The following is a 55,687-nucleotide window of genomic DNA, read 5'->3' on the forward strand; positions in this document are numbered from 1 at the left end:
CATTAAAAAGAAACTACATAAAAGAAAATACAAACACACACACAGTAACACCACTTTTTTTCTATGCAGTTTTACATATTAAAAAATAACATAAATTAAACAAAAAATACTAACAGTAATTTTACACACATTTTCCATCATGTAAAAATTACAAAACAGGCCCCTAAAACACCCAGGAATTGCAGAGGACTTCTGAAGCTACCGGAACAGTGGCGGCGCGTCTCCCTCCACGCACCCCCGCCACTGGCGGCATGTGGGTTCACGCGCCGCTGCGAAACCAAGAACGGGAACACAGGGGGTCTGGCTCGGCCTCTTCTTCCCTTCATTTCCTTGCCGGCGGTGGATCTTTCATTCACTTGCAAAGCATAAAATCACAACCAATCAATTTTATTTTGTTTTTTTAGATCTGTCCAGTTCCTCCCGCTTCTCCCTTCTCGTCAGTGTTTCTTCTGCCGAATGGCCGATCTGGTGGCTGGGAGGACTTCTTCTTCTTCTCCTCCGCTTCAGTGTGCTGGCGGTAACTTTGGCTCACTCTAGTTTTGGCCAAAAACAGAGGCAACTGGGGAAGAAGAGAGAAGGACTTAGGTATGTCGGGTTTTTGGTTCAAGGAGAGGAAGATGGGGCTGCTGACGGCATTAAGGCGGAGACACCGTCGTTGGGGTGCTGTGGTTGGTTCTGGAGAGAGTCTATTGGATGCGCGCTGCTAAATCTCAAGCGAGGCAGCTGGTTCAGGTGGTCCTTCTTTGGCAAAGGAAGGGGGCAGCGGCTTTGGTTCTCCTTCTGCCCCGAAAATGGAGAGACCCCAAGGGATGGGAGCGGCGGCCTGTCTCTGTTTGGGAGGAAACAGAATCAAAGAAGATGGAGGCGGCAGCTGAGAGGTTTCTAGGTTTCTTTCAAAGGCCAGGCTGGCGGCTTTGCCAAGAAGAAAATCAAAATGGAGGGGGGGGGGCAGGTTTTTTTTCAAAGGAGAAGGGGCGGCTGCCTTGGTTTCAAAGGATGGTGGCTGCCAGAGCCAGGGTTTTAGGTTTAGGTTTTATTTTTACTCTTAATTTTTCTTTCACCCCTCTCAATTGTTTCTCCCCGGGTCCCCAAATTTTTCTCCCCGTGTCTAAATTTTCTCCTCCGGTTTATTATTTGTAGCTTAGTACTTATAGGGAAAGTTTTGCTAGGTTTTTCAAACTAGTCCCTCAACTTTTCCTTTCCTTTTCTTTTCCTTTTTTTTTTGTAAATTTGATTTTTCATATTTTTTTTGTATTTTTTTAAAGCGAGCAATATCAACGTCAACTCAACAAGGAAAATCAGTGATTATAAAATTTACACGTTAAAAATTGAACGTGTTCCAAATACCTTTTGAAAATTAAATTCTTTTGAGATGACATTGAAAATGCTAAAAACGATGCAAATACATCAAAAATATATTTTTTTGGGTTTTTCCTTGTTTTTTTGCTATTTTTGATTTTTTCTGAAAAATTTATAAAAAATATAGGTCAAAAATTTGGTAGCAACAATAAGCATCTATTCCTTCACTGTCTAACAGTAAGAGATTGTACTGAGTGCCATCAAGGGCAGTTCTCTCATGTGTCAGTTCCTTTTGTTACATGGCCGATGAGTGGATGCTACTTGAAATCCACTACTCCTGCCAAGAAGCTACAATACAGAAGTCCACCTCTTAGTTAATAACTGACACATGAGGTTAGTTAAAGAAATGAAATGTCATAACAAATAACTCTAAAATAAGCTTCAACAAACAAAAATTCCAGTAGACATTCATTGATAAATCTACTAGTGTACATCTTAGGTAAAGGAATTGTGCATAACATCTTAAACCCATCCAGTTATAACACTTGCTAGTCTTTAAAACAAATCCAAGTTAAACTATGAAAAACAGAAAGTATATCCAAGTTAAACTATTAATTTTTAATATTTTTTTGGCACTTGTCTTCTCATAACAATTTTTTTCTTCTAAGATCTAACCTGAAAAATTTCAATCTTGAACATGATTCATTTTTGAAATTTTAAAATAACTAACATTTAATTTATAACAAGGAATAACTTATGGTTTTCAAAAACATAATGACTAACTTATAAAATCATAAAAATGCATAGACTAAATTATAATTAACTCTAATTAACAATGGTAGCAGATGCAGAAAATGGTAACAGTTTGTATAAAAACAGTAAATGACATGTAGAAAAATTGCAATGAACAAAGGAAGCTGGATGCATTAAATGATATTCCATGTAAATGACATGTAGTATAAGAGCACAAGACCTCAAAAGGACAAATCATTAAGGAGACCATATTAAATAATAATAAGAACGCAATACACTGCTTTCGTGCCAAGAAGAACCCAAAGGCTGATTAATTATTGAGGAAGATAACTTTGATGCCACTCTTAAAAACCTAAGCTATCATATTGAACAAAGTCATGTCAGGACCCAGAAATTAAAAAAAAAAAAAAAGCCAAATAACAAAGCAAGCATTAGGTACTGTAACAAAAAGAGTAAATATTATAGATTTTTATCCAAAATTCAATAGCTGAAGCATACATGTAGATGAATTATATAGCAAGTTCCAAACTCCCTATTATATCTAGAATGCCTTTGAGTTGAAAAAAAATAAAATAAAATAATAGTTAAATTAAGGAAATTTTTAAAAACAGAGAAAGAATATTAAAAAAATAATAATAAATGAAATTAAATAGTGAAATTACTATATTTCATGTACTAAAAAATTATGTCCCATTTCTTACATTATTTCTCTAACTTTTTTAAATTCTCAATGTGACTATCATATTAAAATATAATTAAGAGCATTTTAGATTAAAAAAAAAAATAGTTAGGGTTTGGGATCTTGCATCCTTACGGGTGGGTTGCTGGTCTAGCTAGGCAAGGTGAGAAATAATGGACATTAATTAGGGGGAAGGAAGGATTAAAAAGAAAAATTAGATACCATCTAACATTTTTAGTTAAACTGAATTAAAATCCTGCCACCTTAACCATTTTGGTGACCAATAACGTTTCCAAATCATGCATGCTGACCTCAAGATAGGACAATCTAGTGAAAACAGACAACATATATAGCTAATGTGGGAAATTAAACTGATCACCAAGCAAGGAGGAGGCAACCATGAATTCTAACCTCTTTCACTACACCAATTCTGCTACTTATATATATAACAAGTAAAACAACAAGAAAAAAAAAAGAAATGAATGAAGATACAAAAATAAAACAACAATCTTATTAACGAAACACAACATCAACAAGCAAGTTTCCTTATATATATATAAGCATATGAATACATGCAAAACACCTAGGTGTCAGCGCACAGGAGGACAAAAAAGACTTGCAGACATCCAAGAACACCCAGCATCAATAAGACTACTTGTTAAAAAATTAAATTGGGGGTTTTGATAAATTTTTCAACTAAACATGCATAATTTCCATCAATCACTCTCTTCCAGACACATGAATTGCCAGCATTGGTCCAGTTGCATAAAATCATTCAATTTATGAACCGTAACCTTAAAAATTAATTTGGGGGTTTTCATAAATTTTTCAATTAAACATGCATAATTAGGTTATAAAATCATGGTAAAAACATTTCATAAACCTTATATTATCGAATTAATAGCCTAAAACCATTATTCAAAGTATCGAGAAAAAAATTGTTACCTGTGTTCTTTCAGTTACAGGTGAGGGAGATGGATCAACACGGCATAATAACACCTAAGATTGTGAAAGTTAGGTTAGAAATGTTTAGTGTAACTTCAATTACAACAAAGAAAACAAAAACCCTAAATTAATTACCTGAGCTATTGAAGAAAAGAGTGCAAAACCCAATCCATTTACAAGGAGAAGGGGTAAATCATGATGTTGCCATGGGTCTGTGTTTTTGGTGGTTTACAAAGAAATATTGAAACTGTTAAGATGAAGGAGAAGAAAATGAAGAAACAAAATTATGGATGCTGAAGACGAATGCGAAGATGATGAACAGTTTGGGATAAAGGAAAATCAAATCGATGAAGAGAGGGTATTTTTCAACAGTTATGGGTCGATGTTATTAGGGACGAAGGATATACTGGAAGAGTGGAAGTTAATTAATTTTCAACTGTAATTGGTTTTGTTGGTCTCTGTATTTCGGTGTGGGGAGAGAGTACTGGTGGAGAGTACTGGTGACCGAAAATAAACAGTTCAGATTTTATCATAATAAGTGTAATCAACAATCTACATAATTTTTGGTTTATATTAAGATTTAAATATTCATTTTTTTCAATTAGCAACGGAAAATCCGTTGCTAAATTCAATGTAAAGTTTTGCAATGGATTTTCCGTTGCTAAAGCCTGTTGCTAATATTAAAAAAAATAATATATGTGTAATCCGTTGCAAATCTGTTACTGAATTTAGCAACGGAATTATCGGTTGCTAAAATTCAGATGCTAATAGCCCCTGTTTTTAGTAATGTGGTATTTGCAAGGATCATTCCTTCCTTAAGATAAAAATATTTTAGTTAAGCAACTTTGAGTTATTGCTTGTCCTCCAACTTTACCGGTAAGAACTTTGGCGTTGCCTGTCAAATAAATCAATAAACAAAAGTGATATTTTAATTAGCAAATCGATCGGTAATTCAATGTTCATCTAAACAATGATTCCCCAAAAATAGGTTAAAGGGAAAAAAAAAAAACTAACGGAACTAACACAATAAAGGATTCATTTACATACTTATAAAGTTGGCATCAACAATGTAGAACTCTATGGCATAACCAACTCATATTTCATATTAAAAGATCACTTATCTCTGCCTTCAATATTTTTAAGCAAACAATTTCATAAGAACATAATCCTTCAGGATCTTGGGTTTCCCTTTGCTAGTTTCTATTTACGATATTGTTTGCTTTCACAACCATGTATAAAAATCTTAAGCCCTGCTTTGATAACCATACTTATTATTAAATGTCCTAATCTTTTAAATTTCTTAAAAACAATAGGAGTGCACCAAAAGCTAACCAACAGGAGCTCATAAAACCTAAAACTAAGGTTGATAAAGATTAGCATGAACATAAGCAAAAACTAAGCTGCCATTTTTATAAATGCAATCCCATCGATTAAAACTAACGCGTGAACATATTCATACGCAAAGCAAAAAATCCATTAATGCAATCCCAGCAAGTGCAAAAAAACTAAAGCAGCTGGGAAGTTGCACCGGAGCCTCTTTTTGAGTGATTGAAAACAGAATCCCATCGATGAAAACTCATTATTTGATTAATAAGCCACCCTCTTAGAATCCACGTATTGATGTTTGGGTAAAACACACTTCATAATGGTCAAAACATAATGAGCCACGACACTCTACATCACACATCTATTTCCATACATATTAGAATAAATATCAATGAGAGAATATTTAGTGGAATCTATGAGGGTCCTTAGAACTACATTTGTCCTACTGTAGAGCGCCCTGGTGCTAGTATATACCGCAACATAGTAGAAAATATCACAAAGGACAGCACTTGAAAAAGACAAAAACCACAGACACTACACACAAAACAGAAGCAAAAAAAAAAGGAAAAAGAATAAAACAATGCACCAGTAATCAAACGCTTGCCAAAAAAAAAAAAAACCCTGAACGCAAGAAGCACAACAGGAAACCACATAATGCAAAAAACTAAAGGACCCCCATAGTTCTTAACTGCAGTCTTTAACTCATCTGGTAGTTCTGTATATTCTTAAACCACAACACATAGCATGACACAAATCTTCAGACCTAGAATAATTTAAAATCTAGGGAAAAAAGAGAAAAGAAATGAGGAAATATCAGTCTACTGGAAATGGAAGTAAAAATTACTCTACCTGTCCAGTTTTGCCACCTATGCCTAAGTCTAATGTAGAACTCATCATTCAATCCAGTTGCCCTCCTCTCTCCTTTCTCTCGCATGGCCATGGCAGCCTCAACATCACCCACGATCACCTGCAACAATTAACAAACCCAACGTCTATTTTTAGAGCACAAAAAATGAAAACCACGTTAATAATCTCTACCTATTTCTCTATATATTTCAAATAAAAAGCAAAAGAAGAAAAAACTCAAATTTGGCTGTCTCTTTCTATTTCTCTATCACACAAAAGTTTGTGTCACAGACAAAAACGCACAGCACTGAAAATTCAAGATCCCAAATTCAGATTTTTGAAAAGTTACGGACAACTATTTGCTAATTAACAAATGTTATGTTAAAGGATGAAGAAATTGGGGAGAAAGTTAGAGTTTGATTTTCTTAGCTAATTTCTCATAGTTTTTTATTTATTTCATTCTACTGAAGAAAATTGACGATTCATAGAATATAAAAAAGACCCAAAAATCCCTTATTAATAAAAAAATTCTTCAATACAAAAAACTCAATCAATCAAACAAATTAAATTAATCTTTCACTGCCATTGGGAAAAAAAAAAATGACATGTTGAGCCTTCAGCGTTCAAGATCAACCTCCAACTCGAGATTTTAAATGTCGATTGTCAAAAGCCTTTCTAAAACATGATATGCTAGGTGGTAAGAGTGTCCTGGAAAATAATTCCTAATAAATGCTAAAAAGTCACAATAAAACTCTTAATTAATACTAAAAACTCTTGTCAGTGTAAATGAAGGAAAAAATGGATTTGGGTAATATTATTTATATTAATAAAGTAATATAAGAAGAAAAGATAAAAAAGTTACATCCTGACAATAACCGTTAAAGGTTATAACTCTTCAGATGAGCTATACAACCTTTTATAGAGAAAGTGGAAATTGATCTCCTTGGTCCACAGCCTTTCGGTTAACCAAGTCGGCTACCAGTTGCAGCACAATTCATCAAAAAACGATGTGAATTATCATTTGGTTGTGTGCTAATCCATCAAAATTTATACTAGAGCCAACGAAAATCAAGATCCCAGAGAGGGTGATGGTTGGTTCTCTTCCTCCTTGTGAGTTTTTATGGACACGTTCGGCCTCAGAGATTAATATCAAGCTTCAGCGGGATATCAAACACATTGCAGTTGATGCAGGTAATTAATAGTGCTGCAATTGTGAGGAATGGTGGAAGAAATAATGGATTTTTTTTCTCTTAGAGTCTTCGTCTATGCTATCTTATGACTGGCGGGGATTCATTAATGAATAGCGGCCTTAATTATGAGATAACAATTTTTACATAGAAAATGGCAGGGATTTCCTTTCGTTATATAGGATGAGCTTAGAGTTTTATAATATCGATTGTCTGTTCTCTCAACTTTGAAATTTATTAATCCAACCATTCTTCTATTAGCCCATCCACATTGTTATCCCTTTCATCACTAATGCTTTTATTTGGTTATTGGTTTTGAGATATCCTCTTCTATATTAAAAAAAAAAATGTAAAAAAAAAATGATTCTTTTCCGTCACAAGTAATTATTGATACTTTTAGAGATTAAACTAACAAAAGCATAAAATTAACAATATAATCAATTCACATTAAAAAATAAAAAATAAAAAAAAGTAAAGTAAAACAGAAAAAAGACATGCATATTTTCTATTATATTTCTTTCCCATGAAAACCAAACACTCACAGTTACGTTCCTGCAATCCATACGGTTCCTGCAATCCATACGAAGAGTATACTATAGATTTTATACTAGCTTTGTTGCCCACGCTGATCAGGAAGTAGTTTCACTTTCATCTATGAATTCGCAAGAGAGCAATACATTATTTGATGTCAAACCAGGTGGTCCACAGTCTATTCATTTAATCAAGTCGGCTACCACTTGCAGCACAATTCATCAAAAAACGATGTGAATTATCATTTGATGTCAAACCAGGTGGATTATCAGCTGCGGCCACAATTATTTGATGCATCACAAAATAATTATTCATAATCACTCCTTGGCAGTCGTTTCCAACCAACTCTGATGTGCTGTGCGCTCATCTGATGAAAATAGCGGCCTTAATTACGAGAGTTCCTTTTTTACATAAAAAATGGTTGGGATTTCCTTTCGTTATTTAGTTATACGGGGGTTAATGAGCTTAGAGTTCTTATGTTATTGATTTTGTTTTAATAAGGTCTCTCATCTGTGAGATTTATCAATCCAACCATTGTTCTATCAGTCCATCCATATCATTGGCCCTTTCCTCATCAATGCTGTCGCACGTGGGCGCGCGAGGGGGTCGTTTGGAGTCGCCACCTATATTTGTTTTCTTCATTCAATTATTCTGTTGTTCAAGTTATTAAGCGTTTAATGTCGTGGTTAATCAGTTTTTTAATTGCTTAAAAGGTTCCTGAATCAATTAATTCATTAAATATTGTAGATTATTTTACGATTTTCTCTTTTTTGTTTATGCGAGAGGAGCAAAGTAATTACAGAAAATTCGATTATATGAATGTGATTTAGTAGTGATTTTCCGGAATTATTGTTGAATTTGGCACGTGTGGGCATAGCCGCATAGGAGTTTGGAATGATTAATGTGAGGAAATTGTCTGTTTATGATGACAACTGTTATATTGTTGTGGTAGGTTCAGGTATGGAGGATCGTAACATGCAAGAGCAGGTTAACAGAAATCTTTCCGAGGATAAAAGCTGCATGCCTTCATCTAAACAGGAGGTCTGTCTTTCTTTTCTGCCTTCTAGTTGATCAGGAATATATAAAAAATCGAAATCAAATGACTAAATTAAAAAGAAATAACACTTATACAAAAGGGCAAAGGACAAAAGGAAACAAAAAAATTGAGGACCAAATTGAAAATAATAAAACAAAATAAACTTGAATTGAATGTTGAAATTGAAAAAAAAAATGTCATAAAAGGGTCAACTAAAAAAAATTAGAAATAAAAAAAAATTGAGAACCACATTAAAAATAATAAAACAAAATAAGCTTGTGGAGGCATGAGTTTTAAAGAAATTGAGTCTTTCAATAAAGCCCTTCTATAAAAGTAGTGTTGGCATCTCAAGTATAATCCTAATGGTTTGTGTTGCAGAGTGCTTAAAGAGATTTATTTCCACACAAACAGAATTTTTGAAAGCAAAAGTAGGTTCATTATTGGATATGACAGAGTAAGTTCGTTGAGAAAGAAGTTCTAGATCTATTTGGAAATTTTGAATATTTTTTTTGTTTAAGATTATTTTGTGATGTTTTTTTATTGTTTTGATGTGTTTAAGTTAAAAATAATTTTTTAAAAATAAAATATTATTTTGATATATTTTCAAATAAAAAATATTTTAAAACACAACTATTACACCCCCAAATCAAAGTTTGAGATGAGATACTGGCAATGAGAGAGGAATTAGTGTTTGTGATGGACATCAAAGTTCGGTGAAGAGGGTGATGGCTAAGTTTTTTTAAAAAAATCAATGAAAAATTTATAATATTTAATATAAAAGCTTTATAGTTATTAGTTTGAAAACAATAATAATTTTGTAAATAATTAAATGTTTTTTATTGATATTTTTACGTGTGATAGGAAGTACATAAAGTGTTATAAAAAACTATTATTTCTAAGAAAAAATAGAGATACAATGACTAAACTACATCATGATAATGATAATTTCTCCTTTATAAAAAATAACTTCTTACTGTATCTAAAAATGTCCAAATTTACTTTTTGAAAAAGATAGTCATAGGAAAAACTTAAAAGATTAGAGAAATAAACATGATTATTTAATTTAATTTTGTTTTTGAGTTTATTTTCTTAAAAATATTTCTATAAATTCTTATTATTTTCATTTTAACTATTTTATCTAGACAATAATTAACGATTTTGTGATTCACATTGGAACTTTTGCATGCACATATTAATGAAAAGTTCTTGGAATGCAAACAGTGCGAAGCCATGTAGGGGCAAGACGGGGCAATTGCCCCCTCCCCTCCTAATTAGCAACCCTCCATAGCAAGAGAAGCATTTGATGGCAAGGTAAAAGCACGGTAAAAGCACAAGGATGAATGCTCTTGGTCCTTTTTTTGATAGTCAGATTCAACAATGCTACGATCGATTCCACTTTAATTATTTCATATTATAACACTGTTACTTTTTTAAATGATTTATATAAATTAATAGTAGATAAATTAACATTCAAATTAAATAAAATATAGAGATTTAATAGCTAAATCAAACATAATATAATGAAAAAAGAGTTAATCAAAACTAATATAAAGTTTGTGTTACTTTTTTATTTATTTCATTATATAATTTTAGTTTTATTTATTTATAATTAGTTATTGAAAATATTAGGGTTTATAATAATTTATAGGTTTGTTGAATTAATGTGTATAGTTAATATTATATGCTAATAGATATGAAATGAAATGAATTTTGATGAATTGATAAGTATTTTATTATGAATTTCATATGAAAAATGATGATAATAAATTTACTAATGATTAAAAACACAACAAGAATTCACAGTTTTACCGACGGAAATATTCCGTCGGTATGTGATTGATAGTACGTCGGTAAATTATTTAATTTACCGACTACATTACCAACGGAATACGTCCGTCGGCTTACCTTTCGTCGGTGATTCCACATTCCGTTGTTATATCGGTCGGCAAAACAAAAAAACCATTTACTGATGGTTTTGCAGATGAAATTTGCGTGCCAAAAAAAAAAAAAATTTCCTGCTTCAAAAATACTGACGGATTGTTATTCTGTCGGTGATATCACAATTCACCGACGGTTACTTTCCTTCGGTAACTTAGTTAATGAATTGTTGAAATACCAACAGAATATACCGTCTATAAATTCGTCGGTAAGTTATAATACTGACGGAATTATAAATCTATTGGTGAGTCATGAAAACACCAACCGAATTTATCCGTCTGGAAATTTGTCGGTGATGGACGCGGCTATTGTCCAATGCCGACGGATTTAGTCCGTCGGTAAATCCCTTTATAATTTTTTTTTTATTTTTTTTATAATTATTTAGAATACATAATATAAAATTATATAAATTAATGGTAATAAAAACCAATTATGCAAATAAAATTTATATTAAGCATCAAAAACAAAAAAATGAAAGATAAATAATATTCATTACAAAATGAAATGTTTCAAAAAAACATTAAATGAAATTTTAAATGTAAATAATGTTTATTAAAAATTAATATAAAGGAGGATGAGGAGGAGAAGGAGGAGGAGGCTGGCTGTTATGCGACCAACTTGGATTGGGTGCACATGTTCCACCTTGTGCCATGTTCATGACCATTTGACAAAGCTCTTCATAGGCCGCTCTTTGTTGTGCAGATTCTACTCTGTATTGTTATTTGAGTTATGTGTACGCCTCTGATAGGTGGTCGCACCTTTGCTACAAGGCCACGAACTCCTTAGATTGGGAGCTCGATACTGATTGGGAGCTCCTGACGGTTGAAACAGTATGGGTCGTCCGCAAGTTATCGGCCCAAGTGTTGGAGAGCCCATAAACCCGATTCTTATCGGGTCCACCTGACGATCCAACCTCCATCCACAAATCCGAATCGAATTCCGGTTGGGTCGAAGGATTGTCCTCGTATGTCTCCCTCAACCAATTATTACAGGTCTCCTGAAAATAAAATAAAAAGTAATCATCATATTCAATTCAATAAACATAATAATAATTGTCGCACGTGTGCGGCGTCGCGGCGAAAATAATATTTTTTCCATTTAAAATAAAAATGTAAATCTCTTTCTATGTGGCCGATATTGGGAAGATAAGAAAATTCTTGTCTTTTGTGGGTGGAAAATGGAATGGGAGTCGCCACCTAGTATCTGGTCACTAGGAACCCTAACTGGTCTCAGAGATTGGGTACGGGGACTGGTTGCGTAAATGGAAGGTATTAGCACCCCAAATACACCCTACCTAAGGTAAGCTGCATTATTTTATTGTCTGATAAAAACTAAGGTGTTATTGTGTTTTACTAGTTGTTGGTCTATCTGTGGTTCAAGAAAAGTTCTCCTCGGTAAGAAGGTCTTTATCTTATCGGGTAAAACCCTAACCGTTCTAATGTCTACACCAAAATAATATTTAGGAATACGTTTTACGTATAAATTCGTAATCCCAAATACTAAAAGAGAACAAAAAGATTTTTTAGAATTTTTGAAATATTGGCCTAGTTCTCATGGCTTGAATAAACTGGTTATTAAAGCCAAAATGCATGCTAATATATATATTATTTTGAAATTTTCCTTTGTTGTGTGAAAATACGATGTTATAATATATATATATATTATATATATATATATATATATGGTGGAGAGACTAGGCCGTATTTTAAAACAAAAACATTTTTGGAAAAAAATATAATCATTCTTTTTTTTTTGTGCTTTGACGAAAATCGAGTATTTTAATACTGGGTTTGTATTCTTACAGTATAAAAATACAACCCAACATTAATCTACTTTAATAAAAAATTGCAGAAAAATCAACAATATTTTTAGGGATTTTTTTATAATTTTTTTGAAAGCAAAAACATTTTTTATTCTGAAAATCTTTGACGTTTTGACGAAAACCGGGTATTTTTAACATTGGTTTTGTATCTTTACAGTATAAAAATACCAACCAACATTAACCCATTTTGACAAAAATATTTAGGGAAATCAACAATATATTTTTTAAGATTTTTTCGAAATATATTTTTTTTAAGTAAAATATACATATATATACACGCATATATTATAATATATTATAATTTATAATATAAAATAAAAAAACAAATTCGGGTTGGGCCGGCCCAAATAAATGGGCCGAACCCAACCCAGCTGGAATTGGGCCAAACATCAGCCCAAAACAGGATTGGGGCGATCTCGGCCCAACTAAAATTTCTCTTTGGACTGGGCCAGACTAACAAAACTGGGCCGGAAACCCGGCCCAGTGCAAGAACCCAACGGGGAAGGGAATTACTACCTCCTGCATGCAGAACGATTCTGCATGCAGGAGGAAAACTAATGTAATGGCAAACGAAAAATGCAGGGGGAGAAGAATACCTGGCGCGACGGAGGCGATGCTGCTGGTCGAACGTCCGTGTTGATGGTGCTGCAGCGGAGGTTGGTGGCTCAAAGCGACGGTTCCCAACGGTTCGGTAACCTCTCGGATCGTGCTCGGTCTTCGTTTTCTCTCAGCTCTCCCACGGCTTCTGTCCTCTTCCCCCTTCTCCCAGTTTAGTTCCTTTGAGTTTTAAAGGTTTATTCCTTTAGTTCAGTTGTTTCTCTCTCCTTCAGTTTCTCTCTCTCTCTTGGTCTTGGTTTTTTTCCTTTTTCCCTCCCCCTGTGCTTCAGGTCTCCCCTCTTCTTTTATAGGGGGTAAAGGGAGCGGGGCTGCATGGGCTGAGCCGGGCATCGTGGGGAGCAGGGCAGCGTGGGTGGAGCAGGGCAACGTGGGGAGCAGGACAGCGCCGGTCGGCTGGTCGGCGAGCGTGACCCTCCTGGCTTCGCGTCGTCCGAGGTGTATGGGCTTCCCATGCTTGCTGCACGTTCGGGGGGAAGAAGAAAGGGGAACAGTGTCGTTCAAAACGGCACCGTTCGGTCCTTCTTTTTTTTATTTATGAAACGCGCCGTTTAATTTAAAAATGGCGCCAGAAAGCGCCAAATTTCAAATCAGCCCTCAATTATCTTTTGTTTCTTTCAATTGCGTCCCTGCCAATTCCGGTCCTCGCCCCCGTAGTTGGCCGCGTTTTTCACCTTGGTCCTTGGCCTCTGATTTATGCAATTAAGCCCTCAATTGATCAATAAACTTCCAATTTCTTCAATTACGCCCCTGGATCAATTCAAAACAGCCCCCTCTATTTACCCGCGTTTTTCAAATTGGTCCCTGGTTTCGGATTTTCACAATTGAGCCCCTAATTGACCATTAAACTTCAATATTTATGCAATTAAGCCCCTGATTTGACCTAATAAATTCCAAAAAAATATATTTTGGCCCCACAACTTAAATTTCTTCTAATTAAAGCCCAAATTGACTTAAAAATCAATTTTTCTTGCACTCAAATCCTCTATAAATTCAAATAAAATCCAATTAAGTCCATAATCATCCAAATTTGGGCTTTTCTCCTCAAAATTCAAATTTTTCTTCTCAACATGGCTCTTATTCTTCAAGAATATACTGTCAAAACCCAATCTTTGTATTTTTTTAACCTCCTTGACCAATCTTCCGACTATTTTCTGAGCACTTCTGCCTCCTGTTATTTTTCTAACCTTCTTTGGCTATTTATTTCATTTTTTTATGGGGACCCAAAAATGGGTTACAACAATAACTTACAAAATAAAATGGTTAAACAAACATACCACAAAATGTTGAGTGCGGCTGTCAACGAACTATTGCACCCCCTTTTGGCGGTCTTGACGCCGCATGTGCGTCTCCACAAACAGCTCCATAGGGCTCGACTCACGTCCAAGAGATGTAGCCTATAATGAAAAAAATTTATTAACAACAAATTAATTAAACGATATATTTCATTTAAATTATGTAGCAAACGGAACGGAGCCGCCAGAGTGCGTTGTCACCAAGCCATGAATTAGCCGATTCCGGTTGCCAACATCGGACTATGAGCGTCGTGTGAACTGCTCAGACATCACGTGCTTAAGATAGTGTGGCCATATATCCTCCGGGATGTATATCGGTTTGAAATCCCTCCAAACCGCAACATCGTTCCAGCCTTGGAACCCCCTATCCCTTGCAATTTTTTTTGCCTTTTTCTGGGCTTCGTACCAAAAATCACGCAAGCTACTTCACACAAGCAAAAATTACATTTCGAAACATAAATTTCTTTGTAAAAAAAAATTGTATTGTTTTCGATGTTACCTAGTTGCCGCGTGATTTTCCCACACCCTCCTCACAACATTGTTATGTTCCTCGTTCTAGCAGAATCGATTCTGTGTATAAAAAATAATTTTTAAAAATGTTAATAATTTATTTACAATTATATTAAGAATTTATTAGAAATAAGCTGAAAATTATATATTAACAAGAACCTGAAATCTGGAAAACCATGCATTGATTTGAGGCATCCATTCATGATGCCTGGATATCTGACTCCATTGAAACAATGGAATCTCCATTGACGATTTAAACGCCGATGATATTACTCAGGCGGCCTCAATGTTTGTGAACCTGAAAAGAAATTAAATAAATTAAATAGTGACTTCATAAATTATGTTTTAAATTTGTTTTTTTTTTAAAAAACTAAAACCTTAACAAACTTACATTGAAAGATCGTCGTTCCATTGTGCCTCGTACTTGCGGGTCCATCGATTCCGCTGTGAAGGCATGCCGCTTCTGCGATGTGAAACAGCGCTAAAAGAGGCAACATTAGCTAACGGCGCAAGTGGTGTAGGTGCCTCTTCTTGAGAGGCACCTAAGGAAATCTCTTCCTCGCTGCTAGACGAACTTGATGCGACTTGATGTGAAGCTCTGGTTTTCATTCTGTGCATCTAACCAATTTCATATAAATAATTATATAATTAAATTCAAATTAACAATAGCCACAACCAATTGACCCAATCTATACTAATTATTCCAACATATTCAATTACTAATCCTAAGGTAAATTCAACATTAACAATTACAATTCAACAAATTATTCAATAATTATGCCAATACAAGAAAACAATAAATTCAAAATAAATAGAAACAATTAAACACAAATCATGCAATAATAGAGTAAAAATTAATAATTCTTCCAACATATTCAATTACTAATTCTATGGTACATTCAACATTAACAATATTAATTCAACAAATTATTAAATAATTATGCCAATCCCACAATAAAATATATTCAATAAATTAAAAAAAGAATTGTAAACTAACAATTAAAAACTTAGGAAATAATTAAACACAAATCATGCAATAATAGAGTAAAATTACTAATTATTCCAACATATACAATTACTAATTCTAAGGTAAATTCAACATTAACAACAAATATTCAATAAATTAACTAATAACAATTATGCCAATACAACAATAAAAAATATTCAATAAATTAAAAAAAAACTATAGACTTTAGGGAAGAAATATGCATACCTTAATAATGTGTTAAAACAAAAAATTTATCTACATTACAAAACAATTCAACAAAACAAAACGCATAAAAAGCATAAAAATAAATAAAATAAAATGAAATAGAAAAAAAACACATACCCTTTAATGTGATGAAGATTCACAACCAAGCTTGCTAGAGATTCAACAAAACTTGAAGATTTGAGAGGAAAAAAAACCAAAAACTTGAAGATTATAAGGAGAGAAACGGAGGAGAAGAAAAAATGAACTGAAGGGGCGGACGCAAGAACTTATAGTCCAGTTTTACTAACGGATTCACCAACGGAAATATAAAATTATTATTATTTAAATTAAATCCGTAACGTGTTAAAAATCCATCGGTAATTTTTGAATTTCGAACTGAATTTTTTAATTACCCTCCATATTTTTCGCGGTCCATCAGTGATTCTGTCGGTAAGCTGACACTGTCAGAGGTGCATTTAATTCACACCCTTTGGAATTCGCACATTCCTTCGGTATTTTTGTCGATAAAATTTGCCCACCGACAACTTACTGGCGGACCTATTTCATCGGTATATACATCGATAAAGTCGTCGGTATGGACGTCGGTGATTGTGGTATTTTTGTGTAATTATTTTTGAACTCTCTGTGAGATGCCGATGAACGGCGGTCCGTCAGTATTGGCGTCGGTGATTGTGGCATTTTTGTGTAATTATTTTTGAAGTCTCTGTGAGATGCCGACGGACGGTGGTCCGTCGGTATTGGCGTCGGTGATTGTGGCATTTTTGTGTAATTATTTTTGAACTCTCTGTGAGATGCCGACAAATGGTGGTCCGTCGGTATGGATGTCGATGAATGTTCAATGTACAAGAGATGTTGTGTTTGTATTTTCTATTTACCTTCCTTCAAAAAATTCAATGATAAACTATCCATCGCACAAAACAATAGCAACAGTGCTTAAACAATAAAAATATATTTCGTGTCACAAAATATATCACCCATAATGTAAATTACATGAAGAAAAGGGTTTTACACAGGGCTTCGTTTTGATAGTTACTCAGAATTATCTTCTTCTTCATCATCAATTGAATAATCATCACCTTCATTGCAATCTTCAATATGGATACCATCTTCTTCATCAACATTTGCTTGTCCTCTAGAGCTCAAAACAACATTCAACTCCTCTATGTCTACGTCAACATCAACAAGACTATCATCGGAAACACAAAAAAATGAATTTTCTTCCAATTCAATCGAAGGAGCAACTCGATATGGTTCAACCAACTCACTAACTTGAAAGACTTCATCCCGCACACTTGTGTCTTCGTTCTCATCCTGAACAACCTCGACACGACCTCGTGGTTTCATTTTTAAAATGGACAACCAATCAACTCTTGATCGATCCTTTCTAAATGAAGGGGTGTATGTGTAATAAACTTGTTGACATTGCTTTGCGAAAACAAAGACATCGTTTATGTTGTGTAGTCTAGCTTTTGAGTTGATTTCGACCAGACCATGGTGAGTATCAACTCTGATTCCTCTGTCCGTCGTGTCATACCAATAGCATTTGAATAAAAACACTTTATTCTGCTCGCTATGATATTGCAGTTCAACGACCTCTTCTAATCTACCATAATAGTCAACTTCTAACTCACTACTTGTGGATCCTTTAACACAAACACCGCAGTTGTATGTCTTTCTTCCTTGCACATATTCTTCAGTGTGGAAAACATATCCATTGACAAAATACTCATTGTAGCACTTAACATTTTTTCAGGCCTGAGGCTTAGTAAAGACAATGACTTAGACGCACTCCTTCCCATTTGATAAACCTTGTATACATGTAATGTACATCAATAAACGGTAAATGAACGAAAATCTCGTAATGACATTCTTACGTACAGTAATTTTGCAAGTTAGAATGAGTTTGTGATAGTGCTTACATGTGTTCTGAACCATGTGGCAAATTATTCATCTTGTAATTGAAAGATCTGGGAGTCAGTCAGCTGCGAGTTATTGGAGAGCAAATATTGTCGATGTTGCCTGCAAGTGATAATGAGTGTATGATTTCACAATATGTAATTAGCAATATATTACTGACAAAGTTTAATTAGTATTACACATATATAAACTTACTGAATAAATGTTCTTAGCTCATCACAGTTAAATAGAACATGGTTGTGTGCTTGTCTGACAAATATCTTCCTCTTATGGCATTTTTAGGTGTGGGTCGTCCAGTATTGGAGAATATTGACAAGTTCCCACTGGAAGGCACTTCACCGCCATCATCATGCCGTGGAACGCGATTGATTCTTGTTCTCAGATGAGGTTCAAAATAGCACGAGATAAATGTTGAGATCTCTTCAACAATATAGGCCTCAGATATCGAAGCCTCTACATGCGCCTTGTTCTTAACCTTTTTCTTGAGATTAAACAAGTACCTGCATTGAATTACAATTCAAGTATTTCCAATTAAGAAAAACATATAAAATTCTTTTAGATATGAATTCCATTGCAACTGTAATATCTAACCATTCGAATGGGTACATCCATCTATACTGGATCGGTCCTCCAGCTTTTGCCTCGAACGATAGATGTATAGGGAGATGCTCCATTGAGTCAAAAAATGGAGGGAATATCATCTCAAGTTTGCATAGTGTCTCGATGATATTCATTTAAAGCCTCTCAATGTGCTCAACATTCAACTTGCTGGAGCATATATCTCTGAAAAAATGATTGATGTCCGTCAGTGCATCCCATATTCCCTTTGGCAACAAATCACGAAAAGCTAATGGGATGAGTGTTTGCATAAACACGTGGTAGTCATGACTCTTCATTCCATACAATCTGCAGTCCTCTATGTTAACAAGCCTTGATATGTTCGATGCATGTCCATCTAGAAAACGCAGTCTCTTAAGCCATTTGTAGACTAGCAGTTGTGCATTTTTCTCTAACACGAAGCTTGCCCTTGGTTTTGCGACCCGTGACTCCTCATAAACCAACTCCATATTTTTACGGTTATAGTATAAAGCTATATCCAATCTAGACTTGATGTTGTCCTTTGTCTTCCCCTTCACATCCATGACGGTGTTGAAAATATTCTCAAACATGTTCTTTTTGATGTGCATGATGTCAAGGTTATGGCGGAGAAGATTGGTCTTCCAATAAGGAAGCTCCCAAAAGATACTTCGCTTTACCCAATTATGGGTCAAACCAAAACCAGGAAACTTTTGCTTACCTGATTGAAGGCCAAACACAATGTCATAGTACTCTGATACAACATGATGCAATTCTTCACCACAAAGACGCGGGGATGCAACATCTTTTTCAACTCTGCCAACAAAGAAATCTTTTCTGTTCTTTCTGAACCTGTGATTAAGTGGCAAGAAGCGACGGTGATAGTCAAAAAGAGAAGATTTATCTTTGTTTGCTAGCGTGAATGCCTTGTTGTTTTCCATGCAGTATGGACATGCGAGTTTCCCATGTGTGCTCCAACCAGAAAGCATTCCATAAGCTGGAAAATCATTGATAGTCCACATCTAAGCCGCCCTTATAAGGAAATTTTGTTTCCTCGATATATCATAAGTCAGAGTTCCGGAGAACCATAACTGCGTTAGCTCATCAATCAACAGTCGAAGACAAACATCTATATTCCGCCCCGGGCTGTTTGGACCGGGTATGACAGTAGATAAAAACATGAACTCCAGCTTCATACACATTCCCGGTGGCAAGTTATAAATTGTGATTATGACTGCCCAACAAGAATAGGGAGCAACAAATGACCTAAATGGGTTGAATCCGTCTGTACACAACCAAAGACGGACATTCCTTGATTCAGCTGAAAAATCAGGATGCACACTGTTAAAGCGTTTCCACACTTCGCCGTAAGAAGGATGCGCCATCACACCATCAACCACATCATGTGTTTGGTGCCATGTCATGTGCTCAGCAGTCCTTCGTGACATAAATAACCTCTGTAGTCTAAGTGTGATCGGGAAATATCTAAGTTTTTTATACGCCACTAGAGTCTTTCCCTTGCTAGTTTTGGGTTTGTAACGAGAATGCCCGCATGTCATGCACTCGATCATCTCAACATTTTCAAGGTAGTATAACATGCAGAAGGTTAGGGCACATGTTAATTTTCTGGTATCCTAAACCGAGGGGTTTCATCATGGACTTCACAACATAGAAGTTCTCTTTCAGCCTGTTCCCTTTAGGTAAAATGCTTCTTGCCCAATCAATAATTTTGTCATACCCGGCCTCACTCAGCCCGTGATCTGACTTGATGGTGAACACCTGTGCCACGACCGATAATTTACTGTGGTTTGTGCAGCCATCCCATAATGGTTCGTCAGAATCTTTCAACAAATCAAAAACCTAGCTGCCTCTGCATTAGGTTCTTCTTCTATGATTCACATTGACTGACATTACCTTGATTCATTCTCATTGCGTCCATAACCATATTTCTGTAAGGATTAATATTGTGATCATTTGTTGCTTCATGCAAGTTGCTAGCGCTAGAAGTTGACCCAACCACCGTTTCTCCCATTCTCCTATTACTAACAAATACCTCTCCATGTGCATACCAACACTGGTAATCCTCCATAAACCCTTTGTGTAGAAGATGCATCATTGCAACATCTGGATGCAAATACCTTTTATTTTGACACTTCCTACATGGACACCTAATACCGCCTCCAGTAAAATTTCTAGGAACAGATGTTGTGAAATTAATAAAACCCTGAACCCCATTACAATAATCCATCCTCCGCAATCCTTTGGGTGAATCTAGATACATCCATGAACGATCATCCATGACTTCTATCGAAGCTCTATAAAATTATGATGACATCATGTATTAATTAATTAACTAAGTTAGGTAAATAAACTTGCAAAAATATTACTTTACCTCAAGATTGTCCAACAAACCAATCATAACTTCTCATAAATATTAAATATTCATTATCATTTATCAACGTCCATACAAATTAATATATATAAATTAGCAAAAATTACCACTCTGCAATACCATCGATAAAACTTAAAAAGGACTCATTAAGCAAGCTATTAATTATTTCAAAACAGAACATGTAATTCGGTAATTCCACAAAGTTTTAACAATTGACAAACAAATACAATCTTACAAAATCTAAAACAAACCACAACATGTATAAAATTATACATTCATAAACTACAAGTTTGTTTGAGAAATAACAATAAAACACGTACATCTACTAACAAAAAATACATATACTAAAAAAAACAATAAAATTGACATTTAAATGTTAAAATTTAAATACATAGAATTACTTACAAAAATTGATAAAATCCGTTGGTAAATCAGAACACGGAGGCTGTGACCACAAAACTTCAAGAACTACAACTTGTTGTGTTGAGATGAGCAAGATTTTTATTTGGGGGTGAGGGGGGCCTGGTTATTTGCAGACGGGGAGAGTTAGGATTAGGAAGAAGAAGGAGATATGGGGGAGGAGAGAGTCGGCAGAGTGGCCATATATTTACTTTTTCCAACGACCTCACCAACAAAATAAAACTGTCGGTGACTACGTCGGCAACTCCGTCGGTCATTCTGACGGGAAATCGACATGTCAGCGCACGGACCTGCTTTTCAAATCCCTCGATGATTCCGTCGGTATTTTTGACGGTGCACCGGTCACGTCACCCGTACGGATATGCCATTTTGATTTCGTTGGTGATTCCGTCAGTATTGTTAACGGTGAACCGGTCCCCTCACACGTATGGGTCACCCGTTTTGAATCCGTCAGTGATTCTGTCAGAAAAATCACCTGCCAAAACCTCCACGTCAGCTACCCGCCCATTTTTCATTAATTCTGAACTTTCCGTCTGTAATTCGGTCGGTAATTACTGACAGTTGTATTCCGTCGGCAATTACCGACCGAATTAAGGATGGAAATTGTCCGTCGGTAATTTTGACTGAAAAATACCAACATAAATATTCCGTCGGGGATTCCGTTGGTATTAAGCGAATTTCTGGTAGTGAAATGAAGTACATGACAACTAAAAAAATTAAGAATATAATAATTAAATTAAAAAATATATTTAATATTTATGTTTAATCCACTTGTGCAAAACAACAAGCTAGCAAAAACAACATTAATTTGTGACAATCCTTTTAAGCTATGATTTTAGATGTTATGTACAATATGTTAGCATTAAAATTGTTGCCAAGAACTTTTCTAATCCTTGAAAAATTTAGAAATAAATAAATGAAAATTTGTTGTATATATTGAGAAAGATATTTTTTAATGAGATTAAAAATAAAATCATTATGAAACATTTTTAAAATATTAAATCTCGAAGAGAATAATTATAATGTAAGTTTTTTTATTTTAAAAGTATTTTTAAATTAATTTTGCTTAACTTGAGTTGGTATATATATATTTCAAATTGATTTCTATATATAACACATGTAAGTATAACATATAATATGAAATATTTTGTTAGTAATTTGCCCCCTCAATTAAAAAAATCCTAGCTCCGCCACTGAATGCAAAAGCTTTATGTGCTGGAAAAGAGACAAATTTTGTTAAATAATATGGACTTGATAATTCATTAAAAAATATGAATCACTCAATTGTGATGGGTGTGGCCAATGCGCGTTTGATATCCCTTTCATTTCTCTTTTTGTATTTTCTCCATCGAAACTCCATCTTCTTTACAGTGTAAGAAAAAGATCCGTAAGAAAATCATTGGAAACTTACCAGTACGAGTTCTTGACCTCAAGAAACCGGAAAAAATTCGAAGTCATTGGAATAAAAAGAAAGAAAAGGGCTTTGGAAGTTGGTTACTAGATACCAGAAGAAGAAAAAATATTGGGCTTGGCTGGATCTTGTGCCTCTTTAGCCAACACTTACCACACGGTTTGTTTCGTCTAGATTCGTGAAATACTCGTAGAAATTTGGGCTTTCTGATTTCTAAGTAGAATTGTACATGTTTCAGCTTGAAATTGCTATTTGGTAGATTTAATTGCCGAATTTCTAAGTAGAATTGTACATGTTTCATGTTTGACCACAGGAGCAGGCCTTATACAAAATAGCGTGGAAAGCAATTCCGGACCCAAGCGAGCTAGTTGAGGCTAGAAAGGATTTTCATGGCTTCCAGCAGCGTGCAAGGAATAACCTCATCTTCATCTTCTCCTCCTCCATTATATATGTATGATGTGTTCCTTAGTTTTAGAGGCAAGGACACGCGGGACAACTTTACTAGTCATCTATTTTCTAATCTGGCTCAGAGAGGCATCGATGTGTACATGGATGATAGGGAGCTCGAGAGAGGAAAGAGCATCGAACCTGCTCTGTGGAAGGCCATCGAAGAATCAAGGTTTTCTGTCATTATATTTTCAAGAGATTACGCATCTTCACCATGGTGCTTGGATGAACTTGTCAAGATTGTTCAGTGCATGAAAGAGATGGGACACACTGTTCTGCCAGTTTTTTATGATGTGGATCCCTCATAGACATATGAGAAAGCCTTCGGTGAGCATGAACAAAATTTCAAGGAAAATTTGGAGAAGGTCCAGATCTGGAAAGATTGTCTTTCTACGGTGACCAATCTATCTGGCTGGGACGTACGTAATAGGTAAATCATCTATCTACTTATTCTTATTCTCAAATCCTCCCTGGATTGTTTCAATGATGATCATAGCTTCTTCTTTTTTAAATGTTTTTCAATTTAAACGTTGTCTATGCTAAACCTATTTTTTCTTTAATTTTGACTTTTAAAATAAAAGAGCGCACTCAATTGTCACAATTTTTATAAAATAAAAATTGAAAACAAATTAAAAAATTTCTTGAACTTTTTGCTAATTTCTATTACTTAGATCGAATAATAAAATTTCAATTATCTAAATTGAATTTATTGAGGCATCTTTAGAAAAAGTCAATATTACAAAGACATTTTTACTATCATCAGAATATTTTTTCCTGATTGTATTATAGAATAATAGAGGATAACTTTATCGATTGTATTAACAAAAATTTAAAATCCTTGAGAAATGTCTTGATATACTAATGGATTGTAACAATGAATTTACTAATTTTTCATTCAAAGAAAAATAAACTACTTAGGGATATTAGGGTCGTCTTATAAGGGCCAATAATCATTATAGAATTAATAGGGGTAGTTAGGTATTTTTTTTTACGGTATAATTACTTAGTTACTCTTAAAAGTAAAAATAAATAAATTAGCTATATGGGCTTTTTAAAGATTTTTCACTTCTCAGGGTGCAATAAAATAACTTTATTTCCTTTAAAATTAAAAATACTTACCTTGTCTTCAATGGCTTATTCATGCATTTTTTTTTTTTGTGATAAAAAAAAGTGGTTGGCTTGTTTGTAGAACACACAAGCGAATAAATTGTTTTGTCTTATTTAAACAGCACGAGGAATGGCTTATGACACCCAAAAAATGCCTTCATTGATATTTTCTGATTCACCATGGCATGAGCTACCTCAAGTGGCATGTGTGGAGTAATTCTTTTTGGTTTGACATCAAATGACTTTTTTTTTGTCTTTATCCTTGAATTAAGATTGTCAATTTCGTTCCGTTCCGCCCGGAATGGCCGAAACATTTCATACCAATTCAAAAAACGAAACAAAACGGAACAAATTTCATCTCATTTTAAATCTCGGCCCGTTCCGGAAATTCCAGCCAAATTCCGGCCGAAACGTTCCGGTTTCATTCCGGTTGTTCCGTTTCGGCCAAAAAATATTATTTTTAAAAAATTAATATATGGTTTATATTATTTTAAGTTAAAGATCTATTTAATCTTTACTATTTAAAAATATTTTAAATTTTAAAATTATATTTGTTTAGCATTATGTTTGTATTGCATAATTTATAATTAATTTATCTTGAATTTGAATTATGTTTGTGGAATATATATATATATAAACAGTACAACCCCGAAACGGCACGCCGAAACAATCCGAAACTGAAACATTTCGTTCCAATTGAAAAAACGAAACACCTACCGAAACGGAATTGACAACCTTGCCTTGAATTACGCACCCAACCTTCTAAACTTGTATAGTAACCCTACAATCTTATATATATTTGGTCTATTTTCTTTCAATTGATATTTTTTTGAAATAAAAATATATTGTTAACTTATTGTTAATTTTATACTTTTTAATTTTTTAATCTATTAGATTTAATTATCATTCTTTTTATTATTATTTATTTTATGTGAGATTATTTTTATTTTATTTTATTGGCAATTTCATCCTTCATTTTTTATTGTTATGTTTTTTTACCTTCGAGTTTTTTAAAAAGTGATATATATATATATATATATATATATATATATATATATATATATTATTTCTGATTTCATATTTTAACATTGGATTAAGCTTTTTGGTTAAGTCTGGATTTAAGATTTAACGGATTGAGAATTTGGGACACTAACCTAGGTTTAGGATATTTGTCTAGGTTTTTTTTATTTTTTTAAGCTCATGTTTTTTTTTTCAAGTTTCATCATTCAATATTATTTAATTAAAGACTAAGCTCTATATATTTTTTTATTTGCTTTCTATAAGATTTTTAAATAAGGTTAAAAATAATTGGGGTTATCTTAAGTCTTTTTATTTCTCATTCTTTGTTAAGTCTATCTACTATTTTTTTAAAAATCCTTTTTTTAATTGAATAATTTTTTTTATGTTTAGCTTTTAATATTTGGTTGATTGAAATCGGTCGCTATTTTATTTTGATATGGGTTCCATAGAGTTTTCAAGGATTTGTGTTTTAGATCGCGAGTTTCACAAGTTAACCATTATTACTCCAGGTCGATCTAATGTGTTGTCATCAGAATTATATTTTTAAATAAATATATCATCCAATATATTATAATCTTAATATTTTCAAATGTTTTTCTAGCATGTATTGAATTTTTTACTGTCAAATATTATTATATTTTTTAAAGGTTAGAAAAAAAAAATTCCACCCTGGGGGCAAAAAATCTAGTTAAAGAACTACACATTAAAGTGAAGTTTTCAACAAGTGGCAACTTATCATTAGTATTTTAATAGGTTATCATCTATGGTTCAGTTTTTAAGTTATGACATATAAGCTACATGAAGTTTTTCCCATGAAAAAAATTATTTCTCAAAATACTATAGCACGGTTTCATCAATAGAGAAGAAAGACGAAGAAATGCGTTGTGAAAATTGTAGTTGTGAGAAGCATATGTGATATCAGTGCATCTCAAGATGCGTGGATTGGATTTGCACAACCACTTAAACTATGTTAGTATGGGACATTTTCTATGGGCTATGTTAATATGGGAAAAAAAGTCAAAAATTAATAAATTTAAAGTTGTTTTTTTAAAGTTAATTATGCAAGATAATTGAATTTTTTTGTTAAAAATAATTATAAAAATAACTTAGTGATCGACAAAAAAATGATAGAACTCCTTTTGCCTTTTGGTCTGTTAAAACCAAACTTAATGAATATTTTATTTCCTAGCTTTTGTTCTTGTATGCATGCTTCTGTAGTATCTGTGTGATTCTATAGGGAATAATATATCTATTGTACGCATGATTCTTAGCATCAATGCAATCCTAGTTCCTTGTTCAGTTTATTCTTTCCTTTTCCTCTATGTTCTTGAAGCTATCTATTATCAGGGCCCTATCTTTCTCAAAGGTTGGTGTATTAATTTCCGGCTAACAGCCATACATTTTTGAGCTACAATATGCTAATGTTTATTTTTCCATTAGCATTATCTGATTTGATTTTTGCACACTGCATGATTAATGTTTTGCACCCTCCTATGCAGGAATGAATCGGAATTAATTAAAATAATTGTTGAATACATATTGTACAAACTAAGCGTCACTCTGCCAACAATTAGCAAAAAATTAGTTGGAATAGATTCTCGTGTAGAGGTATTAAATGGCTATATAGGTGAAGAAGTGGGCAAAACAATCTTCATAGGGATTTGCGGAATGGGTGGCATAGGTAAGACGACTGTTGCAAGGGTACTATATGATAGGATTCGTCTGCAATTTGAAGGCAGCTGCTTCTTAGCAAATGTCAGAGAAGTTTTTGCTGAGAAAGATGGACCACGCCGTTTACAGGAACAACTTCTTTCTGAAATCTTAATGGAACGTGCTTCGGTATGGGATTCTTATAGAGGGATTGAGATGATAAAGCGGAGGTTACGAATTAAAAAGATTCTTCTTATCCTTGATGATGTAGATGACAAAAAACAACTAGAATTCTTGGCTGCGGAGCCTGGATGGTTTGGTCCAGGGAGTAGAATTATCATAACAAGCAGAGATACAAATGTGTTAACTGGAAATGATGATACTAAAATTTATGAGGCTGAAAAATTGAATGATGATGATGCTCTTATGTTATTTAGCCAGAAAGCTTTCAAAAATGACCAACCTGCTGAAGATTTCGTGGAACTATCAAAGCAAGTTGTGGTTTATGCTAATGGCCTTCCACTAGCTATTGAAGTTATAGGTTCGTTTTTGTATGCAAGAAGTATCCCTGCATGGAGAGGTGCAATTAATAGAATGAATGAGATTCCTGACGGCAAAATTATTGATGTGCTTCGCATTAGTTTTGATGGTCTCCATGAATCAGATAAGAAAATTTTTTTAGACATTGCATGTTTCCTGATGGGGTTTAAAATTGATCGAATAACAAGGATACTTGAAAGCCATGGATTCCATGCAAGTATTGGAATACCAGTTCTTATTGAGAGATCTCTCATAAGTGTCTCTCGGGATCAAGTCTGGATGCATAATTTATTACAGATAATGGGTAAGGAAATTGTTCGTTGTGAATCCCCTAAAGAGACTGGAAGGCGTAGTAGATTGTGGACATACGAGGATGTCTGCCTTGCACTGATTGACAACACAGTGAGTAGCTGATAGAGAACATTATCCATAAAATTATAAAGTTTATTTTAATTTACACTCCATCTCTACCTTGTATTTGTTTTTTACTTATATTCATTTTTGGTTGATAGGGAAAAGAAAAAATAGAAGCCATTTTCTTGGACTTGCCTGGAATAAGTTGAGCAGACTAAGATTACTCAAAATCAACAACGTGCAGCTCTCTCAAGGACCTGAAGATCTTTCCCATAAGTTACAATTTCTTGAATGGCATTCTTACCCTTCAAAATCATTGCCAGCTGGTTTACAGGTGGATGAGCTTGTTGAACTTCATATGGCTAACAGTAGCATTGAGCAATTATGGTGTGGGTATAAGGTGAGATCAACTAATTTTAAGGGCCTTGGCATTTCTTTTTATTGTTTCCCTATATATGTATGATAGTAGCATCCATATTTCTTCTCCCTTGCCTAATTGCAGAGTGCAGTTAAGTTGAAAATCATCAATCTCAGCAACTCCTTATACCTGTCCAAGACTCCAGATCTTACTGGAATTCCAAATCTTGAGAGTCTGATTCTTGAAGGTTGTACAAGTTTGTCGGAGGTCCATTCATCACTTGGAAGTCACAAGAATCTTCAATATGTGAATCTTGTGAATTGCGAAAGTATTAGGATTCTCTCAAGCAATCTTGAAATGGAATCACTAAAAATTTTCACTCTTAATGGCTGCTCAAAACTTGAGAAGTTTCCAGATATAGTAGGAAACATGAACAAATTGTTGGTGCTTCATTTGGATGAGACTGGTATTACAAAACTATCTTCATCAATTCATCGTTTGGTTGGCTTAGAAGTATTGAGCATGAACAACTGCAAGAACCTTGAAAGCATTCCGAGTAGCATACCTTGTTTGAAATCCCTTAAAAAACTCGATCTCTCTGGCTGCTCCGAATTTAAATATATACCAGAGAATTTGGGGGAAGTTGAAAGTTTGGAGGAGTTTGATATAAGTGGAACTTCAATAAGACTACTACCAGCATCCCTTTTTCTTTTAAAGAATCTTAAAGTATTATCTCTGGATGGATTCAAAAGACTAGATGTGTTGCCTTCTTTGTCTGGTCTGTGTTCTTTAGAAGTACTGGGTTTACGCGCTTGCAATCTAAGAGAATGGGCACTTCCTGAAGATATTGGCTGCTTATCTTCATTGACGTCTTTAGATTTGAGCCGGAATAACTTTGTTTGGATGCCTAGGAGCATAAATTTGCTTTATGAACTGGAAACGCTTGTCTTGGAGGATTGCACGATGCTTGAATCATTGCCTGAGGTTCCGTCTAAAGTTCAAATGGTAAATTTGAATGGTTGTATAAGCCTAAAAACAATTCCAGATCCGATAAAGCTAAGCAGTTCCAAAAGATCAGAGTTCATATGTCTTAACTGCTGGGAATTGTACAATCATAATGGCCAAGGCAGCATGGGGTTGATGATGCTTGAAAGATACCTCAAGGTGTTCTCTTAATCATACCCCAACCTTTTTGTATCCCTCTCCCTCTCCCTCCCTTTATCTAAGATTTTTGTTTTTCATGGTACAGGGTTTGTCTAATCCAAGACCTGGATTTGGTATCGCTGTTCCAGGAAATGAAATTCCAGGCTGGTTTAACCATCAATGTAAGGGATCTTCAATTAGTGTGCAAGTGCCTAGTTGTAGCATGGGGTTTGTTGCGTGTGTTGCATTCAGTGCAAATGGTGAAAGTCCTTCTCTTTTTTGTCATTTCAAAGCCAATGGAGAAGAGAATTATCTTTCGCCGATGTGTATTAGTTGTAACTCTATCCAAGTTCTGTCAGATCATATTTGGCTATTCTATCTATCTTTTGATCATGTTAAAGAGCTTAAAGAATGGAAGCATGAATCCTTTAGCAACATTGAGTTGTCATTTCATTCTTTCCAGCCAGGAGTAAAGGTGAAGAATTGTGGTGTCTATTTGTTATCTTCTGTATATATTACACCACGACCATCTTCTGCCCATTTTTTTGTAACAAGCAAAGAAGCGGCTTCTTCATTTAAAGCTTCTTTAGCTTTTTCTTTGTCGTACCATCAATGGAAGGCCAATGTTTTCCCTCGCATTAAAGTGACTTATTTAAAGTCATCAGATCGAGCCCAGAGATTCATTGTCCCAGTCATGAAGGAACCAGAGAAAGTAATGGCAATTAGATCAAGACTCTTTGAGGCCATTGAAGAATCAGGGCTGTCAATTATTATATTTGCAAGAGATTGTGCTTCTTTACCTTGGTGCTTTGAAGAACTTGTCAAGATTGTCAGATTCATGGATGAGATGAGATCAGACACTGTGTTTCCAGTTTCTTGTGATATCGAACAATCAAAGATAGATGATCAAACAGAGAGTTACACAATTGTCTTTGATAAGAGTGGAAAAAATCTCACGGAAAATGAGGAGAAGGTACAAAGATGGATGGATATTCTCAGTGAAGTTGAGATTTCATCTAGATCGAGATCAGTGGAAAGGTATCATTACTTTTATTTTATACCTCGACATATCAACCACTTCAAGTAAATGAAACTGGGAATACTAAAAGATAAGAACTTAATGTCAACAAAGTTAGAAAAATATGTTCTCGTGTTTGAAAAGATATATATAAAAAAAAATCATTATTAGATCTATGCTCTTTATAACATTGATTTCATGTATAGGTTTACCATGCAGGGATGGGGACAAGAATGTCCAGGTTTCAGGTACTTTTTCTTCAGCTTTCATGTATAGCTTTGCTTGTGTACCGTTTAAAACACAAGATAAAATCATCTTATTGTTAAAATTGAATTGCTGAATAGACTAAGCTCACTCTAGTCATACAAAGCAATGGTTAATGTACTTGATACAAAGAATAGGAAGCAAACAAACTGAACTATGAAGTACAAAATTCCAAAGTTAGCACAAAAATAAAGAAAACAAATTAGGGATGTAGTATCCCAGTTCAATTGGTTGTGTTACTAGAAATAGGCAATTAATTCTATTGGTTGAGCAACATAATCTATTGATTTTTTTTAAAAAAAAAAAGCATTGCGCTACTCACCATAGCGTAACCTCTAAGAATTAAAATCTCAAAAGTTGTGCTAGGAGTAGCGCGCTCAACCTTTAAATTTTTTATGCTAGAGGTTTTGATATATATATTTCTAAACAAAAAAAATTAAAAATATATTGGTTAAGAAAAAATTTTAAAATTGTTCAATGACTGTCTACATTACATAACAGAACATCAAATCTTTGATGGGATTTAATCAAGTAACCTGAAAAGGTAGCCTCACTGGTGTCATAATAACATTCACAGACTTAGCTTTCATGGTAGTAGCTATCTCTCAAGCAACTTTATTTATTATTTATTTCTTAATTTCCTTTCCTCAAGTGATCACTTGAAAAGATAGCTATGTGTTTTGATTGATGTATAATTGTCTTTAAGAACATACCATCCTTTTCAATCTTCATAGCTCAAGCTCAAGTATTCATTGCTGCCCCAAAATGGAAATCGAATTCTTGTACAAATATAGTTTGATAAAAAAATTTATCTTTGTTCGTTGCTTCTTCATCATCATTTTCATTAAATGCTTCTATCTTTGAGTCTTAGATTTTGGAAATGTAAACAAAAATTCCAAGATTAATTTTTGTATTGTTATTTCAGGAAGAGTCAAGCAAAGAAGGTAGTTTGTATTCCAGCACCAGCAGCTGCAAACAGCAGGTCTAGTGGAGAAGTAGTTCCATCTGACTTGTGGGCATGGAGAAAATACGGAGAAAAACACATCAAGGGTTCTCCTTATCCAAGGTAAAATATATATATATATATATATATATATATATATATATATATATATGAAGTTGATAAGATTACAAAGAACAAACAGCTGGATTTTTCAGTTCTCTATTCTCTCTGACAAATTATATCATTGCCTGAAAAAAGGTTTCTTGATTTAATTCTTCTTCTTCTTATTTCCCTTTTGCACATGAAATGCAATATATTTTTTCTTAGTAATGCCCTGAAAAACTTCTGGTGAACCCAAGTAATGCTTCCCGAGACACTGAGCTCAAACAGTTTGTTGTTTGGTGCATAAACAACATTTTAAGCATTGATTGACTGGTTGTAACTTGCAGTGCTAGTATTGATGAATGTGTATGCACTATTGTTCTTTGAGCTCAACAGCTTCAAAGAGTTCCCAATTTGCATGCTCAAATGATTGGCAGGAAGTGAATCCAAAACACTGAGTTTCTTAGCATATAGTATTGTTGTGAACTATTAGTGGTTTTCTTGTCATCTTTGTCGCACCCCAAAAAAATAATCAATCAGGCGCGCGGCATCGGCTGGCGATTTTCATTGTTTGTTGCGTTTGCTTTGAATTCGTTCGTGAGAGTCGCCACCTAGTAATTTATTGAGGGCTACTAGGAAACCTGATGTACTGGTCTTGTCAGAGATCATGGGTAAGGGACTGGTTGTGGTTAGGGAAGGTATTAGCACCCCTAACACACCCTACCTGAGATAAGCTGCTTCGTGTTCTGGTGTGATTTGAAAATTTAAAATATTAATTAAATTCTTAGGCTTGAATAAATCAGTTATTAAATCCCCGAATATATGTAGAAACTTGTCCTCATATTTTCATGGAAAATACAACTTGATTTTATTTGTCCTTGAGATATTTAACCATATTTAAATTAACAAATAATTCTTTTTGTCTTTTTTAATTTTTATAATTCAATAACATATAATAAAAAATACAACCACACACATTCATATTTCACTATTTTATTTTTTTTGTTTCTTTTCTTTTCTTTTTCTTTTCTTGTCTTTTCTTTCCATAATACAAATACAAATACAAATTCAAAACTAAATAAGAAATTACATCAAACAAAAATTACATTAAAATTACAATAACAGCCCTAAAACAATATGGAATTCACAGGAACACCTTTTGCACCACTGAAACAGTGCTGGGAGCATTTTCAGGGCAACTGAACGCTGGTGGCGCGTCTTCCCACGCGCCACCGTCACTGGCGGCGCGTGGGTTCACGCGCCGCCATGAAATCTGGGCAGCGTGAGGGGCTGTAATGGCTTCCTCTCCTCTTCCTTTCTCTCGCCGGCGGTGACCTGCAATAACAGAAAATGCACAACACAGTCGATTTTAATTTTTGTTTTTGTTCTAAAATCTGCTTCGGTTCCTTTTTTTTGGCAGATCGGCTTCTGTTTTTTCTTCTTCTTGGCAGATCGGCTTCGGTTTTCTCCTCTTCTCTTTTGGTGGCCGCAGATGACTGGGAAGCTGCTGCGGTTGATGGAGTGGACGGCGCTGATGGGATGGACCGACGCTGCTGCTGAGGCGAGGTTGATGGCGGCGTTGAAGCGGAGGAATGGACAGATCGGTGGGTGTCTCTGCTGGAGGCGGTGAACTGGGTTGTTACTGCGATGGAGAGGAGCTGGAGACGCTGCTGAGGAAGGGGCTTCGGTGTTGATGGGTCTGTGGGTGCTGGAAGAGGGGAGCTAGTCCGGCTGCAGAGGGAAGGTCTTGGTCGGCTGAAGGAGGAAGAAACCCAAATCCCCGGGGGCGCCGCTTCTCTCTTTGCTTCGCCGGGTTGAGAGATGACGGAGAGTGGCTCTGAAATGGCCGGCCACAGGGGAGGCACCGTGGTTTTCTTTTTGGAAAAATGGGGAGCCGAATGAAGGGAAACGGTGATGGGAATGGAGGTCCGGTGGAGGTGGCGTCTTCGGGTGCCTGAGGAAGAAAAAAAAATCTAAAGGGAGGGGTTTGGGGCTGTCTTTGTCTGGCTTTTGTTGCAGTTTTGGGGAGGTTGAGAGTGAGGGATGAGAGACAGAGGGAGCGGCGGCAGCTCAAAGTGTTTGAGTGAAATGGAGAGAAAACCCCCAATGGCAGAGAGGGGCTGCTGTCTGGGTCTTGATGAGAGGGAGATAGAAAATCCCCAAAGGGATTGGGGCTTCTGGGTCTCCCCCCCCCCTCCTGCTGATCTTCCCCCCCAAAAAAAATGGCTCCCATCTCCCCCATTTTACAAAGCTGGAGATGAGAAGAAATAGAAGCTTTCATCATGAGGAGGGCCACCATTGTCGGCCATTGTCGGCGGGAAACAAAGAAAAGAGGACCATGGGTGGGGTTGAGCTGCTAATTTTCAGCCGAAAGAGAGGGGTTAAATAATGGTCTTGGGCCAGGGGCAACGACTAGTTTCGGGTGAAGAAAAAATTCTTAGGTTGCCTCTCCTTCTAAAATTCAAAATTCCCTTAGGCAAAAATATTGTTTCGGCCTCAAAATTGGTCCCTTAATTTTCTTTTTTTTGTAAAATTTGATTTTTCTTATTTTTTTGTATTTTTTGAAAACGAGCAATATCAACGTCGACTCGATGAGGAAAATCAATGATTTTAAAAACGACGCGTGAAAAGTCGAACGCGTTTGAAAATCCTTTGAAAAATTAAATTCTTTTTAGACAACGTTGAAAATGCTAAAATGACGAAAATATATTAAAAAACATATTTTTTGGATTTTCTTTGTTTTTCTCTATTTTTGGATTTTTTGAAAATATATAAAAAACATGGGTCAAAAATTGGGTAGCAACAATCTTTCTGATCAGTTTTCGGTTTTGAACTTTGATTTTCTTTGAGTAATTATTATTTTGAAAGTGGTCTGTAAATGTTTGGTTAAGAATTGCACTGAATGTTAAAACATATTGTCTTTCCTTCCAGAGGTTACTACAGATGCAGCAGCTGTAAGGGTTGCTTAGCAAAGAAGCACGTAGAGCGGAGCCGAAATGATCCTAACATGTTGGTCATCACCTACAATTCTGAGCATAACCATCCATAGCCAACACAGAGAAATGCACTTGCAGGCTCAACAAGGTCTCAGCCAACAAAGAGCAATGCAGCTTCAAAGAGCTGCACAGGTGCTCAAGCACAAAAAACAGCAAATACAAAGGAAGATCAGAAGGAGAGTAGCAATGATACATTGTCTCCTACCGATATTATTGGTGGTAGCTCAACAGCAAGTGCATCTGTTAAAGAGGAGTCTGATGACATTGAGAAGCAGATGGAGATGGATGATAATGAATTCAGTGAAAGGTTTTCTCAGAGTTACTGTTTGTGGGAAAGACCACTGGTGGTGACTTTTAAATATTCAGAAGAGATAAAACACACTGTTTTTATTTCAAAATAACAAGAAGATTACAAGCTCTCAAACTCACCCACTCTTTATCTCTTGTATTTTCCACACACATTGCAATGCTTTCTTGATGTCTATTTATAGACATGAACGGTAGGACAAAAAGAAAAAACAGACAACATGCAGAATATATTCCACTAGCTCATCTTTCCACTTTTTACTAAAGTAGATGAGTTGTTCCACTTCGTTGCTTTAACGAAGTGGGACTACCTCACATGGTAATGTTCTAACAGTTGGTCCTTATGGTTGAGTTCACAGCAACAAATTCCCCCGTGGTTTATTTGTTTTCCAATTGATTTCTTTGGTAACACTGGATTTGTGATGTTTGTTAGAAACACAACTCTCATAGACTTTAGTTGGATGATTAATATAGGGCATATCTTTGACTATCTTTTTGCTTGCTAGCATCTTCAGACTTGTGAAATTTAAATGTCCAAGCCTTAGGTGCCAAAGTCACTCTTCATTGTTGGTGATGGCACTCAAACACTTTGTTGCAGCATATTGGATGTTTATAAGAAACATCCTATCTTGGACATCTTCACATAGGCAATTAATCTCTCATTGTAATTTTCAATTGTTAGATTACAGTTCTTGATAAGAAGACTGTAACCTTTCTCCAAATGTTGGCATATACTAAGCAAGTTATGCTTAATGGCTGGAACATAATAAACATTTGCAATGTAGCTATGCTTGGCATTCTTCAAACGGATTGGGATGTTGCCTCTTCTTTTCACTAGAACTTTTGAGGTGTCTCTAAAAGTGACTTGACGTTTTACAGTTTCATCTAGATCTCCAAATAAATCTTGTTGACCACTCATGTGATTGCTAGCTCTAGAATCTAAATACCATATATTCTCCTGATTCTCACCTAGTCCTTGTTGGACTAATAATACAGCTGGTCCTCTTATAGTGATATTATTATCTACATAGTTGACTTCTCCATCTACCTCTGATGGAGCTTTTCTTCGCCATTCAGTGTTATAGTGCTCAAATTGATTGCATCTATAACATTGAATATTTCTCTTGTCACAGTTGTTGTAACTCCCTCCCCTTCCTTTAGGAGTAAATGTTTGTTGTCCTAAATCTCCTCTAGTGGTGTTTCTACCACCTCTTCCTCTGAATTTTGTGTTCCAAGACCCTCTTTCTTGGAATCATTTAAAATCCCCTCGTCTTTGTTAACCGCTTCATTGAGTGGTATATTCAGTTGTTGAAATCTCTCTGCCCTCTTTTAGAGACAACTTTGATTGTAAGGAATGTTCAATTGCCTTATATTTTTTTACTATCTTTTGTTCATGAGCTTGTAAAGAACTCATAAACTCATCCATTGTCAACTTGTCCACTTCTTTGGATTCTTCAATAGCGACAATAACAAAATCAAATTTTGGATTCAGGGATCTCAAAATTTTCTCAAAAATCCGAGCATCTGAGAGGGCTTCTCCATTTCTTCTCATCTAATTGACTATCACCATAATTCTCGTGTGATAATAATAAATAGATTCTAATGACTTCATTTGCAATTATTCAAATTCACCTAGCAAAGATTGAAGAAGAATCTTCTTGATTCTCAGCACCTTTATATTTTTGTTGGAGAGCCTCCTATATTTCTTTTGATGTTTCTGTGGAAGCTATGATCTCAAATGTGGCTTCATCAAGACCTTGATAAATGATGTCTTTGCTTTGTTGTCTTTCTTTTTATTGGCTCTCAGGACTTGTTTTTGTGCCTCTTGTAATTAATCTTCTAATTCTTTGGACTCTGGTTCATCATAACCATATTCCATAATCTCTATACACTCTTGTGAACCATGAAATGTCTTCAATCGGATACACCAATTATCATAGCTGTTTTTTGTTAGCTTTGGGATAAGTGTTTATGCATTTTATGTAGTCATTTTATTCTTTGAATGACTATATCACATTCTGGGAGTTGAATTTAGCAAAATGAACACTGTAGATGGTTTTGGAATGCCCATAATAGTAGGGAACTAGTCTGACTTTGTTGAAAATGGGTCAGAAATAAGGTGAACCGGTCAGAGAAACGATTCTGGATGTCGGGCAATTTGCTGCGGTTGAACCGAAAATATTCTGGGGAATATTTGTTTGGCTCGGATCGGCTTGATTGGCAGTTAAGCGGTCGGCTAGGGTACGACTTAGGAGGCTCGGCGCAGCTCAAATATGGTGCTTGTGTGGCTCAGTAGTCTTCTTCCTCTGAGCACGTCGGATGCGCATGGGCTATAGTGCTGTATTTTCAAGAGGCGCGTGTGAGACACCCCTTGCTCCGATGAATCTGATTTTTGCACCGATGAGTTCATATAGATGAATTTTACACCGTGGAATGGTCAAAATGTGTTTTGGACAATTTTGAAAATTCAAGTATATCCCAGAAACTCCTTTGTTTTCTGACAAACGAGGCTTTAATACCAATTGTTGGTGGGAAAGACTACTGATGGTGGCTTTTAAATACTCAAAAGAGATAAAACACACTGTTTTTATTTCAAAATAACAAGAAGATTACAAGCTCTCAAACTCACCCACTCTTTCTCTCTTGTATTTTCCACACACATTGCAATGCTTTCTTGATACCTATTTATAGACATGAACGGTAGGATAGAAAGAAAAACAGAGAACATGCAGAATATATTCCACCAGCTCATGTTTCCACTTTTTACTAAAATAGATGAGTTATTTCACTTTGTTGCTTTAATGGAGTGGGATTACCTCACATGCTAATGTTCTAACAGCTGGTCCTTATGATTGAGTTTACAGCAACAGTTACAGGCCATCAATGCCAGGTCAATCTGATCAAGACTTCTTTTCTGAATTGGGAGAGATAGATGCTGACCCTCTTGACCTGTTGTTTACACAAGGATTCAATGGAGAGGAGCAGAAAGAGAGCAAGGCCTTGGATCTATTCAGTATCTTCGACTGGTCTGAGGACACGAGCATTTCATTTGAGAAGCGAAGAGGGGGTTTATAACATGACAGTGAAAGAACAACAATGCCACTTCCCAACTAAAAATAGCATATTGAGTGTTTGTGCTGCTGCTGAAACAATGTCATTCTGGGTCCTGCTATAAACCCTTGTCTTTCAGCTTTGAAATTCCCATGTGTTGATTTTTTCTTTCCACTTTCTTCTTCCTTCGTTTCTTGTTTTTTACCAAAACAGCCAGGAACATTAGCCAGAGAAAGAAGGGTAAAAAGTCAGTGGTGGTTGATTGGGAGCAGACCTAATGAGCCCCGCATTCCTTTGGGAATATTGGTGGATGGGACAGAAAGCTGTGGAACAGAAGGTTTCAACAGTTAAAACAAGTAGATACACCAGACATGACTGGAAAGCTCAGTGAAGAGATTGATACAAGATGGGACTTGCCCTTTCATCTTTTCAAGTGCAAAAAATTATTCAAGCACAACCTCCACCCTCTCCTCCCTCCCTTTGGTCAATCATGTGGGCATTCCTTAAATTATAAAAATATATAGACATACATGCTTTTATTGCATTGATGGGAAATAAAATGGAAGAAGACAAGAGTATATATATAATATTTGTTTGATGTTGTTGTTTAGATTTTTTTAAAATTTTTTTTCTTTTTAGAAATGTATTAAAATAATTTTTATTTAAAAATATCACTCAAGATTTTAATAATCAGTGAAGATATTAGATTAAGCTTAAATTATTTAAAAAAGTTTAATAGACTCGGTTTTAAAATATATTGGTTTATTGGAATCATCTATGATCAAAAAGCCTTCAAATTATGGTTTATTGACCCGGTTTTTAACTCAATTTAATATTCATTTGTGCCAAAATTTGGCACAAGTGAATTAAAAAAATTTCAAAGTTTATGCTACGGAGCTACTCCAAGCAACGCAATCTTTGAGAATGTAGCGCAACTTATTGAAATTTAAAATTTCAACAAGCTGCGCTACTCCTAAGGACAACCACCAATAGTGTATTATTTTTTTAATTTTTTTCACGCATGCTAGTTTGCGAAAAAAAAAATGTTGTCACGTGTGCTATTTTGTGAATAACTCTAAGAATAATGATCAACTTACGGGAAAAGAAACAAAAAGAAAATGATTAGTGTCGCACGTGTGCGGCGTCGCGGCGAAAAAATATATGGTTCTTTCCATTTTCTTAATCTACAAGGTAAATCTATCTATATCTATGGGGATACAAGAAAATATTGTCTTTTTTTGGTAGAAAATGGAATGGGAGTCACCACCTAGTATTTTGGTCACTAGGAACCCTAACTGGTCTCAGAGATCGGGTACGGGGACTGGTTGCGTAAAGGGAAAGTATTAGCACCCCAAATACGCATTATCTAAGGTAAGCTGCATTGTTTTATTGTCTGATAAAAACTAAAGTGCTATTGTACTTCTAGTTGTTGGTCTGTCTATGGTTCAAGAAAAATCCTCCTCGGTAAGAAGGTCTTTAACTTATCGGGTAAAAACCTAACCGTTCTAATGTCTATACCAAAACTTTATTAATAATATTTAGGAATACGTTTTACGTATAAATTCGTAATCCCAAATACTACTAATAGCACCAAAAAGATTTTTTAGAATTTTTGAAATATTGGCCTAGTTCTCATGGCTTGAATAAACTTGTTATTAAAGCCAAAATGCATGCTAATACATATATTGTTTTAAAAATTTCCTTTGTTATGTGAAAATATGATGTTATAATATTTATATATATATGTTGGAGAGACTAGGCTGTATTTTAAAACAAAACAATTTTTTTGGAAAATATTAATTTTTATGCTTTGACGAAAATCGGGTATTTTAATACTGGGATTGTATCTTTACCGTATAAAAATACAACCCAATATTAATTCACCTTCATAAAAAATATGTAGGAAAAATCAACAATATTTTTAAGGATTTTTTTAGAATTTTTTTGAAAGCAAAAAACATTTTTTATGTTGAAAGTCTCTGATGTTTTGATGAAAATCGGGTATTTTAATAATGAATTATATCTCTACGGTATAGAAATACAAACCATTATTAAGCCATTTTGACAAAAATGCAAGCAAATCAACAATATTTTTCAAAGATTTTTCAGAATAAATTTTTTAAAGAAAAAATAATAATACATACATACATATATATATATATATATAATATAATATATTATATATATATATATATAATATAATAATACACACACACACATATATAATAATTCACGTCCTGCGTGAACAGTAGGACGTGAATTATATTTCACACCTACTGTTCATGCAGTGAACAGTAGGTAAGGAGGAAGAAGAAGAAAAGGAGGAAAGGAAGAGGAAGGAGAAAGAAAGGAAGAGGGGCTCACCTGGCCGAAGAGGCTGTGGCTGCTGTGATGAGGTGGTTTAGCTGGTGGTTGCAGCGGTGGAGTTGGAGGAAGACGGCGTCGGTTTTCTGTTGCAGAGGAAGAAAGAAGAAGAAAAATCTGCAGAAATTGGACCCGAATTTTTGGCTGACTTTGGACCCGAATTTTTAATCCTCCAGATCATCAAATCCGACTCTATTTATAGCCTGTGGAAGAAGGCAATCTTGTCTACGTTGGGGAAAAATTGCAGCCCTTGATTCAGTTGGTAAGCATCTCAACCGTTGGCTCAAAGTGGGCACCTCGAGCTGCCAAATTTCGCAGCTCAAGGCTGTGAACTGCCCGAGGTGGCCACTTTGAGCCACTCAACGGAGCCGTTTCTAACTTTTCCGACCCGACCGGACCATTCTCCGGTATAAAGGGGTTTCATGTGGATATGTTGGTGCAAGTTTTGTCGGATTTGGAGGCCACACGAACCGGAAAACGCACCTGGAAAGCAGCCACTCAGGCAGCTTTTTGAGGAAGAAAGTGAACAGTAAATTAAGGTACCTTTTCCAAATTGGTCCCTGGTTTCGGATTTTCTCAATTAAGCCCCTAATTGGCCATTAAACTTCAATATTTATGCAATTAAGCCCCTGATTTGACCCGATAAATATATTTTGGCCTCAGAACTTAAATTTCTTCCAATTAAAGCCCAAATTGACTTAAAAAACAAATTTTCTTGCAATCAAAACTCCTATAAATTCAAATAAAAAAATCCAAATAAGTCCATAAACATCCAAATTTGGGCTTTTCTCCTCAAAATTCAAATTTTCCTTCTCAATAGGGCTCTCAATCATTTAAGAATATATTGTCAAAAAATCCATCTTTGTATTTTTAACCTCCTTGACCGATTTTTCTGACCATTTTGCTGAGCACTTCTGCCTCCTGTTATTTTTCTAACCTCTTTTTGGCTATTTATTTTTATTTTATTTATTTGGGGACCCAAAAACGGGTTACAACAATTAGTGTATGTAATTTTCTAGTAATTACACCTTAAAGTCTAGCAATATCTAGGTTTCTTCTCTTTTTTCGTTTTCTTTAAGCGTCTGTCGTAGGTCTGGCACATGACATTAAAAAAGGAAGCACAACTTTTTTTAATGTTATGTATTGTAAACTGCATGACTCTTTCACAATAACGCACTCACATTTTAGATCATCACTGTGCAGAACGTGTTTTAGGCTGTTTGAAACTCTTAGATCATAATCGCTTGCCCTTTTATCTAAGCTGAATTAATACATTTCTCCCAATTTCATTTGTAGCATGGCAAGTTAAAAAATCTAATTATCTTCGATCCCCACTGAAACCCTTACCTGGATGTGGATCTGATTCATAATGACTCCATTTCCAACTGTGTGCATTGTTTGTCCTCAAATAGTAAACTTTAATTTCTAATTGTCATTATTGTGAATGTAGCTGAAGTTGATGTGAAGGACTTATTCATAAACGTGATACTAGAGGAAATTAGTTCTGTACTTGAAGGCTGGTTGGAGTATATCTTATCATTAGATTGTTTAAAAAAAAAATAGTGAAGAAAGATTAGCTCTGCTACTGCGTCACTAGCTAAAGAAAAGTGCATATTATGTTGGGATTTGCTCCTCTCAAATCACTACTTAATATAATACATCATGTTGGAAACATTCTAGGTTTTGAATTCATATTAATGTCTGGTGGACTCCCACGATTATTGTTTTGGTGTTGATGAAAAGGTTGGGCCATTGAAATTAGGTTTACCCCGACTGATGTGGAGCTTGTGCTTTACTACTTGAAGAGGAAGATATGTGAGAAACGTTTTGAGCTTGATATTATTCGCCATGTTGATGTTTACAAGTGGGATCCTGAGGAGTTACCTGAACTATCCCCATTGGAGAGCGACTGGCAATGGTACTTCTTCGGTCCAAGGGATAGGAGATATCACACGGGAGCAAGGTCAAATAGGGCAACCGGACAGGGGTGGTGGAAAGCTACAGGGAGAGATCGCAGTATTGTGTACAATTCTCGAAAAGTTGGAGTTAAAAAGAGCTTGGTTTTCTATAGAGGTCGTGCACCAAGAGCTAGGAGAGCGAACTGATTGGAAGATGCAGGAGTATACTTTGAGTGAAGAAGAACTCAGGGGACGGGCAAATGTGCAGGGGTTTTATGCCCTTTACAAGCTTTGCAAAAAAGTTGAAATGGATTTCATGGAAATTGATCTCGGTCCACAGCCTAATTTCTCCGAGACGGTAAAACGTAGGGCACAAATCCCAGCTAAATTATTTTAATTGTAATGGTTATTTTAATTTGTTAATTTTCTTTAGGATTTTTTTACTTTTATTTTAATTAGGCATGTGGTTTCCTAGGAAATTAGTAATAATTCTAGAGTTTTTTTTTTTTTTTTCTTATTCGGTTTTTCTTGGACTTTCCAAAATCACCAATCGTCCTTCTGCTCTCCCTGGTGAACTTGTATCACTTCCCCAAAGACATGCTCGTTCTGGTCACCCATCTTTAAAACTTGTCAATCGAATAATTAATGTCTCGGCATCATCTGCTAGTCACAACCAAGTTCTCTGCTGCTGTTTATCATGCATACTAACTTGGTAAGAGTCATTGTCTTCTGTTATGAATTGACCAATGGTAGAGGATTGTGGACGGGAGCAGAGGTTGTAGAATTAAAGGAAGACATTGGAAGAAGATAAGACCAGTTTTGCTCTAATACCATAAAAGAGTTTCAACGTTTTTGGAAATTGCTTTGATGTCTTTTGGATGCATGAAGTATTATTATTTATAGATTAGTTTTGTGACATCTATGATCTGTACATGGAATACATTTCGAAATTTAAATCATGCGGGCTTTGTACATTATCTCGGTTTTAAAGGTCATCTTCTACATATTTGAATGTGTTGTCATCTACATGATATTCGACTAGTTTGAAAGTTGATTGAGCAGATTGTTTCTATTGGATGTGTGCTTGATTTTTGGATGCAGTTGTTGCTTCGCTTTCTTCAAAATTGGTTGGTAATTAAGTAGATGATTGTTACTTAATTTGATGGTGTAAACCCTGGTAAAAAAAAATAAAAAATCAATAATATTATTAAGGAACAGTAATAAGTTTGTAAAAGAAATAAATAGTAAAAATAATAAAAAAAATAAATATATTTGAGATAAGAAAATTGTCTCGAGAATTGAGTAAACTAATTGATATGATTAGCACAGGAATAAAATATGAAAATATGATTTTTGATAAAAAAATCACAAACTGACTAGTTTTACGTTTTAGCACGTAACTTTCAATTTGATCATCAGATTAAGTTGAAATTTTTTTGTGGAGTCTTTCTAAAATATATATTTTTTTACTTAGGTTAAAGTTTTAAATTTTTTTGGAGTTTGACAAGATTTAATTTTATAGATAAAAGAATAAATAGCACAAATGAGTGTCTAGAAATGTTTTTAAGGATCAAATTGAAAACTTGCCCAAAACAGCCATCCTTGTAAGCTGCCAGCAGCACAAAACAAAAGGAGAGGGAGTGTGCAACCGGCCCGAGAGAAGAAAAGAAAGAAAAGAGAGGGCTTTTGTTATTTTTTTATGAAAATTGCTTGAAAAAAAAGTGTGTGATTGAAAGAGTGTTAAGTGATTAAAAAGAGGGTTTGATGTATCAAGGAGTTTAAGAGTTAAAGTGTGCTTTTAGAGAATGAAGAATTGAGCTTAGAGGAAAGTGTGGAGTTCCGGGGTTTCCCTAGTATAGAATTTAGTCTGGAGAGGGATCACCCGAAATTCAAAGGCAACTGAATTTCGGCAGCCGAGGCGTCGAAAGTCGGAATGCCGCGAAACTCACCGGGTCAATGCATTTCGCCGTTTGGAGAAGAAGTCAGCGGCTAAGCCCCTGATGTCCACCCATTTTTGGCCAAATTCCATCGTTTCGGCCCCGAAATCGTCATTTTTGCCATTTTAGGAAAGTTTTGTTTTAGCCATAACTTTTGATTTTTAAGTCCGAATTGACTTTTGTCAATTCCTGCTAGCTCAGGATTTATAGGCCTTTCATATTCTGTATTTATCTCAAATTTGCCATTTATGGTAAATTTAATGTTTTATGTCGTTTCCTTATCCGTCATGAGTTTAGGTTAGGGTTTTGCTTTAAATACCATTGTAAAGCCTCTGGCCGAACTACTTAATTATTATTGAATAAAAACCTTTGAGTTTTCTGAGAGTTTCTCTCGTTTTAGACAATTTTACGGAATATTGATGTTGGTCGTATTCCTTCACTGTTTATTGGTATCAGAGCACGGATTTGCCAAACTCGATGGCGAATAATGAAGCAGGAGACGAAAACTCTATTGGCGGAGACCATGGAGTAGAGGCCTTGTGGGCGGCAGTGGAGGAGACGCGGCAACAAGTAGCGCAGATCCACGAGATGCTTGCTGTCGGGGTTAACCTCAACGCCAATAAAAGGCCACCAGATAACAGGGCTCGCGCCGAAGGAATTGCCAGAGGCCAACCTGTTGATAGAAGACGCAACCCAGCACCTCGCATCCAACCTGACAGCGAGGATGATTCAGATGAAGAAGATGACATGGGATACGATTTACCTCCACCTGCGAGACGTCCGAGGGAGCAAGATTATTATCGCCTGAAAGCAGATCTGCCCAGTTTCAACGGGAATCTGCGAATTGAAGATTTTCTTGATTGGGTTACCGAAGTGGAGCGATTCTTTGAGATGATGGAGATACCAGAAGAAAAGATGGTGAGGTTTGTAGCCTTCCGATTGAAGGGAGGGGCTGCAGTATGGTGGGATCAATTACAGAAGAATCGGCAGCGACAAGGAAAGGCGCTTGTAAGGACTTGGCATAGGATGAAGCAACTGATGATAGGGAGGTTCCTGCCACCAGATTATGAACAATATCTGTTTCAAGTACTTCAAGACTGCTCACAAGGATCCAGATCTATGTTTGACTATACTGCAGAGTTCTCTAGGCTCTTGGAGCGAAACAATCTTAACGAGATAGAAGGGCAGCGCGTAGCCAGGTACATGAATGGATTGAAACCGTCATTGCGAGATAAGATTGGATTACAAGTGGTTTGGACTGTGGAGGAAGCTCATAATCTGGAATTGAAGGCTGAACTGATGGAGCGAAGAGGAGGAGTCGCAGGGTTTCGCCGAAATAATCCAGAGTCTTTGTTTAATACCAGAGACAAGGGTGGCAACATCAGCCAAGCAAGCGTGCTGAGTCAGAACAAAGAAGGAGGCAGCAGCAGCAGCAGCCAAGCAGCCCAAGGCAACATGAATACACCTAGAAATCCAAACCAGAACACAAACACGAACTTGAATCCTAACCCTTACGCCAGACCTGTGCCTTGAGTCTGTTATCGCTGTCGGAAACCTGGGCATCTTTCAAACACTTGCCCAGATCATCGCAGACCTGTCAACTGGATCGAAGGAGAAGGAGGGGATCCGGAGGCTACTGGAGAGGATGCAGGGGAGGATGACTGTTATGATGGGGTGGAGTTCGATGAGGAGGATGGAGAACGAATCAATTGTGTAGTGCAGCGAATTTTATACACTCTAAGGCAAGAGGACGCAGGGCAGCGGAATAACATCTTCCGCTCATACTGCATCGTGAGCCAGAAGGTGTGCGACTGTTGCGATGTCGCGGTCGCACAAATTAATTACCCTAGCTTCAAACACAACACACAAGATAGTATAGAGCAAGCAAGGGGTCGATCCCACGAGGAAGATTTAGTTCGGATTTTTATGCTATACGTTATGCAATTTAGGGGGGTTGGATGTTATATAGGGTAAAGAAAAATAAAACAAAAAAAACTATCAAACAAAATTTAATAAGATCAGAAAATTATCAAGAGAACAAACCTTGGTCGCAATCATACATCCACGTATAGAAATCAGAACTGATCCTTGAAACGAAATTCCAGTTTATATTCTGAATTTTTATCTTTTCTTAACGTTGGTTAATTAACGGATCCGCCGTATAACTAACCGTAACCAACAAATAATCACAGTGTCCGCACTAATGATTTAATCCAATGGCAGCCTTGAGATCTAGATAAATTCATTATCTTAACAACTAAGTTGTCTGCTTATGTTGCTTTGATCGAATGTTCTCCCTAAGATTAATAACGTAGATCCGCTACAATTATTAAACTCAGTTGCTTCACAAGTTCATATACCACAACTCCGGTTTTGATATCAAACATAGCAATAAATTGTCTATAATAATAACTTAGAGTCCGCTCTAGCAATTAAAATAAACAATCATAGGAAAAATAAGCATAGGAGAACAAACATATTCATCATATAAACTAAAAAGAAAAGGTAGAATAGATCTCACAATTCTTGAAATCCGAAGGTTTCCGTGTCCTTGCAACCAAGAAAATGAGTTTAGCCTTGCATGTTTATTGAACAACTAATCAAAAAGATGGAAGAATGCATGATTTAGGGTTTCTTAGAGGAGGGGGGCGTTTTTCTCCTCTTGGGTGGCTGCCCCCCTTCTCTTCTCTCATTCTTTTTATATGCTAGGAAACCCTAATCTCTATTTTACAAAATAGTCCTCCCTTAAGTAGACAATTTACATTTAAGTAGTTCAATAACTATTTTCCTAAAAAAGGAGAAATAGCTTTGCATGAAATCTTCAAGCTTTGACTTAGAGGAGCTACATTGCTGAAATAAAAACTTGGATGTCGGTTTAGATGCTTCGGAACGTAATCTGGACTCGTTTCTTCACAAAACCTGTTTGCTGGCAGAATTTAGTTGTCATCTTTGAAAAATCATATCTCCCTCATATGACATCTTTTTTGGCTGACATTTGGAGCGTTTATAGACCTTTGAGTCAGGAATCCAAAAAAATTGAGTTTGCATCAATTGGACGTTTGTAGCTCTAGATATTCAAGTCGGACTGACCGAAGGTCAACACTGGCAAATTGCGAGATTTGGCTTTGAAAGCTGCGATTTCCATGCTCTTCCTTATTTTATTGTCTTGCCTTAGATTTCCAGAAAGGTATGGATGTTAGCTTTTTAATGTCACTAGAATCACTTCATTTCGACCTTTAGAGCTCACGTTCTGCACAAAACATCAACTGAACATCAAATCTGTCAATTACCTTCAATTTACTCCTTTTTGCATCTTTCATCCAAAAGTGCCTTCAAAACATAAAACAAAGAATATCAAGGCATTTTATATATAAAACATAGGCAAAACACTAGTTAAATGTGGGTGAAACTATCGAATAATATGGTTGCATCAAATACCCCCACACTTAGCTCTTGCTCGTCCTCGAGAAAGGATAGGTAAAATCAAATTGAAGTTAAATTAAATCAAATCATTATGACCAATCTCCTAATATCCTATCAATATCCAAGAATATATGCATTATAAACAAGAACACAATTAAGAAGGATAAAGAGTATAAATTTTCATGAATTTATTTACATGCAAACTTCAAAACTCAATTAATTATCGGGATTTAAATGAAATCTATGCCATGCCAAAGTGATAGGTCCTCTCATTGATATACACTCCAACACTCACGTGTTTAGGGCTTATGTGTTTAAATCTCTCAAATTCAATCAATGAATATGTTCTACCATAAGCTTGCTCTTCAATCTTATCTCCATTACTAACATATTACAAGCAATGCATGAATCAAAAGGTCTTATTTCCGGTTATAATAGGGCTAAGGTTAAGGTGAGGTAAAGGAGAGTAAAAGAGAAGGTTCAAACCAAAGAAAGTAGAGCATTCTAAAAAGTAATATTTCAAACAAGATATTCCATCAAAGCACATAAATTTTCCATCTTTAATCACCAATGCTTAACTTCTTTTTGATTTCAAGCTCTTTCAACATAAAATCTTAAGAACATAAAGGAACACTTCTTTCTTTCTTTCTTTCTTTCTTTTCTTTCTTTCTTTTTTTTTTTTTTTTTTTTGTTTTTTCACCTTTGGCAACTTGCCCATATTTTCATCAAGCATCACTTCTTCTTTCTTTTCACATAATTTCCAACCATAATTCCATAAAGATATCACAAGTATATGCTCTACTAATCCTTGGCCAGGGGAAAAGGAAAACATATATAAAGTTAAGGCTTATACATGGATAAAGCAAAGAAAAGATAAACAAGCTCAAAAGGGGCTCACTAAGGATAATATGCTTTAGGTTGGCTTTTTAGCTCAAGTGGTTAAAATTCCTATTGCCTTTATCATCTCCATGTATATGTGTAATGCGAATGTAATCTCAACAAGATATGAAGCAAGTTCTAGAGATGCATATCATTGAAAGAATGCACAATCAAAGAATATAATGTTGAAGGCTCAAAAGCTTGCATTGGTATTACACTATAAAGTCAACATGACACATTCTCAAAGTCAATCCCTAAACCAATTAAACCTTAAAATTTGCATGCATACTCCTTCATTTGATTTATATCTTCATCTATCTCAATTAATTCTCATAAATAATACTCATATTCTCAAAAACCAATGGGAGTTAAAAAGATCAAACATAATTTTTTTTTTTTAAGAACAATAAAGAAAACTAAAATAAGAAAACCAAAATTCTCTCAATACCCCCACACTTAAAACACAACATTGTCCTCAATGTTGAAATAAAAGCAAAGGAACATAAGAGAATGACATAAAATAAATTAAAATGCAAAAAAATAAAAGATAACGAAAAAGAAAGCAAATCTGATTTTTTTTTCTTTTTATGCTGGGTTGCCTCCCAGTAAGCGCTTTTGTTTCATGTCATTGGCTTGACATGTGGTATGCTCATTCTTCATAGATTGGTTCAGCTAACTCAACAGAAGCGGTGAGTTCTGCCATCCAACCTTCATAGAAAGGTTTCAAACGATGCCCATTTACATTGAGTACTTTGTTGGTTTCTAAACTTGTAATTTCAACTGCACCATAAGGAAAAACATTAGAAACAACAAAGGGTCCAATCCAACGGGAGCGCAACTTTCCAGGAAAAAGTTTCAAACACGAATGATAAAGAAGGACTTTGTCCCCAACATTAAATTCTTTTCTTATAATCATTCGGTCATGGAGACTCTTAGTCTTTTTCTTTGTAAATCCTTGCATTCTCATAAGCATCATTTTGTATTTCTTCCAACGCAATTCCAATTTTTTTGGGCACTAAAAGGATAGGCGCCACCCATTCACTGTCCGTGATGGGGTAAATGACTCTTGCATCATTGGGAACAATTTGCAAAACTTGCAAATCCAATGCTGAGTCATGCATGTTTCGGGGTACAGATATATGCCTCTTCATCTTTTCTATCTTGGTAAAATCATAGCCATAGCTCAAAGCTACGCTTAATACATCCTCACAATCAAAATCACAAACTAACTGCACACACTTATCAACTTGGTCATAACATGTGATAGAATAAACATTGTTATAAGGATATGTCATTGCATCATGAAAATTAAATTCAATCTTTTCATCTCCTACTTCCATAGACAAAGTATCCTTACCACAATCAATCTTTGTATTGGCAGTTTTCAAGAATGGTCTCCCAAACAATATAGGAGTGCTGTTTGATGAATCACAAGAGTCATGTTCCATATCAAGAATATAAAAATCACATGGAATGATCAAACTATCAATCTTGACTAGGACATCTTCTATCACACCAAGTGGGTAAACAAAACTCCGATCCGCAAGTTGTATTACAATGCTAGTTTTATTCAAAGGCTCAAGACTAAGAGAATCATAAACATGTTTGGGCATAACACTAATGGATGCACCTAAATCACACAAGGCCCTTTTAAAACTAGCATTACCAATAACACATGGGATAGTAAACGCACCTGGGTCCTTTTGCTTCAAAGGCATATTCTTTTGAACAACAGCAGATACAACTTCACCCATACTTACCATTTCATGACCTTTTAGTTTGAAAGCTCTCTTGGTAGTACACAACTCTTTCAAAAATTTGGCATACTTAGGAATTTGTTTGATAGCATCAAGTAAAGGAATGTTGAGTTCTACTTTCTTGAAGACCTCTAAAATCTCTTTTTCTTTGTCCTCTTTCTTTGACCTAGAAGAACTCACAGGAAAGGGTGGAATTGTTTTAAAACTAGAATTCATTGAGTGAGGAGTTACCTTTGGAGTGTTGGTCTTTGTTTCAGTTTGTGGAGAAGGAGGGTGTTCCTTCTTTGTACTCAATTCAGTTTCTATCTCTTCTTCTTCCTCCATCTCAATTTGTTTTAACCTTTTCTCTTCAAGTTCTTTCCCACTTCGCAGCATGATCGTACTAACATTCTCTTTTGGATTCAATGCTTGGGAGGGCAATTTTCCATTCATTTGTGCTTCCAATTTCCCCACACTTGAAGCTACTTGCCCCATTTGCTTCTCCAAGTTGTGAATACTTGACCTTGTTTCCTGTTGAAAAGACATGACATTTTGTTGCAAAGTCACAATGTTAGAAGCCAAAGTTTTCATCATCTCACGAAGATCATCATTGGATGAAGACCCCATAACATTGGAGTTTGTGAATGGAGGGGGCTGTCTTGCTTGATAATTATGTTGGGATTGAAATCCATTGGGATGGAATTGTCGGCCTTGATTGCCTTGTTGAGGTTGGTTCCCATACCGTAGGTTAGGATGATCTCTCCATCCAGAATTGTACGTGTGGGAAAAAGGATCATACTTACGCTGAGGTTGTCCATTAAATGCTCCATCAACTGCATTAGCTTGTTCAATGTAATCTTCTTGCATTGTTGGGCAAATATCTGAAGTATGTCCTTGTAAGGAGCATATGCTACAAGCTTTCACTTGTTGTACATTGCCACAAGCCAAAGAACGCACAAGAGAAGTAAGATCATTAACTTTATTCTCAAGGTTAGAAATACTTACCTCATTTACTCGTTTGTTTGCGAAGTCTCCACGAGTGCCAAATTGTTTTGAGTTGGCTGCCATATTTGAGATCAATTGGCGTGCAGCCTCGGGTGTTTTATCTACTAATGCCCCTCCACTTGCAGCATCAATGATACTACGGTCAGTAGGTATCAATCCTTCATAGAAATATTGAATGAGCAGCTGATCAGGTATTTGATGATGAGGGCACTGAATACATAGTTGCTCAAATCTTTCCCAATACTCGGAAAGTATCTCTCCATGAGATTGTCGAATCCCACATATTTCTTTTCTTATGTTGGCAACTCGAGATGCTGGGAAATACTTCTCAAGGAAGATCTTTTTCATGCCATTCCAAGTTCCAATTGAACCTGGGAGAATGGAGAAAAGCCATGCTTTTGCTGCCCCTTTTAAAGAGAAAGGGAAAGCTTTCAACTTAACCTATTCTTCGTCAACTCCATTCGGTTTCATGCCAACACAAACCATATGGAACTCCTTGAGATGCGTATGAGGATCTTCTCCTGCAAGACCATTAAATGTTGGTAGCAAATGTATAAAACCAGATTTGAGCTCAAAGTTTACACTATTGTCGATGTTTATGCACAATGGCTGATTTTCCACGTTAGGAGCAGCAAGCTCCTTGAGTGTTTGTTGTCGTGCATTAGCCATGGTGTTAAGGCGAGCTTCCTTTCGTAACCTGCGTAAAGTTTTTTCTATTTCGAGATCTAACTGCACTTGACTTTGATTAGTAGAATAAGTTATTGGCATAAAGCATCAAGAAAACTCAAAAGAAACCAACCACGCAAGAGATCGAAAACAATGCAAATTGTACGAAAATCTTACGTTAGAAAACTAAAACTGCCTAAACACCCTTGAAAACAGCGGAATTTGGCCTCAATAAAGTGGGGCTAGTGGTTTACCACCAGTTCTGTTTAGAACGTCGTTTCCCTTCAAGAAACAAAAGACCAAAACCTAATTCCACCAAAAGATCTGTTTTGAACAGTACCGTTGCCGCAAGTGAACAGTACCGCCGCAAGCAAAAATTCTGTTTCTCTTTTTTTTTTCAGAAATATAAATAACAATCATAGCAACTAAAAATAATAGTAAAAGCACAAGAATCAACTAAAATTACTTCCCCGGCAACGACGCCAAAATTTGTTGCGATGTCGCGGTCGCACAAATTAATTACCCTAGCTTCAAACACAACACACAAGATAGTATAGAGCAAGCAAGGGGTCGATCCCACGAGGAAGATTTAGTTCGGATTTTTATGCTATACGTTATGCAATTTAGGGGGGTTGGATGTTATATAGGGTAAAGAAAAATAAAACAAAAAAAACTATCAAACAAAATTTAATAAGATCAGAAAATTATCAAGAGAACAAACCTTGGTCGCAATCATACATCCACGTATAGAAATCAGAACTGATCCTTGAAACGAAATTCCAGTTTATATTCTGAATTTTTATCTTTTCTTAACGTTGGTTAATTAACGGATCCGCCGTATAACTAACCGTAACCAACAAATAATCACAGTGTCCGCACTAATGATTTAATCCAATGGCAGCCTTGAGATCTAGATAAATTCATTATCTTAACAACTAAGTTGTCTGCTTATGTTGCTTTGATCGAATGTTCTCCCTAAGATTAATAATACTTATTTGTTGATAAGTATTATTATCTTAACAACTAAGTCATGTGTTGTTGGGTCGGCCGTGGCAATATGATGTTGATATTACCTACAAGGGTCGGGATAATACTTATTTGTTCACGTGGGGGTCACATAAAATTGCTATGGCTCCTTACAAAAGGAAGGCACTGTCCGGAAGGGCTTCTGAAGTGGAGAAGCAATCGTTTTTGACAGTGTCCAATTCGGAATCAGAGTTTGTGACAGACATCAAGGGTGTGCCGGAGCTCTATGCGCTTGTAGTGAAGGCCCTCGTGGTGGAAGGGGCAGCTGAGGCTTCGGTGACAGTCCCTGACAGGCTGAAACCATTGATAGATCAGTTCAGGGATATCACTTCAGAAAAATTCCCGAATAATCTACCGCCCTTGAGAGATGTCCAACACCATATAGACCTCATACCGGGGGCCAGCTTGCCAAATCTGTCTCATTATCGGATGAGTCCGAAAGAGAACGAGGTCTTGAGGGAGAAAATTGAAGAGTTGTTGCAGAAGGGTTTTATCCGCGAAAGCATGAGTCCATGCGCGGTTCCTGCGTTGTTAACACCAAAGAAAGATGGGAGTTGGCGTATGTGTGTGGATAGCCGAGCTATCAACAAGATAACCATCAAGTATCGCTTCCCAATTCCCCGTCTAGATGACATGTTGGATCAGCTTGAGGGTTCGAAGTTATTCTCGAAAATTGACCTTCGCAGTGGATATCATCAGATTCGGGTCAGACCAGGAGACGAGTGGAAGACAGCATTCAAAAGCAAAGACGGGTTATATGAGTGGCTGGTTATGTCGTTTGGGTTATCAAACGTGCCCAGCACTTTTATGTGCGTGATGAATCAGGTATTGAGGCCTTTTGTGGGGAAATTTGTTGTCGTTTATTTTGACGATATCCTTATCTATAGTAAGACTGTGGAGGAGCATGTGGAGCAGTTACGGGATGTGTTAGCAGTGCTACAAGAGAACCAGCTATTCCTTAATCTGAAAAAATGCAGCTTTATGACAGAAAGCTTGTTGTTTCTGGGCTATGTTGTCAGTTCAGAGGGGATTCATGTGGATGAAGAGAAGGTCCGAGCAATTAGAGAATGGCCTGCACTAAAGACCGTGGGAGAAGTTTGGAGCTTCCACGGATTAGCCACTTTCTACCGCCGATTTATTCGGAATTTTAGTACTGTCATGGCACCGATAACCGAGTGCATGAAGAAAGGCAAATTTCAGTGGGGGGAAGAGGCAGAAACGAGCTTTGCGTTGATAAAAGAGAAGTTGTGCACCGCGCCAGTATTGGCCCTACCCAGTTTTGAGAAGATTTTCGAAGTTGAATGTCATGCGAGTGGCGTGGGAATTGGGGTTGTGCTGTCCCAGGAGAAACGACCAGTAGCTTTCTTCAGTGAGAAGTTGAGTGAGGCTCGCCAAAAGTGGAGTACGTATAACTAAGAGTCTTACGCGATGGTCCGAGCCTTGAAGCATTGGGAACACTATCTAGTGCAGCGGGAGTTCGTTTTGTATACTGATCACCAAGCTCTGAAATTTATTAATAGCCAGAAGCACTTGGATAACATGCATGTCAGATGGGCAACTTTCCTTCAGAAGTTCCCTTTTGCTATCCGACACAAGTCTGGTGCTTTGAATCGGGTTGCCGATATGTTGAGTCCTCGTGCCAATCTGCTGGTGACGTTGGCTCATGAGATAGTGGGGTTTGAGTACCTAAAAGAGTTATATCAGGAGGATGAGGACTTCAAAGAAATCTGGGCGAAGTGCATTGAGAACCACCCCGTCAGCGATTTTCATGAGAGCGAAGGATTTCTGTTTCGCGGAAATCGTCTGTGTATACCCCGGATGTCGCTGCGAGAGAAATTGATCCGTGACCTTCATGGGGGTGGCTTGAGTGGGCACTTAGGCCGGGACAAAACAGTAGCTAGCTTAGAGGAACGATATTTCTGGCCGCAACTGAAGAGAGACGTCGGCAATTTTGTAAAGAGGTGCTATATATGTCAGGTATCTAAAGGTCAGTCGCAGAATACTGGTCTCTATACACCTTTACTGATTCCTGACAATATTTTGGAGGATTTATCTATGGACTTTGTGCTGGGGTTGCCTCGCACCCAGCGAGGGGTGGATTCTGTTTTTGTGGTGGTTGACAGGTTTTCAAAGATGGCTCACTTCATCCCTTGCCGAAAGACCTCAGATGCTTCGCATATAGCCCGATTGTTTTTCAGGGAAGTGGTCCGACTTCATGGAGTGCCGCAGTCTATTACTTCTGATCGCGACACGAAATTCCTTAGCCACTTTTGGGTAACTTTATGGAAATGTTTCAGACTTCGCTGAACCGAAGCACAACCGCGCACCCGCAAACTGATGGGCAGACAGAGGTTACAAACCGAACTTTAGGAAATCTGGTTCGTAGCATTTGTGGGGATAAACCAAAACACTGGGATCATGCGTTGCCACAGGCTGAGTTTGCTTACAATAGTGTAGTTCATAGCGCAACGGGTAAGACTCCTTTTGCTATGATATATGTGACACCACCGAGACACACAGTGGACTTAGTTCGTCTACCCAAGGGAGGTCCAGGATTTAGTATGGCCGCTGAGAACATGGTGATACAAGGCCAGACCGTGCAGGAGGAAGTGAGGCAGAGGTTGGAAGCAACAAATGCAAAGTACAAGGCTGCGGCAGATAAGCACCGACGCCGCAAGGTGTTTGAAGAGGGAGATTCCGTGATGGTTTTCTTGCGCAAAGAAAGGTTTCCCGTGGGCACTTA

General features: G+C 36.0%; 1 pseudogene; it reads left to right on the plus strand.

Moving 5' to 3' along the window:
- The first annotated feature begins 23,091 nt into the window (after nt 1-23,091).
- LOC118045987 (TMV resistance protein N-like) lies at nt 23,092-35,303 on the plus strand (annotated as a pseudogene).
- The last annotated feature ends 20,384 nt before the right edge of the window (nt 35,304-55,687 follow it).

Source organism: Populus alba, chromosome 17, assembly GCF_005239225.2.
Source record: "Populus alba chromosome 17, ASM523922v2, whole genome shotgun sequence".
Classification (NCBI taxonomy): Eukaryota; Viridiplantae; Streptophyta; class Magnoliopsida; order Malpighiales; family Salicaceae; genus Populus; species Populus alba.